Here is a 72089-nt window from a genome sequence, read left to right as displayed (position 1 = left end):
GCACGGGAGTGGGGGTAAATCCTCGGCTTCCAGCTCTCCGGAGCTTCCCCGGCCGCAGGATGGAGCGGAGAGCACGCTGCTGAGGCTGTGACAAATGAGCTGTGTTAATAAGCTGTGATAAGTAAGGTGTTTCAATAAAGGAGAGGGAAGCGTCGGTCACCTCTTCTTCTTCCCCCGCCCAGGAAGCGCAGAGGGTCCCGGTCCCTCCGTGCCCTGACCTGTGCATCCCGGGCAGCCTGGCCAGGCACGCTCTGGAGCAGCACATTCAGCCCCCGAGAAGTTATTGCCGAGAAGCACAGACGCCTCTGGGGTTTAGTTGCCCGTGGGATTAGAAGCTGTGATGATCCCCAGCGCTAGAATCCCAGTGCCTGGATCCTTTTGTGGATCTAATTGCAGGGACCACAGGATCCCCAGAATTGTTTTGTTGGAAAAAAAAAACTTCCAAGATCATCGTGTCCACCTTTGGCCAATCTCCACTTTGTCAACTAAACCATAGCACTAAAGCAAATCCAGTTGCTTGAGCACCTCCAGGGATGAGGACTCCAGCATCTCCCTGGGTAGACTTCCCAATGTCTCACCATCCTTTCAGTGAAGAAATTCTTCGTGATTCCAGCCTAAACCTGCCCTGGTGCAGCTTGAGGCTGTGGCCTCTCATCCTGTCCCTGTTCCCTGGGAGCAGAGCCTGACCTTCCCCGGCTGTCCCTCCTGGCAGGGAGTTGTAGAGTGAGAAAGTCCTTCCTGAGTCTCCTTTTCTCCAGGCTAAACATCCTTAGCTCCCTCAGCCACCCTTCCCTGGACTGGCTCTCCAGATCTTTCACCATCTCCTTTGCTCTTCCCTGGACACACCTCAATACCTTTCCTGAATTAGGGGCCCAGAACTGAACACAGGATTGGAGATGTGGCTTCAGCAGTGCCCAGCACAGAGGGGACAATCTCTGCCCTGGTTCTGATGGTCACAACTATTCCTGATCCAGGCCAGTGCCATTGGCCTTCTTGGCCACCTGGGCACACCTGGGCTTGTGTCCAGCTGTGACTCAGACCAATGGATACGGGGTCTCACCCTGTTCCTGAGGTGCTGCAGCTGGAAGGAAGGAGCCTGCAACCTTTGGTGTGTAACAGGATTGGAGAGGAGACTGTTCCCACCTGCATCACAACCTTCACACCTATCACAGGTCTGAAGGTTATAAGCTCACCTTTGTTTGTCACACTGAGTATCAGACTCGAGGTGATTGTTCCAGGCAGCCAGTGTGTGTCATTTAATCTGCCAGGTTGGGCAACAGATAGAGGACAATGTGTTTTAAAAGCAGGATAATAGCAATTCTTTGCAAAGCTCCAGTTAAAAGAGTATACAGAGACATTTAATTACTTTCAAAAGACACAGGACATGAAGCTTGTTCTCAAGGCTTTATTCCACATGGACTTCTTCCTGCTTAATTTACTTTGGATTAAACTAAACAATGAATTACTCTGAATGAGAACATGTTTGTATGAATAAATCAGGATAGAAATAGCTGTGTGAAGAAACAAGCCCATGGGTCACCTCTATGACCCAACAGTACACCTCTCTCTGGTCTCCTTCTCCTGGATATCACCCTGACCTGTTCCTTGCTTTTATTTGGGATCCAGCTCTCAGTGGATCAGCCTGGAGATTGTGCCATGCTCCTAAGGAGTTCTGCTTGAACAGAAGGGATTTGGTAACCCTGGACATTTCTGGAAGAGTGCACAACTTTGTTCACAGCAGATATTTTATTCCTCTAATGATACATTGTCATTCAAACCCCTATTTCACTGGGAAGAAGGTGAAAGTTAAGCAGGACAAAACCCAGCTTGCACTTAGCTGGCAGTTAAGTTTAACCAAAAAATGAATTGTACACCTTCTGCCTCCAGTGTGATTTGAGAATTAATTCAGCAAACACCAAGCAAGAAGGGAGTCAGAGCTGACAGAACATGGAAGGAGCTCCTCTGAGAAAATTTCAATTACTTACATGCTTTTAAAAGGGCTAGGCCTAAATAAAATTCACATTTAAGGTGCTTAGAGGGCTGGCTTCCCAGACTCTGAGCTTTGTCTTGATGACGTGTAAGAAGGCTGGGAAAGGACAGCAGAAGGGCTTGTCTTCAAGAGGCAGAAAAAGAAGCCAGCAAGGGAATTCAAGAGCAGTCAGGTCACTGAATACAAATAAATAAATAAATAAATAAATAATAAAAATTGATCAATTAATTAAAAAATAAAAATATCCAAACAGCTGGCCAGGCTGAAAAACAACAGTCAGTTGTAGGTTTATTGAGATCAAATCTCATGCAACCAACCAAATTTATCTTTTTGTGGCAAGGTAACCAGTCTCATGTAATTCCTTAAATTCTCCTCTTCTCCTGCTTCATTGTCCTGCAGTGTTCCCCAGTCCTTTCAGAGAACAGGATTCAACCCAGTGCTTCAGCTTGATCTTTTTAGAATGAAATGCTTCTAAAGGGTGAACTAATGAGTGAACTCAAGCAGCCTGTTGCTTCAGCAGGTCACAGGACACCTTTGTGTCCTGTGTGCTAGAGCTAAAATATTTGGCTTTTGCGTTCTGTGAACAGACAGCCGCTGGCAATAGGTACTTTAAAGTTGATATAAAACAGCACTAATTTGCAAAATATTAAACAAAAATCCATCTATTTGTCCACTCTGTAAGTATTTAGCTATGGGGTTTTTTTGGTTTTGTTTTTTTGGGGTTTTTTTTTGTTGTTGTTTTGTTTTTGGGGTTTTTTGGGGGGTTTTTTGTTTGTTTGTTTGTTTTGGTTTTTTGGGTTTTTTGTTTTTTTGGGGTTTTTTTTCCTAAACAGATGGTGCAATAGTGCAGTTGAGTGAAGCCAGCCCCAAGCTCTGAAGGAGGCTGCCATCCCTTCCTTGTGCTCCTATTCACACGGCTGCGTTTGCACTCACGTGGTTGAACAGTAACTGAATCAGCTCAGGGATCTCACTTGAAAAAAAAACAAACCAAAACCCCCTTGGTTAGTTTCCAGCCGGAGCAGAAAGCTGGTCTGACTTACCAGGTGCTCCTAAATGTCAACAGCGAGGCAGGCAAGTGGGCTGGGAGGAAACTGCCTCCGCAGGGAGGTGATGAAAGGGGCAGGGCTCGGGGTGAGAGGATGCTGGAATTCCCGTCTGGTCCCTGAAAGGAGCACGGCTCAGGGTGAGAGGATGCTGGAATTCCCTGCTGATGTCACTTAAGCACCCTCACAAAACCGTGCACAAGTGTGGTGTGGAGATGGAGGTGAGCTCTGGGAAGACACAGGGAATTCTGAAACCAACTTTTATTGAGGAATATTTTTTAAAAATCAAAGTGCAGATAATCCTGCTGAAGTCAACCGATGCTTTAAGTTTCCTGTTTTTCAGATTCTGTGCTGCCCAGGGATGCAGTTCTGAGCCTCACATTAAGTGTTAGTCAGCTCTCTTCAGAGTATGTAGACAAACAAATCTTTCCTGCTGAAGACCAAGGACAACTTTCCAACAGCACAAACAAGGGTGGGCTGAAGAGAGGAACAAGAAGGATGGGACCTCACAACCTGAAGCTGTACTTGGACAATTAAACCCCAATATTCAAATGGACCAAAACTTATAAAAATGTAAGACTGTGTGACCAGTTGTCCATTTTTGTGACCATTTCAAATCCACCTTGAGCGTAGCCCTGGCCAGGCTCTTCTCTGCCCAAGGTGTATCCTTAAAGGGTTTTAATAAATATCTGCTTTATTCTCCAGCTCTGTCCAGTCTCTGTTCCAGCTCAGCCTTCCCAAGGCATCCCAATGACACGCTGGTGCTGGACTGCTCTGGGCACATCTATCAGTTTTTGTGAGTTCAGAGCTGGAGGTAAAGGCAGCTCTGGCTGCTCAGTCCCCCAAGGTCAGTTCCTTTCTAAATTGATCTGAATTCACAAAAGTTAAGCCAGGAATTAAAAGGCAGGTTGAGGACCACACTTGGGCCACTTGAGCAGAGTGGTTTTAGTGCTCTTAATAGCAGAACAAATGAGAACACAGGTTAATAAAAACCTTGTGGCTTCCTTGGCAGATGAGAACTGTTCTTTAGAGGCAGAGAATTGAGGTACATCATTTGCTGCAGATCACATAAGCTCCTTGCTGTAGACAGTAACAGAACAAACTCTGTATTTGATGTGATCTAGTGAGAAAATTACTGGTTTGGGGCTTTAGGTAGGCTTTGCAGATTGCTTTTAACAGGTCTTATTTAATGGAATTATATGCTAAAAACCATATCAGGGCAATCACTCCTCTCCCAGACACCAAACTTTAAAGCCTGGGCAAAATAATAGCACTGCTTAGTGAACCAGCTTTGAGATTCTTTTTTCCCGGAGACAAATACTGTGGTTTTTCTCTACTGCTGTCTTAGAAAAAACTGAACCACCTTGCTAACAGTCTTCCTCTGCAAGGATAATAAAAAAAAAGCCCTGCATTCCTAATTGAGAAGTATTAAACAAATTTTACATACACCTTGTTATCAGTTCTGTTAACGACAGAGAAATGTGAACTGTGAAAAAATTAGTAATTAAAAAAACCTAAAAAGATTAATCACATTTGCATTAGCAGCAAATAACTCGGTTATGTGTGTGGTATTCAGGAGAAGAATGCCCAGGTTTAAATTGTGATTCTTAAACCCCTGAGAAAATGCATTCTGTGTCATTTCCTCCAGCTCAGTCTTGCTCTTCTTGGCAGCCACACTTATTTTTTGGGAACATTTTTGGGGTATATTTTTGGGGTACATTTTTCAGGTATGTGTTTTAGGTACAATTTTTGGGGTACGTTTCTCAGGGTACATTTTCAGGCACATCTTGGAGTATGTTTTTTGGGGGGTGTTTTTCAGGTACATTTCTCAGGGTACATTTTTGAGATACATTTTTTTGGGTACGTTTTTCAGGTAATCTTAGGGGTGCCTTTTTGGGGTACATTTTTCATGTACATTTTTTCAGGCCTGTTTCCAGGTCCGTTTTTTGGGTACATTTTTGGGGTATGTTTGGGTATGGCTTTGGGGTACATTTTCATGGTAAGTTTTTCGGGTACATTTTTGGGGTACATCCTTGTGGTACCTTTTTTGGGGTACATTTTCGAGTGTGATTTTCGGGTCCGTTTTTCAGGTCCATTTTTTAGGTACGTTTCAGGTGCGGTTTTGGGGTATTTTTTTGGGTACATTTTTGGGGTACCTTTCAGGTACGTTTTTGGGATACATTTTTGGGATACATTTTTGGGGTACGTTTTTCGGGTCCATTTTTGGGGTACATCCTTGTGGTACCTTTTTTGGGGTACATTTTTCGAGTGTGATTTTCGGGTCCGTTTTTCGGGTCCATTTTTGGGGTACACTTCAGGTGCATTTTTGGGGTATATTTTTTGGGTCCATTTTTGGGGTACGCTTCAGGTACGTTTTGTGGGTATATTTTTTGGGTACAGTTTTGGGGTACTTTTCCGGGTACATTTTTGGGATACATTTTTGGGGTATGTTTTTCTGGTACATCTTTCGAGTGTGATTTTCGGGTCCATTTTTTGGGTACGTTTCAGGTACGTTTTTGGGTACGTTTTTGAGGTATATTTTGGGATACATTTTTACGGTACGTTTTCAGGTACACTCTTAGGATACATTTTTTGGGGTACATTTTTTGTGGTACATTTTTCAGGTATTTTTTTTTTTTCTTTTTGAGTGCATTTTTTTCAGGTACATTTTCCCGGTACATTTTTCTGGGTACATTTTTAAGGTGCACTCTTGGGTACATTTTTTGGAGTACGGTTTTTTGGGTTTTTGGTTGTTTTGGGGGTTTTTTTGTTTCCCTGCCGCCGGCTGCGCTGCAGGGCATCATTGGGGCACGGTCAGGAGGGCTCTTTAGCATCACGGCGAGCTCTTTCCTACCTCCGCAGAGCCCAGGGCTGCGAAGCAGGACCGAAATCCAGCGGGATGTGGTGCCAGAACCGCGGCCAGACACGGCGCTGCCTTTCCAGCTTTATCTGATGCTCCGGCTCCGCCAGAACCGGCCCCGCTGACTCACGGCCACCTCATCAAGGAGCTGTTTTTCAGGCTGGATCCCACAAATCCCGGCTAAAGATGCCTTGTTCCCGGCGGAGCAGCTTCCTGCTGGCAGGCACGGGCTGGATGAGTTTTCGGAGGAAGAGATTTGAGTGGCACAAAGCCCGTGGGAGTTCGGAGCATCCTCTGTCCTCTATGGGACAGCGCTCGGAGCTTGCTGCGGGGAAAGCAACCTCGGATCGCTTGGAAAATCAGGCACGACCAAAATTCTGTTCTCCAAACCTAAATAGACTCACAGGTAGTCGTTTCAGTACCAAAAAAAAATAAAAAAAAAAAAAAAAAAAAAAAAATTTAAAACTTGCTATAAAAATCAGAAGGGGGGAAAGAAAGGAGAGTGTTTTCCACCAGAATGCTTTCAAATGGGTATTTTGTTTTGTACACACACACACCAGCATCTTGAGGTGCTAAAAATCTCAAAAAAGATGATCAAAATCTTTTAAAAATGATATTAAAAATTTAACATGAGGTTATTAACAATATTACCATGAAATTTGAAAAAAAAGCTGAAAAAAACCCTGAAATTTGTCATTGCTAACTACTGTTGTGTGCTAGAGACACAGGTGTCAGCAAAACCTCTATATACACACTAGTACAAAGCTGTAAATTCTAAAATAGATTAGTGACAAAATAAAAAAAAATATTTTTTATCATTGCAAACCCTTCGTGTGAGTACAAACTCTGTAAATAATAATGAAATAAGCCAGGTACCTAAGCAATAATAGAATAATTGAACAGAATAATAGAAGAAAACTCTAGAGTGCCATTTAGCAACATAACCAACAGCAAGTATTTAAAAAAAATAGTTTCAAAAATAGCTCCCCAGTAATAAGTTATCAGCCTATTCCGTCTGACCCCATGAAGTGGTTGTACCACAATGACACAAAGAGTTTGACTTCAGAAGGCTGAAAATGACTTTTTTTATTTTTGGGATGTGTCTCTTTTTTTATACTGTTTTACACAGACCAATTCGATTGGTGACAAGAAGACAAACTTTTTTAATCACATCGGTCAGAGCAGAGGGACATCAAGAACTCCCTACTAGGGTAAAAGTGTAAACAAATTTCCCGTTACAAAAAAAAATGTCTCTTGTTTACAGAAAATTCCCTGGGAAAGGAATTTTAGAAACCCAAACATCTCAGGCACAAACCAGGGCTACAACCCCACAGCTGACTTTGCCTCACAAAATACATTTAATAGGCAGAGGTGAGAATTTTGGACTTGGAAGTATTCTTTGGACAAGAATACTTGTCGTACTTGCTCGTGTTCAGCTCCACAGCACAGGCACAAATCAAATCAAACAATCAAATCATAGTCTGCCCTATGAAACCTTGGATTAAGGTGTGAATTTACCTTGGGACTGCATTGAAGGTGGCAACCTCCCCATCAGGCACGGGGAGTAAAATGTGAGATATTTCATTAGAGATGCAAGGTAAAGCTGTTGTAAAAACCTGGAAAAGGCTCCCGTGCCTGTTCTGGCTGACTAATAATTTCCATTGTAAAGGACTTTTCTTTGGGAAAGGTTAAAGAGCTCCTGCTGGTTGTGGCGGCCCTTTGATGTTTAGCAGGGGAAATCCCAGAGGCTATAGTGGGATGGATCTATCGCCCAGAGAAACGTGACTCAGTCCTGCCTGCGCTGGGGAATATTAAAATTTCTGCCTCCCTGATTCATGGGGATTAAAATCAGGGTGACACCCACTTGTGTCTGGCCTTTCCTCTCTGCACCGATGGCTCGAGTGCTCTGGAAACATCATTTTACACCCCGGCATATTTAATGAGATTAAACCCTGATTAAACCTCCTAAATTTAAATTATAACACGATGTGTACTACGCTTGTGTTAATGGAATCGCGCCGTTCTAATGATTTTTATACTTTTTGTATTGATATAAAATTTAAGGTTTACAGTTTTTGCGTGTGGGATAAAAGATGTTTGCTGCTAGTTACATTTTTTGTGTAGTTTGTGTTGGTGTATTCATTTCCTCGCTTTTGGAGTTGTTAATGTGTTTTGGTGGGTGATATGGTTTTACGGTTTTTGTTGGTATTTATTTGCGTTTTGTATTTGTAGAAACACAAGTAAGTTTTTTGTTTTGGGTTAATAGGGGGTTTTAGGTTAGTAAAGAAAATGTATTTTTAATTTGTCTCTTTTTTGATTTTAATGAAAATTTAATATTTAAATTTATTAACTTTATTTTAAATTTTAAATTTATTACATTTTAAATTTAATTTTAAAAAGCAGGAGCTTTGAGGCAGGAACAGCCATGGGAGGAGATTTTTACACCTGCTCCTTTTAATGAGAAAGTCTCCCTAATAACTCCAGAAATATTTTTGAAGTCACTAAATAAAGCTAAGAAACCTGACAATTTTTTTAAATATCATTTTATACAGCTTATAAACCTACCATTTTTTTAATATTCTTTATACAGCTCACAAGGTTAGATAATTTCTAATAAATAAGATAGGGGGCTAATAAAAATAGGATGTTTTACCTACCAACTCAAACTCATTGTCTCGTGCATTGGCTCAACTTTTTCCCCACTGTCTGTATGTTTTAATAAATAATGAACACATATATATATTTCATATGAATGTACAGAGCTTAAAAGTTTCTTCTTAAAAAGGCTATAAATAAACTTATTGTATGTGCTTAGTGTTGTGTTGATCTTGAAGATATCCTCTAAGCACATCAGAATAATTTAACAAGAGAGCTGAGAAAACTCAGTGTTACATATGAGATATGGCAAGGATAAGAGTGAAAACTTTAAAACTTGAGTAAAAAGCCTCATCTTTTTTCATAGTAAAAATCCAATAAAATACTGTATTTCTAGAAATCTATCTGAATTCCCAAGCCCAGTTCCATTCCATCTCTGCCAAAACTATTTTGACTTGGTCAAAACTTACTTATTTCCCACCATCTAGAGATCCTGACCCACACCTTGGCTGCATCCAAACTCCAGTGACTTTCTTTGTCACCTTTATGTCTAAGGGGGGAAAAAAAAATGGAAAATAACGAAAACACAACTACAAACATAGAGTTTGCAGCAGAAAATAAGAATAACATCTAACCAGATTGCCAGAACTGATAATGTCAGCAATTAAAAGATGAATTAAGCTGCTGTTTACTGTGTGGCACTCAAACAAAAGACACTCTCTGTGATGGAACACCTTCAAGAGGTGTCCAATTAGTAGTTTTTTTATCAAATATGCAGCATGTAAGGGAAAATAGGAGATCTACATTCATAATAATATTTTATTTGTTAGATTTCTTGTCCCAAAATGGAGGGAACAACTTGATTTATACAGAAGCTGTTCATATATTTCTGTACTCTCTTCCATGGATGCAATATGCAGGGCTAAAAAATTTCTTCTAACAGTGTCAATGACAAGATTTTCACAGTTGTAAAAGCTATAAAAGCAAAAATCTTTTTTATTTCCTTGGTTTAATCATATTATCTTTTGCTGCCATGATGGAAAACGTAATGCAAAGTAGTAAATTGTTTCACACTCAGAACATCTAAAATGGACTTCAGAAAACTTAAAATTAATTATCTGGATCTCTAAATCAGATTGTTTTAGAAAAAGTATTTTACGGTCTGAGCAAGAATCAGCTGGTAACATACCTGAAAATGAGAATATCTGCTGAGTTTATGAGCTTTTTGAAGATGAATAACTCCAGGAGAAGTGTTTTGACAGATATGGAATTTATATTTCAGAATTACTCTTGGGAAGGACGAGTGGTAGAGTCATGGAAGGCTTGCAGGTCTAATGACAAAAATTAATCCCCTATTGAAAAGGGGAAAACCACACTAAGTAGCTGAAGACATTTTGAAGTGGCTTCCTAAAATATTTCCAGTTTGTGGCTGTTAGAATTTGTCTGATTAAGGAACCCCAGTGAACGTGGAAATTCTCTGCACTGGCCATTGCTACTGCAGATCTCCAAAAGCAGAGTGACAGCAGATCCCACTGAAATATTCATTTTACAGCAGAGGAGTGATCACAGCTCAGGAAGCTGAAGAAACAGGCAGCAAGTATGCATAAATTATAGCAACCCAAACTGAATTTTAATGTGTGACCACACTCACATGATTAAAAGTTTCCCTATTTTCAGGTAACATATTAGTTCTAAGTATGGAGTTCCAGTCCAGAAAGGTGATGTTGGATTTTGATCCCTGAAATACTTTGCTGTTGAGATCAGAATTGGCATGTGGGAGTTTTTTCACCTTTAAAAAAAAAAAAAAAAAAAAAAAAGGAGGTGGGAGGAGGTTGGCCAGAGTTCAAGACTCTGAGAATGCAACTGCATCAACCTACAGTGAAAAGGAAGAATCAGGTATTTGGATAACACTTGCAAGAGTCCTAGAAATGTGTGCAAATAAATGCTGGATTTGATGCAAAAAGAAAACATTTCATTAACTCACACGAAACCAAATGCACATAAATTTGAAACTTTAGTCTCATTTAGAGAAATATGGTTTATCCTGCTGTTTACACCACGTGCACTCTCCTGCAGTGCTGTCTCCGAGGTGGTGAAGTCCATGAAATAAAACCACATCCTCCAACATCACAGCTGTAGGGACCTGAATCACTGTGTGTCTCAACACGTTATGTGGATCAGAGGCCCTCTGAAAACTGAAAACAAGGTAGAACAAATAACAGATACAACAGCACGGAGGAACAGCCTTGTGGTTAATGTTTAGGACTGGGAGGTAGAAAATTTTGGCTCTGACAATGACAAAGTGAAAGCAGAAAATGTGTAAATTGCTTCTCTGCCTCAGTGTTTCCACCTGTGGAAAGGGGATAGTACAGGCGTCTCATTGATGTGCTCTTAATTTCTTTTTCCATTCCTTCTTTCTTCCCACACATGCACGCCGTGCCCAAATCCAGGTTATTTTTCCACAATTATTACCCTTTCTTTATGCTCACGTAGAGAAAATTCTTGTCCATTACCAATGATCCTCTTTGGTTTAGAAATTTCGGTTATTTCCTTCTACCCACACACGATGTGAACTCAAAAGTATTAAAATATTGATGCATTTTACCCCATTTCCAGCATACAAAGTCCAAGCTCTCATCTTCTCAGGAAAAGTTAAAATAATTTAATTTCTATGTGCAGCTTGGTTTGTCACATCACCGTGCCACGAGCCTCAGATTTTCTTCCTGCTGTCACAGAGGTGACAGTGGAATTATGGTGCCAAATTTGGATGTGTGAGGAGGAAACTGTGCTCACCATCCCACAAAGGCCATAGGTAACACACTTAACAAAAAAGATAATGGAGAGAAAAACATCCTTTCTGTTCTTTATCACAGCTTTAACAGGACTTTGTCTTCTACACCCAAAAAAAAAAAAAAAAAGAAAAAGCCAGTTAAAAATTAGCATGTTAAAATACACTTTATTATAAAATAAAATATACTGAGAAAGAATGAGATCAAAATGAAATGCAGATCCAGCAAAGAGGGCAGTGAAATAATGGTCGATTTACAGCGTTTCAGGTTCTTCCAAAAAAATAGATGGTAAGATCGTGTTTCACCCTCTAGGTCCTCACCAAAAGGATGATGATTGTTTTGCCCTTGGCACTTTTGGAGGGTTTTTAAAAGGTGGATGCTGTCTGGAGGCCTTCTGAGGGACAAGCACTGTCAAATCTGTGAGTGTTTGAGGAATCTCACAAGGGCAGCAGGAAGAGCATCCCTTCCACAGTGGGATTATTTGTTTCCTCGAGGCACAGCCAGGTTCAGGGTTTGCTCAGCTGCAGGCTGAGATTTGGGATTGCTCTGGCTCTGGATTTGGGAGAACCTCTGGCAGATGGGCAGGCAGGGCTGGAAATTACCTACCCTGAACCAACGCTGCTTTGTGCGTGTCAATCTGCAACGTGGTGAGTGGCTCTGTGAAGAATGCTTCCATTTGGACAAAAGCTGGCCTTTCCAGGAATTTGAAGCCATGCATTTCTATAATCAGCCCACTGCTTTACAGATATCCAGAGAAAAGCAGTCACGCTGTCTCAAAAAAAAAAAAAAAAAAAAAAAAAATTGAATATAATGCACTGCAATATTCCGGCATCACTCCCTGCACAGGTATTTTTCCTCATAGTTTGTCTCAGACCATGAATTTTGTTTTGCTTTCCTCCCTTACATAATAGTTTCATGTGGAAAACCCGTCTGGAATAACTTAATCTGCAAAACTGTGTCAGTGAATTTAGCAGGCCCTTGGAAGGGAGTATCCAAAGTTTACTTCGTTGTCTGCCATGTAAATATGTCCATGATTTCAGAATATCTACAGCATTTGCATTCACATCATGGCTTCTTTCAGAATAAATTCTTATAGGTAAGCAAGCCCTTTAAACGAGAATTTCAGTATTTATCAGCAAGCTGTTATGCAATACACCGGGGTAGGAATATGGGAATGTCATGTCTGCGCTCTGCACCAACATGCAGACGTCTGTGCTGCCAGAATTGCTAAAGAAAGCTGAATCATGACCCAGGGATGTAACTGGCTTCAATATCTGAATGGATTTAGGTTTTGTCCAAGCAGCTGAGACCCTGGGATGCCTCCCAGTTCCCTCAGCCAAGTTCACGCTGGGATATCACACAGGTTCCCATCACCTTGTTCCTACTCCAGCCACCTTGAGATTTTCCCTGCCTGTGCAAGTAGAACACAAGGCAGAGTTATCAGGGGACAAGGACAGCCAGGCACACTGTGCAGTTCACAAAGTTTTAATCACATCCAGCGAACCCAGAAACCAATAGTTCAGTTAGCCACGTGCATTGTTTAATATATCAGATCTATCTTAATGCGTTTTGCTTTAATTAAAAAAAGAAAACAACAAAAGCCAAACAGAAAAAGAAAATAAAAAACAAAGAACGTATTTAAACAGCTTCATTAGTTATAAACCAAAAAAAAAATCTCAGTTTGGATTTATTTCCAGTCTCTTTCCAAAAGCACCATGTGTGATCTAATGAAATGCAGAACGTCTAAGCATCAACGTGTCGGAGTTGCAGTCAGTGAAAAATCTTGTTTCCTTAAGAATGCAGCTTGAAAGCCGAATCTACCCCGACTGAGCAAGTCTGCACAAAGCCACCGGTGTGTTTGTACAACCTGGACGTTCCCAGGTCTGGCTGCATGGCTGGAATATTCCCGTTCCCAAGGCAGGGACCCGCCTCTCTGCATTTCCCGTGCGTCCCACAGCAGGATTCCAGCTTTCCTCCCCTCGCATGCACAGGGATTCTTTCCCAACAAGTCATCGCTGACTTGTGGGAATCTCTGGGGACCCGAGGGAGGTTGTGGTTGGGTCAGGGAAGGACTGGGCTGTCTGAGAGAGGTTGCTGATGTGCTGGCAGGTGAGCAGGAAGCCCAGCTGGAACGCACCTGGGGCTTTCACCCAGCCCTGGGATGAGAAAGCAAAATAACAGAGGTGCAAGCGGAGAATAAACATCTGCATGGGGGCCACTGCAAAAGGGAGAAGCCCCTTGAACTTCTTGGTTTGGAGGCACAAAGAGTGGAGTTTCCATGCCTCAGAGGCACAGGCAGCTCTTACTTTTCCAGCATTTGTAACACGGTTTACTTAGGTTCATATATCAGTTTTCTCAGCTGATGAACAGCGCTGTGTTGTTTACCTGAGCTGTAGTTTATCTAACCTTGGGAAAAGTATGTCGTATTTTAAGAAGTTCTAACTTGCCACGTTTCCTCATGTGATCTCATGGCAGCCTTTCACTGGCTGAATGTTTCCAACTGCCCTGTCAAGCAAATATTTATTTTTTTTCGGAATTTAAACAGGAACTTTTTAGTGACTATACAAATAACTTCCGAAAGATTCATTAATTAAATTTTATTAATAATTTTATTTTATAATTTTATATTATTATTATAAACATTTAAAAATAAATTTATAAAAATTATTATTATTCATTTTAACTTTAATAATAATTAGGCTGCCAGTTTCATTAATTAGTCATAAGGCATTGAGACAGTCGCAAATTTATTTTTTTTCTACAAATCTAGTTTAGGGTAAATGAAGAGGACTGTTTATCAGTCAGTAAACATTCTAAACAGAATAATAACCTGTTCAAAAAAGAATAGTTTCAAATTTGAGCTCTTCTGTCTGTGCACCCACTTTCCATCACCAAAGCATCCACAAATCCTAAAAATATTCCAAAGCCCTTAAAACCAGAACAAAAACACCCCCTGTCCCTCCCACTTCAGCCTGCAGGAAAACACACCACATAATGCACTGTTGGTTGAGGTAGGGAGGGTTCTGGTGAAGAAAATACTCACCAAACACACAAAGGCAAGAGAATTTCTGTGCTTCATGAACAGAGCCACCTTCCTGGAGCAAACCCTGCTCTCATGCCATTGACTTCTCTGCAAGTAGAAATATGTATTAAATTACACATGCACATTAAATATAGTCTTAAAAGTCTTAAAAATATAAGCAGAAATGAAAGCAGAACACCTTTCTGTTTTCTGAAACTTGGTTCTGTGCATGATTAAAAAATGTTGGCATTGTTGGCCATCCCTTCCCCAAGTAGGATGTGCTACAACCTTTTTTTTTTGTGGGGGTTTTTGAGTGCTTCCACCTACACCTACAGCCGACCCTACACCTTCCTTTAAATACACCTAAACAACCTGAACCCCAAAAAAAACCAAAAAACAAAAAACAAAAACACCACAACCAAAAAACAAACCCCTCCAAAAATACAAAAAAAAAAAACAACCACACCCCCCCCCCAAAACCCCAAAAACCCCACCCACCCCCCCAAAAGAATCCCAAACAAAAAAACCAACAAACTAAAAACAAAACAAAACCAAAAAACCAACAAGAAACCTGTACATGGGACTGTGCTATTTAATGCAGAAGCAGAAGGAGCAATCACATTTAAGTCTGACTGCTCTATTTTTAGAAATACACAAATTACTTCTTTACAAAATAAAAATCATGTTAGCAGTGCTGCAAACACCACAGGACATTTAACCCTGCAAATGTCCATGGCACAGGGTTGTGTCCAGACACTTCTGGAGCATCTCCAGTCTTCACAGTGTCTGGAGCACCAGGATGATGGGGCAGGGAATAAATGGCAGCTGTACATCTCCAGAACTCCACTTACTCACTGTTTTTGTGGTTTTTTTTTTGTTTTTTTTTTTAATCTTTGCACTTTTTGTCTTGATATTTAAACTCACATAGTGGTTAACCACAAGCAATCAGCAAGCCACTGAACAATCTTTGCATTTAAAAAGCTCTGTCCTCAGATCTCCTAAACTCAGAGCTCTCTGATGCTGTGGATTTTCTGATGCACCATGCAAGTTTTAACAGCAGAAGTAGAAAGCTCTGACTGTTGACATGTGACAAGGGGAAAAATCCAAATGGTTTTGTGCTGGGATGTAAATAGAGCTAAAAAGCTACTTTCAGAAGAAAACTTCAGACAAATGTAAAGGAAGATCCTATCCTCTCATGCAGGGAGCACCCCCAAGTGTCTCTCATCTACCTAACAAAGGTGACAGCAGAAATCTCTCTTTTTAGAGAGGTGAAATCACCCAATCAAAGACTTCAGAATCAAGAGGACTAAATACAAACTCAAGACAGAAGGCAGGAAAAAAATATATCTTGATGATAAGAATAATCAGGTGTATCAAACTAAATGACACTTTGGCTATCTTTAGGTCTCAGAAATGAATAATGATTTACCAAAAAGGACTTGCTGAGCTCATGTAGGTGCACAGTGAGTCCATTTCTGCTCTTCATCAGGATGTTCTCTCAGGAAGAACAAAAACCTTGATCACAGCCCCCATCCCCTCCAGTGCATGGAATACAGGCAACTTCCTGGCACAAAGTTCTGAGTACAGATTCATGTACTTAGTAAAGGGTTAGAACCCTTAAATCTTTATTAAAGGCAGGAAATCCTGAAACCTCACCTTGCCTGCAATAGATCCTGCACCTCTCTTGTAATTGATGCTCATTACTTCTCATCTTTTCTAGCACAGACATGGAGAACAAATGGTTTCACTGTTCCTAAACATCTTTGAAGACGTGCTATATTCCTTTTTCTTCCACATCTGACTTTTCTCCATTCCCATCTTTAGGTTGTAGAGTCAGAGGAATCCCTTCATCTGTCCTAATGAGCTTTATTTTCTAAAGTTATGATCCCGTGATGTGTGGGTTTTGTTCCTCTTAAGGACTAGAAATTTTACACTCTCAGGTCGCTGGAGTGGGTTGAGTTCTCCAGATAAAAACTAATAATGCATCTGTCAGCTAATCTCCAGAGGGAAAACGAACACATTTATGGTGCCTTGCGTCCACTGATGGGATTTTGTCATTGATAGCTACCCCAAAAGGCAACTTCAGCCCATAAATTGAAGAGACACATATCTTGGGGCTTCACCAAGAGGATTCCAACCAAATGTGGACTCTGCTGACACATTTTACAAAACAAAGCCAAAGTGATTGCTTTAAAGCAAGCACAGAACGATCTGTTCCAGCAGCAGAGTCTCACAAATTGCCTTATTATCCTTCAGCTTTTCATCCGGAGAGGCTCTGCTCCTACCCCCACCGGTCTGAGGCTGAATGGTATGCACAGCAAGTGCAGCCCATAGTTTAGCCCTTACTCAAACAATCGAGGCATCTCCTATGAAAGGCTGTCAATGGAATGTGGCTCCAATACAGCCACAGGCAGGACATCACCTTTGAAGCCACGACAATAATTTTAAACACAAGAGGTAGCTTGCAATAGAGAGGATGCATTAAAAATGCTCTTTCTTACCACAGAGTTGAGAAAAAAAAATAAATCTGGGGCAGCAGTGGGTGTGTTTCCCTTGATTTGGAAGGATCAGGTGGACAGAAGGAAGAGTAAGCTCACCAGGAAATATTATTATGAGGGAGGCAACCCTGATCCTGGCTGGGAGAAATAAGTCAAAAATGTGCTTGAATGGTTTGTGCACTGTCACCCACGAGCAGGATCATGAGGAAACCCAACCCTGTTCAATCCCCAGTTACTCGAGTTGAGAGCTGCCCATGGATGATAGGAACTAACCTACCCAAACATCATGGTGCCCATAAAACAGAAAGAGTTTTGCAGCTGTTTTAGATAGGTGAAAAAAATATCTGAAGATCTCTCACAAGTTCTGATGCACACAGAGCACTAAGTGAATTTTGTAAGAGATATTTATATGTGAAATACCTTTTGAGATAGTATGTTCTAAGTTTTTATGAACTACCTTTCAAGTGACAATAAACAACCTTATTTTTGGTTTCTAACAGTTATCAGAGGCACAAAGAGCAGCATGTTCAAAAAACCACACTGGCTTAGTGAAGGCAACATAAACCAAATTAGAAGCATGGAGAAGACAAGATGGGTTTGGCAGAAAATCAGCTGACAGGAACATAGAATTAAGTGTTTTTAAAAACCGAACAGACACAAGTAAATACTGCACTAACATTTAATTAACTCACTCCAACACAGAGACACAATTACATCAACTACAAAAACGCAGAAAATTTTGCAGTATCCACAACACAAACCAGGTCCTGAATTCTCACCGACCATCTTGTAATTGAAAAGTCTGTCCAGACTAATTGAGTGAATGCTCCTCATTCTTCTGAGCAGGGATGTGTCTGTTCATGCATTTCTCTTGGTTTATTTCTCTGTATATTTTACCTTGTCCGCTCCCTTCACTTCTCCCTGCTCCTACTCAAGCTTTATGAGAGCAGTTCAGGCAATTCCAACAGAAATGGGAAGGCTGCACAGGGATTAAACTGAATTAGGTGCCAGGATAGAGCATGAGACAGGATTTATGTGACAAGGGGGGACTAAACCTTAATTAGCCCCTGCCTCAAAACCCCCACACCTGAAAGAGAGAAAGTGGGCTGCAAATTGCATTTTCTGCAGTGTGAAACAGGGTGCTGCTGGAACCCTGGGCACTGAGAATTTTAGACTCTCTGTGCTGACAGGCACTGACCACCAAGCAAACACTGCATTGACCTGAGACCATGGAACAGGCTTCCAAAATTGAGTGATAGCACTGGGATTGTGGGTGGGTAGCTTGAATAGAAGTGTGTGATATCACACAGTGGAGAACTTAAGGGTTCAGACTATAGTAATATATATAAGCAAGATGGAAGTTTTAAGGTGTAGGCCAGTCCTTTTTCATCTTCTTCATGAGTTTGGGTGGTATCTTGTAATTGGGTGAAAAAATCTGCATTGGGGGCCACGGGTGGTTGGTTATTGGGTTAAAAGTAAAAATAATTTAGGGATCCTTTCATAATTGGACAGTTTGTCCTTAAAAAGCTTGTAGAGAGATAGAGACAGAACCACTTTTCACTTTGTTAGCCAGAACTCACAACTTGTGGGACTGTAACACAGATAAGAATTAATAAACATCTGAGTCCCGAACACAAAATACCGTCTCGAGCATTTAATCCCAGCTCTAACAGAAAAGGAGATAAAAAAGCATCAGGGTGCCATTCAGCAGCATGCTGCCAGCAGTCCAAATTCAAAGTGCTCCCCTCACTTCCCAACAATTTCACCCTCAGCTTCTCTGCTGTGCTGGCACAGCTTTGTGAGGCTACACACTGAATTCAGAGCAAGGAATTCCTTTCAACCAAATCAAACACCAGGGACAGGAAATGGGAAATGGGCAAAAACCTCCTTTGGATTATAACAGCTGAATAAAATGTAAATATCATTCAGGTTGTTTGAAGAAAAAATACATACATTTAAACCCCTATTTTATTTAGGATTGGCTGGTTTTTAGTCATTCTAATCTAAGCAGAGTGGATTAAACTAGGCTGCTGAGCATTCTGTGTGCAGAGCAGCATTCCCACAAGGAGTTAATGCGGGCAAACTGCTGCCTTTTAAATTCACACTCCAGTTTATTTCACAACAGCTCCCTGAGGCAGACAAGCCCTTATTTCCTCGGAAGGGCTTGAAACAGGATCTGAGAAATCCAAGGTCCTGTGTCTATGGAAACATAGAGGCACATAAAGGTGAGTAAACTAAAATATTGAGCTAGACAGATGGAAAACCGCTTCACCTCTTAATCAAAGCAACCTTACGGGGCTTAAATTCTCCTTTTAATTCGTTGGCACCGAAACTCTGAGTGTTTCAACAGAACTTTCCTAAATATTCTTTATGTATGAACAGGAGAGGAGCAAAGTTTTTGGGGGGCTGCTGCTTGAGTGAAGATTGACCTGTGGGGAAACTGGACCTGACACAGTGAAAGGTACCACAGGTGTGGGGAAGCTGCTCAGGCGATTTTTCAAAGAGAATTATATTCATTACTGTGGTGTGGGGGTTTTTATCTCCTTTTCTGTTAGAGCTGGGATTAAATTCTCAAGAGATGAAGTTTTCGTGTTGGACTCAGATGTTTATTAATTCTTATCTGTGTTACAATCTCACAAGTTGTGAGTTCTGGCTAACAAAGTGAAAAGTGGTTCTGTCTCTATCTCTTTCCATGGTCTTTTAAGCACAAATGGTCCAATTATGAAAGGATCCCTAAATTATTTTTACTTTTAACCCAATAACCAACCACCCGTGGCCCCCAGTGCAGATTTTCTACCCAATTACAAAATACCACCCAAACCCATGAAGAAGAAGGTAAAAAGGAAGCTTAAACCAGCCTAAAACCTCCATCTGGCTTTATATATATTAGTGTATTCTAAACTCTTAAACTCAAAGTTTTCCATCCTGTGATATCACACACTTCTATTCAAACTACCCACCCATAATCTCAGTGCTGTCACTCAATTTTGGAAGCCTTTTCCAAAGCCTCAGGTCAGTGCAGTGTTTTCTTGGTGGTCAGTGGCTGTGAGCACAGAAAGTCTGAAATTCTCAGTGCCCAGGGTTCCAACATCGTGGGAACATATTTGCAGGCAGGTGGGAAGGGTGAGCAGTTTTCCCTGCCCTGGAAGTTCTCCTCTTCCACAGTTTGCCCTACCCCACCTCCTGGGGCTGGTGGAGCCTGCCTACTAAGTTGAGAAACATTCTTGTAATTAATAAAATTCACGACATAGCTGGAACTTGATAACACGTATAAAAAAAGGTTTTGCAGAATGCTGTGGGCTGAAGGAGTCCATCAGCCCAAACTGCCCACTTACAAATACAAAAGAAGTGGAAGATTAAATCAATTAGCTGGGGTTTAAGCATGTTTTACAAGCAAAGACTGTGCTTTGTGACAGGAGCAGAATTCTGAGGGCTTTGAAGATTTTCTGAACCTTCTTCATTTTTAAAATAAACAGACCAACCATGGCAGTGTGTGAGTAAAGACTGGTTGGTGTGCATTAAAGGGGTCAGTATCAAAAGTAACTACTGCAAGAAATGTGATTCCTGTAAGATATCAGGCAACACCAATGAGGTTTGTAAAATAGTTTGTAATCAAACCATGCAGACAATCCAAAAGTTATCATAAACAATGATCTGTATACATGCTTAGGCTTACAGCTTTAAAAAGATGACAGTGGGATACTACATCTACAATTCACTTGTAAATAGAAATTTTTTTTAGAGGTTCTCACAGGTTGATTTAACAACAGAACTATCTCTGTAAACAGAATTTGTATGTCGTTCTTTATTTCATTTAAGGAAAAATTAATGAAAAGAGAGGTGTCAGCATTATGTGAATAGAGATATTCTAAATTTAGGGTCAAAGGGGTATTTTTAAACATCCTTTAAAGAGGAAACTGGAAATGATTATAGACCCATAAAGGCAAAGTTCAGTAAAGCAAAGCGTGGACTGTAGGCACCATCAAAAAACAAAAGTGACTTTGCTCCATCACTGCACTATATTTACTCCAATAAATACTGATAATAAATACTCCAATATCACACTGATTCTAATTCTAATATGATGCACATGAGAAATACAATATCTTTGCAAAGCAGCACCCCTTGTTCTGACACTGCCTTGCATGGAAATATTTTCATCCTCATTAGTGTTTGTTCTTAACCTCAAAAAGACAGCTTATGTCATTAATATTGTTACACACTTTGATATGAAAAAGTCATGGATAATAGAGAATGGAATTTGAGGATGATAAGCTATGAATCTTTGAAAGACATAGAGACAAAAGGAAAAATTATCAAAGGCTTCTGAAGGACAGATTTTTGGATTGATTAGTAGTTCACTATTTCAAAACCAGCATCAGATTTGTCCATATGAGGCTAGCAAAATTCTTTAGTTTCACAGTTTTTCCTTAACTCAGTTGTTTCTTCTTTGCCATTTTTTTTCAGTTATATCACTTAAATGAAAGAGCAAAACTCATAAAACGTGAAAAAATTCTGGTAGACCAGAGGAACAATTTTCCTGCACTCTTTTTTTTTTTCTCCAAGAAGTATCTTGCTCAAGAGTTACACCAAGGGAGGTGCTAAGGAAATGTCATCACACTCGTGGGGGCAAAGCTCATGCTCCCTGGCCATAATAAGAGCTGAGGTTCTTCTGCCCAGAGGAGGGACAAGAAGATGCTGCCCCAAAATATCAGATCAGGAGTGAAAACCCTCAAGATGCAGAAAAAAAAATCATATAGGCATCAGTATTTATGTTAACATTGTTAATAAAAATATAGCAACTGCTGTTGTCTTGGTTTTACTTGGTACAGGAATAGCACAGAATGGAAGAATGATTTTATTTAACACAGGACATAAAAACATGTTTAAGGTACAAAGCATTTTTAGTTGGAACTAATCTTGGCAATGTTTGAACATCAAATTTACATGAACAGCTTGGTGTAAATGTCTGATTTCCCTTTGAGCAAAAAAAAATCCCAAACATTTCCCAACTAACCAAGGAGACATCAGATTTTGTCGCCCTTTGTTCAGACCAACAATAAACACTCCAGATTTGGTTACAAACTACAAGTTTTCCTTGAACAATTTTTCATATATGCTCTTAAAACACAGAGAAGAAGTCGCATCTTTGTCAAAAAAAGGTCATTTTAGTCCCAGGAAAGAGAAAGAAAACTTGAAATCCAAAGTCACAAATATTATGAAAATACCATGGGATGGGTCAGGTTGGGAGGGACCACAGTGGGGTCATCTGGTGTCACCTCCCTGCTGCAGCAGGGTCATCCCAGAGCCCAGGGCTGTGTCCAGAAGATCTGGAATATCCCCAGGGAGGGAGCTGCACACCCTCTCTGGGTGATCTGTTCCAGGGGGTTCCATTTTTTGCCTTTGCTCCCCTGATAATCTCCTGTTGCAGTAATAGTGGGACACGTCGTTCAGGGTAGGACTGAGCAGAAACTCCCCACTGTGAGCCAAATCCAAAGAATGCTGAAGTTGGGAAAGGCAAAGAAAATGCCAAAATCAAGTATTTCACGTCACAGTTCTGCCAACTAACTCCTCCTCAGTGTAGTAACTTCATGTTCTGTGAGTAGCCTCAGCAGAGAAGCTGCTAATTGCTATCTACTGATAATACATCAAATAAAACATGCAAATCTCAGTGGCAAACAGATCTCCCACTGTCCCACAAAGCAGCAACAGCTGAGTGCTTTGCACCCTAAAGCACAACTTTCTGCACAAACCCACTTCATAGACTCAGCAGGAAAATTTTGTAAAAAAATCAGTATTTTCTTAAGTATATACAATGACACTCTTTGGCTTAGGTCACAGAGACATTGTTAATGTTGGTCCAATTCTACTTTTTTCACCTTTAATTAAAACTCATTCACCTTTAATTAAAATGTCTGCACCTGTAATTACACTTGATTACAGTGTTAAGAATAAAGAGCAGGATACACAAGAGCCAAAGCAGCTATATTAAAAAGTCTGATGTGTTATTGCTATTACATCCACAGTCTGCCTGTAATTTTCTGCAGAATCGGATTTTTTCGTTTTTTTTTTTTTTTGAGTACATTTATATACTTAAAAACTGTAAAATACAACAGCCACCATGATAACACCAGTGTAGTAAGGAAAACACCATAGAAACAATCAAACTTTCCCTTTTTCTGTAAAGATTCCTACAAATCCTGATTGAAACTTAAAATTTTATCCCTGAAAGGGAAGAAAACTCTGCCATTAAAAACAATCTGTTAAAATCTGCACCTGCTGAGGCCCTGATCTTAGACAAGAAAACCTCAGCAGAATTTCTCATGGCATCAGCTCTTCACTCTCTTTCCATTTAGTAAATCATACAAAAAAAAAAAAAAAAAAAAAAAAAACAAAAAAAACCCCAAAAATCCCAAAAAGAAAACAAAACAAAACAAACAACAACAAAACAACAACAGAAAAAAAAAACCAAAAAACCCCACAACAAAATAAAACAAAACAACAACAACAACAAAAACACAAAACCAAACCAAACAAAAAAAAACCAAACAAAAAAACCCCAACCATAAAAAAAAAAAAAAAAAAAAAAAAAAAAAAAACCAAAAAAACCCACCAAAACCAAACAACCCCCCCCCGCAAAAAAAAAACCCACAAAAAACCCCACCACCCAAAAAATTTCCAGGATAACCAGGAATGAAGGGAAAAAAACCCAAAACCCAACAGTGGGACTTACCAAAGCCCAGGTGCAGTTAAATTGAAGTCAGTGTTATTTTCCAGGTAGATTGAAGTCAGAATTCCCTTCCAGTCTTGGAATATTCTCCCAGGGAATGTGTGGGTAAGGTGAGGTAGGAATGAGCTGCTTTTCTTTCCCTACTGTAGCTGCTCCTGCAAGTGTTCCCCAGTGTGAAGGCAAAATTCCCCCATGCACTCCCCTACAAAGCAGAATTCCTTCCATTCACACGTGGCAGCATCAATCCAGTGCTCTTAAATTCGCTTCCTGGGGCCATTGCCTTAAAGTTTTAGTTATATTACATTTCTGTGAGCTTCTCTTGTAAAAATAGTAAAGATTACAGTTTCCTCAATGACATGGGCATTTTTTTTTTAATTACTGGATCTCTTATTTTAAGTATCTAAGGCCATAGTTTGCAAACATTTGCACCTTGTCAGAAGCCACAAGTTGTAAGATTTTCATTCCAACCACAGGGTCAGTCCTCTGATCACCTCATCCCAAACATCTGCTGAGGGTGCCTTTCTTACAATTTAATTTATTTCATTATCTTATCTTTAATTTCTTATAATTGAAGTCCATGGCAGGGCTGTAAAACCTCTTTCCACACATAAAGCCAAACCAGGAATGCAATTCCAGTCTCTGACACCAGAGTGGGATCCCACTGAACAGGGCTGGTTCCATTTTCCTGTCCTCAGGATGCAGCTCTGGAATTGGCAAAGCTGCTAAACTGATGAGAAAATTAGGAAAGGAAAGGAAAGGAAAGGAAAGGAAAGGAAAGGAAAGGAAAGGAAAGGAAAGGAAAAAAGGGAAAGGAAAGGAAAAAAAGGAAAGGAAAGGAAAGGAAAGGAAAGGAAAGGAAAAAGGAAGGAAAGGAAGGAAAGGAAAGGAAAGGAAAGGAAAGGAAAAAGGAAAGGAAAGAAAAGGAAAGGAAAGGAAAAAGGAAAGGAAAGGAAAGGAAAGGAAAAAGGAAATGCACCACGGTGGAGGGAAAGGAAAGGAAAGGAAAGGAAAGGAAAGGAAAGGAAAGGAAAGGAAGGAAAGAATTAGCATCTGAAAGCTGGTTCTTGGGGGGCAATAGAGAGAAGTCAGTTTTCTGCTCAACTGGATGCATGTTTGTATAAAGGAGCCACGAATGTAAACCAATGAGAAATAGTTTCACTGTTGTTTTTTTTTTGGTGTTTCTTTTTTGGGGTGGTCGTGTTTTTTTTTTTTTTTTTTTTTTTTTTTTTTTTTTTGGTTGGTTGGTTTGGTTTTTTGTACTCTGAACAGATACATCAGCACCCAATAATTCATTTATAAATTTCTTCTGGCCCACTTCCCTGTGGTTTTTTCAGCTCCCTCCTCTTCCCTGTGTTACTAGCTCCAAAGATCTGCCGGATCAGCTGCTCTGAGAACCCACTCCCTGCCTTGCTTTATTCCCTGGATATGTTTTTGGGGTTCCAGGAGGCTCTGAGCAGATCAGCTGAGGGATTCTCAGTCAGAGGCAGACTTGGGCAGGAGGATGGCAACAAGCAGCTGGAGGAGGATCTTCACTTTCTCATCCAGATCTGGAAGACAAGCTCTGCCCAGTAGCCTCAAGCAGCAGTGTAAAAGCCTGGCTGTGCCTTTCCCTGATGCTCGTGCTGATCCCACTGATTAACACCCATGGGTGCTGACAGAATTCCGGGCTGAAATCACCCAGTGGGAAAAAGGGGGAAAAGGTGCAGGAATCTCTGTGGCAGCTCCACGGTGTTAAACAGGCTATCATCCACACCACTGGCTTTGTACTCTCTGTACTTCCAGCCTACTAAAAACACCCCTCTGCAAGTGTTCCACCCCACCAGAAAGTGAAATACTGCCAAGCTCCCTGGAGAAATAGGTATTCTAAGTGAGATTTCCTTACGTTGGATGAGTTTGATCCAAACTTCTACGACCAACCTTTTCCCTGAGACAGGAAATCCCCTAAAGGACAGAGGGAAAGGCAGGAAGAGAGGTGTTTATGCTGCACATTAAATAATCCGTGGTCAAGTCACTTTATTAAAGTTGTCCCAGCCGTGGTATTAATACCACTGGAACAAAATCTCTCAAGTTATAATTATGTCTAATTGGCCACGCTGGTATCCACAATATCCCCAAGGACCCGAGGCAAAAACCACCAGAGGGAAAACTGTGGGAGAGGCTTTGAAATCCTCCTGTCCATAATGGCACAGCCTCCCCTTGTCTGTACATGCCACATGAACAGCCACAGCCCACTTCCTTCTCCCTGCATCCCACCCTGAACCTCTCATCCCCTTCCTGGTTTTTATATTGGATTTGAACCTCCCACATTGCCCTTTCCTTCTCTCCACATCCCACCTGAAACCTCTGACATCTTTCTGGTCTCCCACATCACACCTGAGTTTCTCAGATCCCTTTTCCTGGTCTCCACATCCCACCTGAATCTCCTACATTGCCCTTTCTTTTTCTCCCATTCCACCTGAACCTCTCACATTCCCTTTCCTGGTTTTTATATTGGATTTGAACCTCCCACATTGCCCTTTCCTGGTCTCCACATCCCACCTGAATCTCTCAAATCCCTTTTCCTGATCTCTACATCTCACCTGAGCCTCTCATATCCCCTTTTCTGGTCACAACATCACACCTGAACCTCCCACATCACCCTTTCCTGGTCTTCCACAATCCCACCTGAACCTCTCAGATCCCTTTTCCCTGGTCTCTACATCCCACCTGAACCTCCCACATTGCACTTTCCTTGTCTCCACATCCCACCTGAACCCTCTCAAATCCTCTTTCCTGGTCTCTACATCCCACCTGAACCTCCCACATTGCCCTTTCTTTTTCTCCCATCCCATCTGAACCTCTCAAATCCCTTTTCCTGATCTCTACATCTCACCTGACCCTCTCAAATCACTTTTCCTGGTCTCCACATCCCACCTGAACCTCCACATTGCCCTTTCCTTTGCTCCCATCCCACTTAAACACCCCAAACTCTCCCCTCTTCTCTCCACACCCCACCCACCCTCCAATCCTTCTGTTTTGTATTTGTTAGTTTAGGCTCGACCCCGTTATTTTCAGTATCCTTCAGCCCAAACAAAGGCACCTTTAAAGGCAATAGAGAGCTGGAAGTGTTCTGGAAGGATTTGCAGCCAAGCACAGACCACACACATTGATCTGCTGCTGCCAGACTCAGAAAGTGTCCTGTGCAACCAGAATTTGGGATTTCTTTCAAGCATTAATTGATAACAGTGAGTTCTTGCTCTACTTGAATTACTCCTTAAACCACTCTTCATTTTGAGAAAACGCTTACAACTTAATTTCCAGACACTTTTTCAAGCAGGCAGACTCAGAAACAGTGGCTGTAGTGTGAGAAGACAAAGTCAATTAAGAAGGAAATGTGTTTTTTTGTGTAATTAGAATGACAGCTATCCCCTTTACTGCCTACAAATGCTCTCAGGGGTGAGTGCAGGACTTTAAACAACAGCAGTAAACAGAGCACTCTTTTCCGAGCTGGGAACACTCATATCTCTGTTCAACCCACTTCTTAAATAACCACACAACTATATCATGCCTGGAGGAAAACTTAGTGCATGTTGGGATTTGCATGTATTTCATGGGAAAAAAAGTAGTGAAAAGGGAGGAGAGGTGAATGAGAAATAGGTGCATTTGCCTTCAGGACAAAGTTTCCAATTTTTCTCTTTGGTTATGCAATAGAAGATCTCTTTTTCTTTTTTTTTTTTTCTTTTTTTTTTTTCTTTTTTTTTTCTGTGTCTTTAAAAATGGTGCTTTGTCACTGATTCCAGCCTTTTCAGCAAAAACCTGTTTGCATCAGCGGTGACCTTCACAGGAGGGCAATAAAGCACCTATTTTTTACTTTTAAAGACACACACAGCCCCAAAAAGAGCCCACTCCTGCCCAAACACCCCCAGCCTATGCACCCATATTTGCAGTTTTTGCAGTTCAGAAATCCTGAATTTGACTCCCTACCGAGGGCACAAGTGCCATCTGTATGTCACTCAGACAAGGGCATTTCTTCTTTGAAAGCTCTGATTAGGGTCAGGGCGTGGAGAGAAGGGAAAAGAAGTGTGAGCATGCAGTTTAGTTATTATTTTTTATCTAACAGACTGAGAGGCATTCTTTTGTATCTCCCTTGGCAGAGCAAGGATCTAGGGTTAGCACTTCCTCATCCTTTCCTGTAATGAGCTGATTTTATTTTTTTAAAAGGGCTTTTTTTTGATTGTAAAACCCCCCCTTTACAGCACTGTCACCCCGTAGACAACTCCCCTGTGCCTGACTTGAGTGCAGGCACCACAGAGGTTTATTCTGTGCATGAGAAAGGACAACCCTCCTGGAGAAAACTCTGCTCACAACCTCACTTCTAGTTCCAAAAAGCCACGAAACGTGGGCCCTCTTCATTCCCTTATCGCTGAGCATCTCACTGCTTGCTCTCAGCATGTTGCTGCACATAACAGCACAGCCAGCGTGTGAATCCAAAAACCTTTTGTGTTTTAATTTATGGTAAATTTGCACACTGAGCACAGCACAGCAACGCTTTTCCCCGTGCAGGTCACAGAACAGAGAATCTGGGCAATAATTCAGTAATTAGTGACCAGCCTGCAGCCAAAACACAGCCTGCCATCAGCTCAGCACAGCAGGCTGAGCTTGGATTCTCTCACGTATTTTTTTCAGCTGTACTTCCAATGTGCAGTTCTGAATCCTTTCTTGATGCTGAGAATGTTGGGGCTGCTCAGCCTGGGAGAGAGAAGGTTGTGTGGAGACCTCAGAGCAGCTTCCAGTGCCTTGAGGGGCTACAGGGGAGCAAGAGAGGGACAATTCATCAGGAACTGGAGTGACAGGAGAAGGGGGAATGGGTACAAACTGAAAGAGAGTGGGTTTAGTTTAGTTATTAGGAAGAATTGTTCCCTGGCAGGGTGGGCAGGCCCTGGCACAGGGTGCCCAGAGAAGCTGTGGCTGCTCCTGGATCCCTGGAAAAGTCCAAGGACGGGTTGGACATTGGGGCTTGGAGCAGTGGGACAGTGGCAGGTGTCCCTGCCCATTGCAGGGGGTAGCACTCGGGTGATTTTTAAGGTCCCTTCCAACCCAAACCATTCTGGGACAACCAGGAACAGGACAAGAGGCCTCAAGCTGTGCCAGGGGAGGGTCAGGTTGGACACCAGGAAGAATTCCTTCACACACAGGGTGGTCAGGCACTGGAAGAGCTGTCCAGGGAGGTTTGGAGCTCCCATCCCTGGAGGTGCCCAAGGAAGATGTGGCACTCAGAGCTCTGGGCTGGGGACAAGGTGGGGATCAGGCACAGTTTGGACTCAATCTCAGAGGTCTTTTCCAGCCTGAAAGGATTCTGTGATTTTACATTCACTAACCATGAGAGATGCAAGTCCTGGAGACTCTGAGGTTTCCCTGAGCTCTGTGCGAGGCTGTGCTGGGAGAGGCTGAGATGAGCCCGTGGCTGGAGGGGAAGGCTGGCAGAGCTGGCTGCTCTCTGCTCTCATTAACAACACCCTGCACGTCAATCCCCACGCCACAACTCTGCCAAACGAGCCAGAGCTTGTGCTGCCTCCTTCCCTGAGCTGCCATCACCCATCACTGCAGGGACTGAGGCTCAGGTGGGCAGAAGGGTGGGAATCTGGAGAAAATGGGCATTACTTGTTTCTCCTAATTTTAACTCCTAATTCTGCCATTACTACCTTTTTTTCCTCTTATTTTTTTTTTTTTTTCCCTTTTTTTTTTTGTTTTTTTTTGTTTTTGCTACACTTCTGGGACACCTTAAAAACCTTCTAGAATCAAAACCTGCAAGTAAACAACAGCAACCAAAAAAACAACAACAACAACAAAAAAAAAACCAAAAAAAACCCCCACAAAAACAAAACAGAACAAAAAACCACACACACACACAAAACCCCCCCCACAAAAAAAAAAAAAAAAAAACAAAAACAAACAAAACAAAAAAAAAAAACAAAAAAAAAAAAACCCAAAAAAACCCAGGAAAGCACTCAAGTGACAGCAAAGATATCAGGGCTGAAAAACTTGGCTTTAAGTGAAATAACCCTCCAACCCAGTAGTTTTTCTTGCTTTTTGTATCAGCTGCCCTACAGGCATTGCCCCCAAAAATCAGCTTTAAACTGTCAGCCACTAACCAGGCACAGTAACTGGACAACACAAAGCAGGAATACAAGGGCATTACACCCCAAATGTTGATGGAATTCTTACTCTGGGGGTGGCACTGAAATCTCCAAAACACTTTCTGCTCAGATATTGGGAATTCAGCAACAGTGAGCTTGGACTCTCTGGATGAGTGATCCATTTCAGCCACCATCAGCTGTGCAGGAGCTGGAAAGGGACTTTTATAAGGGTATGTAGTGACAGGACAAGGGGGAATGGCTCCAAACTGGAAGAAAGTAGGGTTAGGTTTGGTATTAAGAAGAAATTCTTCCCTGTGAGGTACTGGAATAGGTTCCCAGATTTGCTGTGGCCGCCCCTGGATCCCTGGCAGTGCCCAAGGCCAGGTTGGACAGAGCTCTGAGCAGCCTGGGACAGTGGAAGGTGTCCCTGCCCATGGCAGGAGTGGCACTGGATGATTTTTAAGGTCCTTTCCAAACGAAGCCATTCTGTGATTTAAGATTCTGAGCTGAGATGGCAGCAGCAGAGATGCAGAACAGCCCTGCAGCACCCAGGAGGGAAAATAAACCCAGAAGAGTCTTCTCAAAGCATCTTAGGGCAAGAAACATCCTTTCCAACCCTGGCTGCAATGATCCTTTAACAACTTCCTGCCATGAACAGTGCAAAATCAACACTCAAGACAATAAAAAACAAGTTGATGAGAAACATGACAGATTTTTTTTTTTCCTTTATCCTGCTGCCACCATGAGACTTTGGGTTTGCTGAAGAGCAAAAGCCCCTGTGTGGAAACAAACCTTGGTGACTGATCTCAGAGATTCCAGTCACTTGGCTGCATGTCTGTCTCCAAAACTGCTCTTCAAGCAGAGCTTTGCTGTAATTCGTGGTGTGCATGAGCAGATCCTCCTCCCATGTTCATCTCCTTTTACAGATGAGGCCAATAATACAAAAGTTAAAGAGTTTCCAACAGGTACACCCAGATCAATAATAAATATCAGGCCAACAGGAATCAGGAGTGACAAAATTATTACTGTTAACAGCAGCAAGGAAATCTCATCACTGGCCAAGAATTCACAAAGGTGTTTATAACTTATAGTTTGGATATGACTGTCACTTGCATGTGTGGCATTTATTCCTTTCCTGGTTTTCCAGATGAGAAATCGAGACATCTTTGTGTATGCAGAACAAATCACTGACAAACTGGCAAGGAATTCAAGTCTTGAAATAAATCCAACTGTTACCTGAATGTTAACTTCAGACAACCACTGGAACAATAAAAATGTACAGAAATGTGGCTGGTTAGACTGGCAGGAGACTGGCTGGTGGGTTTCTGCAAAATTACTCACTTTTCACAATGACAGAGCTAAAAAAAAAAGTTTTAGAAAGTGTAGTAACACTTCATAAATTCTGTTCTCCTCAAGAGAACTCAGCACAGAAACCATGAGAGATTCAATGTCTTCTGCCTTCTGTTATTACCAGTAACAAGCTACAGAATAAATATTTTAGAATGCCACCCCGTGTTTCTATAATATGGGATGTACAAAGTTCCACGGGATGGGGGTTAATTTTACTGCTTTTGGGGCAAATCTGAGAGATTTGAAGGAAAAGATGTTTGATATCTTAATTAAGGAACAGTAAAGAATTACACTGGCAGAGAAAGGGTTCTGTACCTCGATGCTCCTTTACTTCAGAGCCCAGTGTGCCACAGACAGCATTCAATTAAATAATAGTCTCAGCAATAAACAATGACAATACACAGAACACCACACAACATCACTCCTTTGGCTCAAAGTCATTCCAGTTTGCGACTGAACAGTTGTTATGCAAAAAACCTCCAACACGTGGCTGAAAACAACAAAGCTTTCACGTCCTACAGCTGAAAAGGCAGGGAACGAATTGGCAGAGGAAATTTAGATTGCACATCCCTTATGGAGTGGTTTTATTTCTTGTGCAGTTTGAAAACAGCATCAGTACAACTTTGGTATTCACCAGGAAAAGGCTTAGTTAGGAAAGCAGTGGCTGCTCGTCCAAGGGAAGCTCTGTCTGAAAAGGCAGCGATTTCCAACATCTCCAAACAAAACAACTTGAAACAAAAAAACAAACAGAATTATTTGTTCTGGATTTTTTTTTCCTGTTCATGGTGCAGCACACCAAAGATAACAGTTGTTTTCTCATTAATAACAGGGGTAATACTAAAATCAGCCTGGGAGATGATGAGGTATCACAGCAAGTCAGAATCTTGTCTCAAAGGAGTGCTCTGGGAAAAGCAGCTTTTAGAGAGCTTTCTATTGCCTGGCCTAACCAAAGCCTTTCCAGTGGTTATATTAACATTATTTAAGGTGATTTTTACAGTAAGAACCATCACCCACTGGAACAAGCTTCCCAGAGTTGTGTTATTGGAGGTTAGACAATTAGACAGGATGCTGGATAATGATGATACTATGATTCTATCACCTCACCTGTGCTCCCTTTCCCCAAAAAAAGGCTGGACCAGATCAGGACTAGATCAATCATCTTTTGAGATGATTCCAGCCTGGGCTGTTGTATGATTTTGGGGATACTGAGAGACTGAAGGGGGACATTTCTAGGTGAAAATCAGCATGCAAGCACTTACTGCAGGATCATTCCTTCTAAAATCACCTGGAATCAACCACTGGCAGAAAGGCCAGATCCCATTGTCTGGATGAGGCTATTGAGGCCAGGTAGCATGGGATGGATGCCAAACCCCACATGAGTAGAGAAAACCAGAGGATTACATTAGGATAGAGATTTTGTGAAGCCAGAGGGGTCTCTAAAGGTTGATTTCCTCCAAGTGCAGCTCTTATCAAACAGGAAATTATGTGTTAAAATGTTGATTGATTCAATGCAGCACAAATGCCACTGTCAGTAGTATCAACAGAAGAGTCCATCCGCTCTGCTAAGGCAAAAATCCTCTCCCTCCCCAATTAAAAGCTTAATTACCATTTACATGTGTCTCAACAAAACTCTGATTGTGTAAAAATTCTGTATTTACCGTAACAACTTAACCTAGGAGCTCTCCATTCGATTTCCTTCCCCTTTTTTCCAAAGTATCCTGCCCAAACATAATGTGCCTTTACCAATTAGGCACCAAATACTGGGGGAAAAAATAAGTAGTACATAAACAATGTAATTCATAAATAAAACCTGGCTTCCTCTTGTCCAGTGAGTTTGGTGTGAAACAGAAGCATTTGTGGACAGGACAGCTGAGGAGACACTGAACTAATTCATGCCAGTGGTGAAATAATTCAGGAACTATACTCAGGACATTAGGGCAGGCTAAAATATTACAGATCTCACAGTATTTGTGTGAAAAGTACCTAAGGAAGGCAGAGGTGAGCAGGGAATGAAAAATTCTCTTTCCCACACTGCTAAAAGGTACTTTTCTTTCTGATGTGCATCCTTGTCCCATCAAGTACTGGTCTCTCCCATGCAGGTATTTTATAGACCAGCTGACATTTAAATAAATGTAGTTCTGCTCCACTGACACACAAAACCTGTCTCCAGAAACCCCTTTCTTACTCCTGTCCTGCAGCTTTACACAAAGCCTGGTATCCCAAGCCTCTGGACACAGCCATGGCACCAAGAAAACCACTAGAGGTTAATTTTAATATCCAGACCTTTACACTTTGAGAGGATTTGTTTTAGAGATTATAAGGCAACCTTTAGGGGTCAAGTAGTCTGTGTTTACAGAGACTTTCAAAGCTGAAGTCGTTCCTACTCATATTTTTGCTAAAACATACAACTTTTTTATAAATACCATAGGCACAGACAGGATTTTTACAACCACCAATCCATCCTCACTGTCAGACACAGCAGCTGCTTTATCCTCAGGGGGGAAAAAAAAAAAACCTTCAGCACAGTTCTGTGCCTCAGTCTGCTGCCCCAAAAGACCTCATTGTTCAGCCACAGCGGGGTTTGCCCTTCAGGATTTCAAGCAACATTTATATATATATATATATATATATATATATATATATATATATATATGCGCATATATACATATATATATTTAGTTTATTCCTTTTTGCTACCAGCTCGTTTTCCCTGTGGGAATAATACTATCTTCTTGACATGCAAAAGTCCAGACTGCACATCCATGGATGGAGAATGAAATGAAGAGGTACTGTCAGCAAAGTTGGACCCAACCCATGACTTGCATCCCCAGCAGTCATGCAAACCTCACCCACTATACACTGGGGCATACTGACTCCATGTGGCAGGACACAGAATATGCTTCAGACATTCCTTTTTCTTTTTTTTTTGCACTTCACACAACTTTGTGTGTGTGGCTGTGAACTTTGGAAATAAATTTTGGGAACTGAAGGAACAGAATCCATACTTTTTTTTCTGTGAGAAGGGGCAACATGGGGATAAAAAAAATAAGTAATCGTGTTGGTAATAGTGTTTGTCTCACAAATACTCACCAGGAACACACAGTAAAATACAAAGGCTGTATATATATATATGTATATGTATATATATATAAAAAGAATGCTTTCTCAAATGTTTATTACACGATGAAATAAGTCTAATTGAAAAAAAATTCACATCCTGAATTTCATCAAAGGGGACTGATTGCTCTTCAGGCCTACTAGCTAAAAGCAAGATTGAAAGAGCAGGTTTGAAAAATTACATAAAACTGTATCACATTCTTCTTTCAGTTTGTAATTGGTTTGATTAAAACTTGATTAGAAGACCAGAAAAGTTTGCTTCAGCATTAGACCAGTTCTCTGGTTCAAGTAGCACTAACACTGTCTGATGGGTACAAGGTTTTTCCCATGACTAAAATGGAAATAATTGGTAATATTTTCTTCCACACCACACTCATGCCCACCCCCATACCCCAAATTCCACCTACTTTACTGATGTTGTTAGATACAAGACCTAAAGAAGAAAAGAAACAATGACAATTCTTGTTTTGCCCCTTTTGTGTCTTCACATTTCAGTCTCTACCAGCTGACCACAAGGACATTCCACCCACTGTGACCAAGGTGTCATTTCCAGACTTGGAAAGAAGTGACATGGTATGGCTGAAAGGGTTTTTGTACATCACAAGTACCGCAAAATTTAGGATTTCCCTGCTTTGGTTAAGGTGTGTGATGATGCACCTGTCAAATCTCAATCTTAGTGCACAAGGGGCTGCTAAATTTGTGGTGAGATTTCTTTTTTTTTTTTTTTTCCTTTTCCTTTCTGTTATTTTTTTTAAGACAGTGCAAGGTCTAGAGACAGCGTGAGAGAAACCCAGACCTGGGCGTTGCAGGGTGATCTGCCAATTCCAGCTTCAATTTCACAGTTATAAACATTTTCCCATCTCTGTTTGGTATATCCAGCAAACAATCCCAGTAGAAATTTTTCCAAAGGTCCGTGTGGTTTGTTTTTTTGCCTGTCTCTGAGTACTGTCCATGGCAGCACTCTATAAATTAGTAGCTGTACATCTGCTGCTGCTGCTGCTCTGTCTGAACCGGCTGCTGACCCGGCTGCTGCGGCGGGGCCGGCGCCGGCGCCTGCAGGACATCAGTCTGAGGCACTGACCTCCAGCTCAGCGGGTGCTGTTCTGAGATCTGGCTCCCCAGGGGAGCAATGGAGTTCACCAGGGTGGTGAGGTTGATGAAATGAGCCACGGACTGAGGGTTGGGAGCCTCGGGCTGAGGCGGGAGCTGGATGTCGCTCTGGCGGTTGTGCAGCATGGCGGAGCCGCTGACCGTGTCGAAGGTGACGGTCAGGATGGAGTTGTCCAGCTGCAGCTGGCGCTCCGGGGCGCCCAGGTGGCCCACGGCCACGGGCTGCAGGTTGGTGAACTGGGTGCCAGCTGCCGTGGTGATGGGGGTGACAGTGATGTTGGTGAGCCCCACGGAGCTGGAGGGAGCCGTGACGGTCGGGTCGCTGAGGGTCACCACCACCTGAGGAGAAACACAAAGGTGACTTCAGCCCCGTGGCTTCCAACTGACCACCAGATAGCAGGTGGGGTCACGTGCTGCCAGCAAGAGAAGTCACACACAGAATCACTGAATCAGAGTCACTGGGTTGGAAGAGATCTTTGAGATCATCGAGTCCAACCCAGCCCTAACACCTCAATAAACCCTGGCACCCAGTGCCACATCCAGTCTTTGTTTAAACACATCCAGGGATGGTGACTCCACCACTTCCCTGGGCAAACCATTCCAGCAATTCATCACTCTTCCTATGAAAATCTTCTTCCTAATATCCAACCTGTATTTCCCTTGACACAGCTTAAGACTTTGTCCTCTCATTCTGTCAGTTGCTGCCTGGAGAAAGAGACCAACTCCCACCTGATACAACCACCTTTCATGGAGTTGTAGAGACTGATAAAGTCACCTCTGAGTCTCCTTTTCTCCAGGCTGAACAATCCCAGATCCCTCAGTCATTCCTCACAGGGCTTGTGTTCCAAGCCCCTCTCCAGCTTTGTTGCCTCCTCTGGCCACAGATGGGAGGGAAGGAAACTTGGAACTCACCAACTTCCACGTGTAGAAATAAGATGGTGATGGGAGAGAGGGGTATGGAACATTCAGAACAAACAGTCAAATTAACTTTCACTCTTTTAATACCCATGACCCTCCTCCTGCAGCTCACCTGTTGGATGCTCTGTACAGCTGAATTAGTCTCATCTCCAACATTCCCTGTGAATTCACCTTCCTTCTCTGTGTATTCACTGAAAGCGGGGTCCTCAGGCACTTGAGCTTCCTCCTCCTCTCCTGACTTTTGTTTTCGTTTCTGGCCACGTTTCGGAGTTTTTATGTGCTGCTTCCCTTCTGGTAGTTCACCCTGTTCCAAGGCTAATTCCGGCTGGAGCAACACATTTCCAAACAAAACATCAAGTCCCTTTGCTTAGTGAGGTTCCAAGTAAGAGACAACCACCTGAAGCTGGTTTACTGTCAGTTCTCAAGCAAAGAAACAAACTTCAGCAAAATCTTGACTCCAGGGATTTGAGACCTCACCCTGTAATTACATTCTGCCTGTTATACAACCAAGCAGATCTGCAGCTTGTGGCTGCTTGGACATGTTCCACTGCGGCTGACTCTCTAAAAAAAGCACATTCCTCACCCATCAGCCCACGCCCAGCTAAGTTATGTACCCAAAAAGTGATGTCCCACCTCACCCTGCAGCAGGCCTGGAACTCACCTGAGCAATCCCAATTGAAGAGGCATCAATGGTCGTTGTCTCTGGCAGAGGTTCCAAATCATCAATCCTCACTGAAAGAATCTGAACACAAAGAGGTGTCAGCTGCAGGACTGCAGCAGTGCAAACCACTCAAACAGCACAGCAATTCCCTAATAAACCCAGTCACCAAGCAAAAGTGATGTAATCTAACACTTTACACATAGTATTTAATACAGGGAGTTAACTGTGCCTTTTTAAAATAACCTTCTTGGCATATCATCTTTCCCTCTTGCTGAAATCCAGCAAAATTTAAACACAGTGAAAACACGTCTATTTTTGTATTCTAGACAGAACATAACCCTCTGGGAAATGATGGATTCTACAGAAAACAATGTGTTTTGGGGGAAAAAAGTATTATGTTAGCATTTTAATTTATAAACCTATCAACTGTGTCCTACTTCATTATTTTCAGATGAATCTACATGTCTCAGCTCTTCAAAGAATAGAGACAAATTGCCCTCTGGATTTCAGATATGTAGCTGCATTTTAAATCCCCAAATCAATAAACAAAGCATTTTGTTGACTTCCTTCACAGTCATCATGATAAAACAGCTAAGCAATGCTAATGAAAAATTGGTAGTTAAAAAAATTTTGAAAAGCCTCAAAGGGATCAGACAAGCCTCAGTCAAACCTAAACAAGAAATGCTGTGGAGAAACATAATATTTAGAACACAGAAAAAACCCCATTGGGGTCAGACAAAACATCCCTCTAATCCAGATTCTCTCCAGTCAGCATTCATCTTTAATAGTGAGAATAATTTTGTATCATCAGCAGATGCTGCCATCACCTCTCTATTCATCACTTCTTTCAGATCACTTCTGAATACAGAGAGCACAATGGGGAAAACGAATCCATTATGTTCACTAATGGATGGAGACAAAACATGAAAAAATATATATTTAAGCTGAGGCAGAAAAAGAAAAGAGATTTAAATAATCAGAAGAATTTCACTTTTAGGGACTGAGAATCAGATAGTGAAATGACTGATTCAGTTAAGTCCATGTTTCACAGACACTATTTAAAATTGGGCCCAAAAGAACAGAAAAAAAAGAGAGAGAGGGAAAGAAAGTAATTCCTTTCAAGTCACTGAAGGCCATAAACAGTCTTTAAAAAGAAAAAATTAAATAAATTCCACAATCCACCACTCCAAGCCCCTCACCTCCGGGTGTTTACGCCTCATGTGTCGGCTCATGGACGCCCTGGTAGAAACCTTTGTCCCACACAACTGACAGCTCTGGGCTTCCACCTTGTCATGGGTGAGCTGGATGTGCTTCTGCAGCATGTAATCAGTGACATACTTCTTATCACACACTGAACACGTCCACTGTTTTCCTACTGGTGGCAGAGGGAAGGAAGGAAACCCAGTGGATGAGCATCGGATTGTCAACGCCTCAACAAGAGCAACAATTTATGTTTGGTAACAGGATGTGCAACATTAGTTTCAAGACTGGCCAGTCTAAATCAAAATTGATCAAAATGAAGTATTTTTACTGGATGCTGTTTTTTAGAGGGTTTACCTGTATGAATCAACTTGTGAGTCTCCATCGTGTTTCTCTCGCTGAATGTCTTGCCACAGAGCTCACACATGAAATCTTTGATTCCTGCATGAAAAGCACATTTGGCACCTGTGAAAAGCAGCCTAAAGGTATCTGGGACAATTCTGAGTTTTGTATTAGTAACATTAAAAAAATAAAAATCACAGAAATTAAAAAAATAAAAAAGGCAGGAGCCCAGCTTCACCAGCTATTTTTATCTAAACCACTCCACTATATGTCCAGCAGAAAATAAATCCCAGAGAAACTGATGTGGGAAGTGAAATTTTGTTTTGGGAAATCACGACCTGAACAATAACTTAAAACAAACCCAACACTGCAGAAGTATCCTAGATCAAGATATCCTAAAAAAAAGGCAAAACCTGAAACAAATTAAACTGCATTTATTTGTAGAACAAGCTGCCCTGGCTGAGGACAGGACAAAATCTCACTTTTCAAAGAGCACAACATGCACATTTTATCATTTTTTGTCATACTGTCTGACTGTTCTACGTAAGAGTCCTCTTGGGAAACATTTCACTGATTCAGTGCAACTTTTGTCCATCCTTGGAGTCCTCACCTGTGTGTCTCTTGTAGTGCTTCAGCATGTTGACTTTCTGTGCAAACTTTCGGTGACATTCCTTGCACTCGTATTCCTTAATCCCTTTGTGAAGCTTCATGTGGTGACGAAGGGCATGTTTTGTCTTCATTCCTGTGAGACACAAGGCACAGAGCACTGAGTCCATCACTCCCACCTTCAGGGGAGAACTCAGGCTCATGTTGTTAACCAACAGCTCTATTTTATATCTGCTGCGAGTCCACAGTTGCGTATTTTTAATTCTTTATGCAGCAATGCACTTCATCATTATTATTTTAATTCCAGGAAAAAAGCTCTGGAAAACATCTGAGTAATCACTGATAGAGAAACAAAACAGCAGGCACAAGGAAAGATAAAACATCCTTAGAGGTGTCAGACTTACTACTGCCTTTCACTAAAATACCAGCTCAGATTTGTTCAAGTTTTAACACAAGAAATTGAAAAAGTCAAAGGACTTAGACTCTTTTAAGGCTCTTATAGAGAGAAATTACTGTATTTTTTTAAGCCTGTGAATAGCCCAGAAGGAAAAAATCAACTTGCATTCACTTTTGTGCTGCAAATCAGGCATTCCTCAACTTGACAGAAACAAATGCTACTAAAATCAGTGTTTTCTCACAGGCCATGAAACCAAACTGAACAAAATTAAGGCAGCTCACTAGGTAAGCACAATGCTCCGGATTAATACATTTTCTACCTCTCAAAAAATGCAGGATTTACAGCACTGCCACTATTCTCAGCATGGGAGATGTATTAATTCAGATATTCACCTGCTACTCAGTTATCACAATGAATGGAAAACAAGGCATCAGACATACCTTTGCCACACTCTGCACACAAGTATTCTCGGATATTATCATGGACTCGCATATGTTCTTTTAACATGTCTTTCCTAGCAAATGATTTGCCACATTGCTCACAAGCATGACTTTTTACACCTTGAAAATAAATTTAAAAGACAACGTAAACAAAAAAAAAATGTTAATGAGTAATGTGCATCTTCTAAAAATTGATTAAAGTGGTGAATTAAGAAGGCAACAGCCCGCCTATGCTGACAACCACACTTTTCATGGATATTGTAGCCCAAATTAAATTAGAAGACTTTGAAGAGAGGAAAGCTGGCTTTTTTTTTGTGAGAAAAAAAAGATAAAGCCTGAGGTAGGAGAAGACTGAATAGCATGAAATAGTAATGAGCTGTTAAAAATGATTTTGCAATAGCAGGTTTCAGCCTGTGTAATGGTGAGAAGGTGGCATGGATAAGAATTTGGGGAAGAACAGAATACAGAATTAGGTGAATCCTGCAAACATATTAACTAGGGATTTGGGTTGTGTGTCCAGATCAAATCTCTTCATTAATATTACCTGCTTTAGAAAACTGGTTTACTCTAAAAGAATAAATATTGTATTTGTCTATTTGTCTTACTGTAATGTAGAGTGAAAATCTTCTACCCCAAAAAAAAAAAAAAAAATGCAGGCACTGGGAAAAAAAAATTCTCTTTAGTATTGGTAATTTGGTAATTATAAAGAAATACAATGTTTTTACCTGTATGTATAAGCTTATGTCTTTCCAGATTTCCTATACTGTTAAAAATCCTCCCACAGATTTCACATGGATGGATATATCTGAAACCAAAGAGACCAAAGGCTGTGATTCTTCTCCTGAGGCACAGGTGATTCTCAGGCATCTCTGTCACTAAGTGTATTTCACTTGCTAAGACTAATTGCTATAAAAGTTCCTTGAAGCACGAGTTTTTCTAAATGAGCCTTCAGAAACCCCCAAGTTGACTGCAAGCTTGGCGCAGTCTGGTATTGCTATACACATTTTTTCAAAAGCATTTATTAAAATCATTGATTTATAATAAAAGTAATATTATTGTATCAATAAAATCACTGATTTATACTTTGCAAAGCCCAAACTGGGCGGGCTGTTGACTCATCCCTCTGTGTGAAGCCGACCACTAGCGACACGCATTTCAAGCTTGTCATAAACACTTTAACCCCCACTTCTGAGTTATTTTAGTACAGCCAAATTCCCTAAGAGCAGTACCATTAGAACTTCAAGCAGTCAGCTCTGCTCAGTGGAACAAGCCTTACTGCTGATTTTGTAAAGCCCAAAATGGGGAGCTGTTGACTCATCCCTCTGTGTGAAGCCGATCACCAGCGACATACATCTCAAGCTTATAGTAAACATTTAAACCCCCAGTTCAGAGTTATTTTAGCACAGCCAAATTCCCTAAGGGCACCCCATGTGGCAGAACTGTTAGAACTCCAAGAAGCCAGCTCTGCTCAGTGGAACAAGCCTTACTCCTGCACATTGATTCTGCAATGCTCAAAATGGGGGGCTGTTGACTCATCCCTCTGTGTGACGCCGATCACCAGCGACACGCATTTCAAGCTTGTCATGAACATTTCAACCCCCCATTTCCCAGTTATTTTAGCACAGCCAAATTCCCTAAGAGCAGAACCATCAGAACTCCCAGCAGCCAGCTCTGCTCAGTGGAACAAGCCTTACTTCTGCACGTTGGGGTCAGGCAGGTTCTCCCTGTGGATGACCATGTGAGCGTGGTACGTGGCCTTCAAGGCGAAGCGGCGGTTGCAGATGCTGCAGCCGTAACCCTTCTCCTTGTGCACGTCCATGATGTGCTTCAGGTACTCCTTCCCTCTGCCAAAGGTCAGCTGGGGAATGAACCAATAGTGAATGGAAGGGGGGAAAAAAAAGTCCTCAGGTGCTGCAATGACCAGGTAACATCAAGCAGACATAAATATCCCATGTGTCACTGAAATCCTGTGTGCCACTGGATGAAAAACCTGTGGCAGCTGGATTTAGGACTGGAACTCTTTGGACATCACAAGCATGCTGCTACAGGGCATCAATTCACTCTTTTCTCTAGCTGGAGATGGGCGTCTCCACTTCTGCACAAGCAGAGGACCTCAAGTTGTCTGTGCACTGAGCATCTTGAGCACCGTGAGCAGGTTTGGTCACCACAGGATAGGGATGATATTAAACTACTGGAGAATGTCCAAAGGGCTACAAAGATGGTGAAGGGTCTGGAGGGGAAGCCTTGTGAGGAGCCACTGAGGGCACTTCATCTGTTCAGCCTGGAGGAGACTGAGGGAAAACCTCACTGCAGTCACAACTTCCTTGTGAGAGGAAGAGCAGGGGCAGGCACTGATCTCTGCTCTGTGGTGACACGGACAGGACCTGAGGATATGACCTGAAGCTGTGTCAGGGCAGGTTTAGGTTGGATATCAGGAAAAGGTTCTTCCCCCAGAGGGTGTTTGGGCACTGAACAGACTGCCCAGGTTCTGGTCACAGAGCTCAGGGAGCGTTTGGACAATGCTCTCAGGTACGTGGCGGGATTTTTGGGGCTGCACTGAGCAGGAGCTGGACTCAGTGAGCCCTGAGGGTCCCTTTCCACTCAGCTTATTCTGTGATTCTCTAGGAGTGAGGACATCACAGATGGAGAAAATCTCTGCTGGGCTCTAGGGGCATGGTGAGCTCCTGCCTGCACTGGCAGCAGCTCCTGAAGGGTTGGAATTTCCAGGCACTGCAGGGCACTGACTCTGGGCTCAGCTCCTGGAAGTGCTGCAGCTACGACAGGTGCTGCACCACTGAGCTCCAGATGTGCACATCCAGATGTGCTCCAGCATGCCAGGGTGAAGTGCCATAACGACACGGTCTCTTGCTCCAAATCTGGAACTGGTCATGACATTTCTAACAGCATGGCAAAGCTTGGTGAAGATGTATTTTTAGACCAGAAAAAACAGATTTTTTAAGAGTTCTCCCTTTGGCTGCCCCCATCTCCTCACATCAAATCCCATTTCCCACAGCTTTGCCCTTACACAACTGTTTACTTCACAAACACCTGCAAAAGCATTAAAAAAACCCTCAACTTCCAAAAAATCTTTCTGATTTGAATGGCCCAACTGCCCTCACTTGGAAGCACACAATTTTATATAGTTTATGCACCCATGAAGGGTCAGGCAGGAAAATCAGCACAGTGAAAAGCACAGCAGCATCATCAAAGCAAGTCAGCACATGATGAACTGCTGTGACACCACACCTTCACACATTTACTGACACAAACTTAAAATCAGTCTGCACTTAAAACCAGCTCCCAGATAAGAAAACTGAAATACTATTATCTCCAGGTCTTTAAATGAAGATAAAGTAAGAACTTTCACCACATTAAGTGTGGGCTGTAAAATAAGCTCTGATTTCCAGGGGTAAGTTCAGTGGTTGAACAACCAAAAATGCCCTATCCCTGTGTCAGTTTTGCTGTTCTCACTGACTGGTTTTGCACCACACCTGCCCAGGCACAGTGTGCTCACCCAAGAAGGGCACAGAGTCCTTAAAGACCCTTATTTCTTTAGAAAATGGCAAAATCCACACAGTGAGAGGTTTAAAAGTCTTCCTTTCTCAGCTGACAACTGAGTGAACTACGTTCCAGCAGCACTTCCAACACCATCCTGTTAGTAATGGAGCAGGGCAGGAATAAACAGTCACACTGAACACAAGCAGCAGCCTTACTCCTCCAAACTGGGTATCCACTAAAGAACCTTCTGACCTCCTAAAAATTTATCCATTTGTAAACTCTATTGATCAGAAACGCTGTAACCATTTTAAGTTACACATAATGAAAAGGTAGCTCGAGATGGAAGTGTTCCTTTATTGATCCTTCCTCTAGTTTTGCTTGTTATTTTCCTCACAGGAAAAAGGGAATGTATCTGTCTTTCCTTTTTTTAAGTGCTCATCATCCCCCTCACTGGACACCACCTCAATTCTTATGGAATAGCCTCAGGCCACAGATTAGAGGTAACAGCAATGCAGAAGACAGACCTGAGAACTGGCCTCTTTGAGAGCCCTTAATGATATTTAAAAATCTGAATGATTTATAGACACCTCCACTCCCTCCCCCATCCCAAAGCAAGTGAATTTGAAAGTATTTAAAGCTACCTGGCACCTTTTGCAGCTATACTTGTGAGGCTCTGAATCTGCACTTTCATCAGAGTTGTCATCATTTTCCTCTGATGAGATTCCAATTTTACCAATGAACTCTTCCCTCTGGTGATCATCCATTAGGGCTATGTCCTGTGTAGAGTGGGAAAGAATATTTTGTTTTAATAGATTAAACTTCTTCAAAAAGTAAGTCACCTATTGCTGCCATGCAGACTGCTTTGCATTAACTGCTGCAATATTATTTATTTAAAATATCCTCCTGCTTTATTCAATTCAGAGTTTCTCTGTCCATGACCACATAAGGGATATCTTACTCAAACAATTAGGTTTTTTGCATTTAAAAGGAATTTTAATCTAAAGAGACTCCACTGGTACAATATTACATCAATAAAAGCATCTTTATGAGCACCACTGAGTGACACAATTCCCTATTTATTTAATTCCTTACAATTCAGTGTTGGCATAACAACCTGCCTTCTCTAACTGATTACTAACACAATACCTTAAAATGGACATGAATATGATCTCTCAACACATCCACCCTGAAAAATTTACGTCCACAAATCTCACACGTGTATTTCTTGTCTCCATGTGTCAGAAGGTGTTTGTTCATATTGCTCCTACATGAAAACACCTAAAAGGAAAAGAGAAGGAAGGAAAGGTTTTTGAACCATGTCCAGCAGGGGTACAGTTCTTTGTAATCTATCCCATGAGGAGCACTGAGCACATTTATTGTCTTTTTTTATTCATTCTGGCCAGAAACATAAAGGAGTTCCTGTCAACACCAGCCAGCAGTGTGCCTCAAAACTGCTGGCATGGCAAAATCCAGTGGAATGGCACAGTTCCAAGGAAATGACTGAAACTAGCCATTCACTAGGGGTGGACTTCCAAAAAAAGCTGCAGCAGAATTACATAGAGCAGAATTTGAAATATTTAAACAAGTGTCTTTTGAATCACAAATGTTCCATCTATCTCTAAAAAGATAAGAGCCACAAAATCTACTTTGGCTGATATGAAACACCCAAAGCATTTGCACCATGAGTTATTAAACATTTATAAAATCACAAGTTAAACCCACACTCCTTGTGACAACAGTGACTGAAGATCGTGAGTGTTGAGCATTCAAATGCAACCATGCCATGACTATGCCATGAATTGACTTTTATTCCCCATAGAGGCCGATTCCCAATGCACACAAGTCAACTCCAGCTGTTTACAACCAGCCAGAAAAACTCCATTTTAAATAACATAAGCTATGAGATTTCACTGACACACACAGTGGCCATGTGACACTCTACATTGTGCTGCATGTCCTGAGGAAAGTTCAGGCCTGAAATGCACTTTCATCTTTGTGCTAACAGCTCCCATCATCCACGGCCACAGTGGGCTTGGATAAAAAATAGAGCTACAGGTGTTTAAAGAGAAATGTCCTGACTGGACTCCACACCCTCCCTGGGCAGCTGTTCCAGATCTCTGTCACCCTCAAAGTGAGGAATTTCTTCCCCACGTTGAGGTGGAACATCTTGTTTTTTATTTGATGGCCACTGCTCCTCATGCCATTGCTGAGCACCACCGAAAAGAGTCTGGCATCATCCTCTGACATTCCCCTGGAGATATTTAAATGGATTGATAGATCCCCTCAGTTTTCTCCTCTCTGGGCTGAGCTGCAGCACCCCTGGAGCTACAATGCAGAGCCTCTCATGGCACACCTGGCACAAGCTCCTACCTTCCCACACACGGGGCACCCCGAGGGCTCCTTCTTGTAGCGAACCATGTTCTCCGTGCTGTGCTCAAAGTCTTCTCTCTTCACACGCCTCACCCCTTAACACAACAGTCCCCATCAAAAAGACAAAACAAGAAATAAACCATGGCTTTCCACTCCAGCCTGCAGGCCTGTTCAGGAGGAGACTGGGAAGGGCCTCAATGCAGCATTTAATTGCTAACAAAAAGCGGATTACTAAATTAAAAGGGTGTTTTTAAGAATATAGAAGCAGTCTGCCAAAGGGATGTGTTATGGGTTGTTAAATCAACTGTGAAGTGTCTGAAAACACTTTTGTCAAAAATATTTTTGTCAACACCAGGAAACAGGCAGATCTGGTAGGCCTTGGCACTTCAGTCTGGTATCTGGCCCAGAAATTCACCCTCCCTAAGAAAGAGAGGAGAGGAAGTCTCTGAGGAGAGATGCAACCATCCAGCATCAGCTGTAATGCTCAGAGAGGATTTCAGACCTTTCTCTGCTACTTTCAGGAGGGCAGAAGGCTCCTGCTCTTCTGTGACAGCTGAAAATGAGACACTGCCAGGGTCATAGAGCCCTCTGTCCTCTGGTTCATGACAGAAAATAGACAATCTGGCCGCTTTTTTAAAAATCTCTTTTGGTTTTATTATCTAAGTCACTAACCCCATTCTAACACACGTTGAGCAATGTACCAGTCAGTCTTTGAGTACCTGTAATATCCTTAGATGCTTGAGATTTTGAACAGCAAACTCTCATAATCTCCTTTTCATATATTCTCAAGTGTTTCAAAGATAACATGCCACTGACACTGTATTTATATAGTAGTCACCCTCAGCTGTATGGGGCAAGTTAACTCTCTGCCTTCAGATTTTCAAGTTACCACATGAATTTTAAAAAAGGAAGATTAAGATGCAGAGAAAGAAAAATATATCATTAAAATCAGCCAGTCTGAACTGCTGCATAATAAGCCATGCAGCTTCCACATGACTGCTAATAGCTCTGGGCCCACTACTGTCATCTTTCATAAATGTCACATTTTGCTGAAATTTGAAACTCTTGACCAGGTAACTGATAATTAAAAAAAGACAGCCACCATCCAGAAGAATCTAATGCACACTTAAGAATTCCTTAACCTGCCCACCTCCCCTGATGCTCCAAGAGAAATAATTAGGTTGATCTGCAGTAAATTTACCTTCCAAGTGCCGCCTTTGATGATCCAGCATGACATCCTTCCTGTAGAACATCTTGTTGCAGATCTCACATGCAAACTTCTTATCCCCGTGCTTTTTCTTGTGTTTTGACAGGTTGCTGTTTGTAGAGAAGAATCTGAAACACATCTCACACTGGAATGTCTTGTCATCTGTAAGCAAGAGAAACCATGCAGCTCTTTACAGCTGAAAACAGCTTTTGTATGCTGGTGAGACAGGTGGTTCTTCTGTTGGACTGGGTTTTAAACATGTGACCCATCACTATGCTCTAAGGGCAATTACCTGGGTGATTCTGAACTGAACATTATTGTGGGGCCATGAAAATAAGCAGGATGTAATTTTCTGGGCATAAGATCAAAGCATAAACAATATGAGTGGGATGGCTACAGGAGAAAAGGACAGGTTGGAGTGATACTAAGAAAAAAGCATTTAGAGACTAGTGCAAATAAAAAGCAGGAGAAAGCTGAAGAAAACTGTAATCCCAGAAAACTGCAAATTACCACCAATACTGGCCCTGTTTCCAGTTCCTCTGTTTCAGAGGAGTGAGGTGGAACAAAAGAAACACCAGTGAGAATATTACACAGGTGAGCAGGAGATACTAAAAAAAACCCAATTCCTAAGTGGATGTGTTGATATACAGATTATTGGTTACACTCTTCTTATCAAAAAAAAACCAGGTTGCTTCTTGTGATGATGACAAAAACCTAAATCTCTACTCCCCTTTTGTAGTTTCTCTGCTGAGATGGATTTGGGGACATCCTCCCAGGATGGAGCAGAGATGCCAGAGGAACAGTTATCCATCCTCACCTGTCCTGCAGTTGTGGAATTCCAGTGCGCTCTCTATCCGAAAGGCCTTTTCACACGTGGTGCACTTGTACCTGTACTCACTGTCCACCTGAGGATCACAAACAGGAAAAGCCAAGTCACACCTGACAGAGAAATTCTAAACCTCAAACACCTCCTCTGTCTTCTGTCCTCTCCAGTTTTTATTCCTTCAAGAGGGCATTTAACTACACAGCGGTGCAAAATGCTGATGTTGTATCATCCTGCCATGTTCCTATATCTGAGCTATTAAAAACACCAAAGATTTTGCTCCTGAGTGGATGTAGCTGTCTCCCTATATTCCCCTGGTCCAACACAGACACAGAATGTCTGAGAAGCAAAATGTGATCTGACTCCTCTTCCAGAAGTGTTGGCACAATCTCTTGAGAGTTAAGGACCCAAGAAACAATGGAAATTTTCACAAATAGGGTGCCACTATAGGTGTGTTTAATATTTCTATGGCAGCAGCATTCAAAGGCAGAGCTCACACATTAAAGGTGAAAAGTGGGGAGAAATAAAACAGGACAAGCAAACAAGAATGGAATCTAACCTCTAACCTCTGTATCATGCAGGTCCAGCTAATTCCAGCCTGTCTTGCTGGAAGTGATGCCTGAAAGCAATTTTCTAGAGAAAAAGGGTTTGCACATGCTCAAAAGCACTTTTCAAATTCATCTATTCTTACAATAATTATTCTAAGATAAGATGCCAGCACCCCCTCTCTGTCCTGTCTCACTCCCATGGGATACCTGCTCACATGGAGCTGCCCAGCTCACACCTGGAATCTCACTGTGCCTTTCCACATAAACCCTGCAAGAGCCTGAGAGCTCCTTCCACTCACTTCATTCCTGCTGTGCTTGTATGAAACGTGCTGCTTCAAGCTCTCCTTCCTGCTGAACAGCTTTGCACATTCCTCACATTTAAACAGTTTGTCACCTGAGGGGATCAATGAAGATGAAAGGGAAGTAGTCAGTGATTGATAATAACCAACTCCAGCCAAGGCAGGGAAACCAAAGCACATGCAACTGCAAACAAACAGGCTGGTGATGAAAAATTTAGTAATTCAGAAGATCTAACCAGTGGATTTTAACCATTTCCAACATTTTGGATTAGTTTCCCCACCCTTTTTCAGTGATGATTTTTTTCATGGAACCCTTAGAATAGGACACAGAACTGCAGATTACAGGTGGAAAAACACTCACCTGACGTTTACACAGCTATGTTACCCATGTGCTTGTGAAGGTGGGGGTAATATTTATGTATATAAATAAGGTAATAAATAAAGTAATATTTATGTATCTATATAAGGCAGTAAGAGTTTTAGAAAAAACATCACATCCTTGCCCTCATTTAAAAGATGTACTTAATTCAAATTTTAAATACTTCCAACTTCAATTTTGCACTATTATCTTCTCGTGCTTTGATCTGAAAAATTAAAACAGTTTCCTATAGAGAGTTAAAAGAAAGAAAAAAAGCAATACCAGTTTTCTTATAAATAGCTATTCCAATAGCTAAAAACAAGCCCTATTGTTTAACTCAAAGGTGGAACCAAGACACACAAAATCAATGCCCAGGCATGGGAAAAGCCAACCCACCATGAGAACGGATGTGCCTGCTGAGGTTGCTGCTGTTCTGGAAGATCTTACTGCAGATGCTGCACTGATAGACCCTCTTGTGCTCCCCCAGCTGCTTTATCAGCTTCCGCCGAATCCCGTGTCTACTGGAGAGAATGAAACTCCTTTTGAGGGACATGGTGTTTTGGTGATGAGCAAACCTACTGGATTAGAGAGAAAGGCAGGGACTGAAAGCTATCCCACAGGTTGTACAGAGTTCTACCAGCTGGCAAAAGTTAGAGGAGTGTTAAACTCAGCTCCTGGCAGTAGGGAGGGGGCCTGCTCCAAGGTGCCCCCCAGCCACCCCCTGGAAGCTGCAGATGTCACTCACTCCAAATTTTCCTCACTCAGAATCAACGAGGCAAAAAAGCAGCAGCAGAGATTGCCTTTGCAGGCCCCTCAGAGGAAACAGAAAGGATCTGTTCTGCTCTGAAAACATCAGCACTAGCTCAGTTTAGGAAGCTTGGCAGCCCCCATGTAAAAGCTGTGTTTGGGCAGAGGGCAGCAAAGTGCCAAGCAGCACTGAGCCATTTCCCAGCACAACCACCTGCTGAAATGCCTTTTTGATGGTGCTGTGTCTGCTAAGGACTTCAATACATGCCATTACTAGCTAATTCATAAAAACTGAGTGCTCTATTATGCCAAAAATTTTCAAAAGGCCAATTTTACCAAGACAAAAGACATAAAAGAATCTGAACTAATCATGTGATATTTAAGAGTCTCCCTGAGGTTCTGTTATACTCAAGTTTTCCCCTCCTATTGCTCCAAATCTAGTATCACATGCAAAATCAACATGAAGTCATTCATGAGCTAAGATGACAAGCAAGACTGAATAATAATGATTAACATATTTTGAAAGAAAAAAAATCTCTTTGCCTGTCTTATCACTAACTTTCAATGGGAGTAAATTTCACCTTGCAGCTGCAGGAGGCTTTTGGAAACACATTGAATAAAAGCAGTACCATGATGAAAAGAGAAGTTTTCATTTATGTTATGTTCCTAAACCCTACCAGTGTACAAGTGGCACTCAAAATCACCTCTGGAAGCAGCAGCAGCATCACACATTTCTATGCTGATAAAAAAGAGCATCTGTGGGCCCAGAAGTTGAGCAGAACTGTTGCATGCTACATCACCTTAGCTACAACAAAGAGGAAATTCAGCATCCCAGAACACTTACTTTGTCACTGAGCTGATGTTGTTTGTGGTGCTGGGCATCTTTCCTAAAACCAGATCTATAATCCTCTCTTCTGGAGCTGGAGGCAGGGCCACCTCCTCTGGAGGGACCTCGGTGACAGCGTCAGCAACACGTTCCACTGCACACACACCAAAGAAATAAATACAGCAGTAATGTGGACAGCTGCAAGTAAAACCTCAAATGCAAAATCTGTAACAAGATGTGGCACTGGACAAATCAATTGTCCACAAACACATTCAAGGAATTATAGAACAGTATGGGTTAGAAGGGATTTTTAGAAATCTAATTCAACCCCCTGCCACAGGCAGGGACATCTCCCCTTTTTCTAACTTCTTACATTTCAAAGCTAATACTGAAGGGTCAGTTGACCAAGCATAATTAAATTTCCTATCAGAACATCCCTTCAAGGAAGGTAAAGCCCTTTCTAAACTAAACTTGAAGTAGAGAGAGAAAGATTTGTCCTCTTGAGAGGAAGGATGCTTCCCCTCCTGTTCATTCTTGCAGTTCTCATAACCACTCCCCTGTGTTTCTCTGGGGCTCTCTACAAACCACCACAGAAGAATGCAGATGACTGAGTGTAGGTGCTGCCTTCAAGGCCCTCAGAAACAACTAACAAAACTGGTAAATTGGCAGCTTTAGTGATTTAACTAAAAACCTCCATTTTGTCTCTGCTGCTTTTTAGGCCTGTCTGCAAAGGCATGGTCACAGATGTATAAGCAGATCTATTCCTTAGCATTTTCTACATTTCTGTTTTACCTGCAGAATCTTTCCCCTCATCAATGACAAGAGGTGTTTCTGCTTTTGCTGTTTTGGCTTTTCTTCCCCTCCTGGCCTTTCTCCTCGAGTCTGTGCTGGCACTGGCTGCATCACTTGCCACTGGTTGATCTGCTGGCACAGCCTCTGCTGCTTTCTCTGCTTTCTCAGCATCATTTTGGCTGCTTGGGGGGGCACCTTTGGCTTGTTCCAGGTGACTCAGCAAGTGCTCTGGGTGGATAGGGAAGAACAGGAGAATGAGGATGAAATTATCCTTAAAATGGAACTAGCTGAAAGCCAATCTATCAGGTACATTTCACTTTGCAGATACTTAGTTCAAATTATTTCACAAGCAGTCACAATACCTGCATAAATCAAAGTCTACTGTTTATTAAACAGTCCCAATAACTGATTTTTTTAAAGAGATTTGCTGATATCATAGTAAAAGGTTTGTGATTCTAATAATGGGTATGTTTCTCCAAATGCCCAAGTAATTTACTGACTTAAGTGCCCTTTTCAAAAATGATTAATCAAATGGCCAAAGCTTCTGAATAATTTTAAGTTCTTCTGAAAACTGCATAAAATAGCTGCAAATGAAATGCAGGAAAAAATATGTACTTCATTACCTTTACTAAATCTGTGCAATAAATACCAGATGGACAATATCACGAAGTATAACCTGGCATTACTGACCTTGACACTGTTCATGCAGCTCCCTATCCTTGATTGTCCTGACAAGTCACATTACCATCTAGATCACAGTTTTATTTCTTCTACATTCAACATTACAGTTTGTCCAGAGACTGAACGCTGCCATGGTCAAAACATCCAAAACATCCCTGTTCTACCTTCCCTACTGCTCCTTTCCTTAAAGGAACACAAAATTTAAAATTTTTATCTCACTGCACCATGGATGGAGCATGGCTGTGAAGCTATGGAAGAGCAGAATCCTGCTGATGAGTCTCAGTGCTCTCCCATGGATTTCTAGCACTTCCTACCTGTCAGCAGCTGGGGCTCTTGGAAAGCAGATGAACACACTTTACACGTCCACTGGTTGGGCTTTGCTTCTGCTGTTCCACTTCCCTCTGGAGTGTTCACTAAATCACAACAAGAAATACTGAAAAGCTTTGAAAATGGGAAGGTGGTAAACCGCTGTAGCTTTGTTTATCTTGCAGTAACTCCCTGAGTATCACAAGGTACAATTTAAGCAGCAAGAAGCCCCCTGGGGACGATTTCAGGATTCTCCAAACATGAAGAGCTGAACTACCAGAAGATATAAATGATGCCAGGAGAGACTGTTAGTGCCCCTGTAAAATCTTGAGGGCTCCTTTATCACTTTCTTAAGAACTGTGTTCATAAAAGCCATGACATAAAGCAATTTTTAGCACTTTTAAAACCAGAGTTACCAGTCTTCTTCTAAGTCAGCTGATGACAGAGGCAGGAGAAACCTCCTTGCTCTCTGTGAAGGGCATTGCAGAGTAGGAACATTTGGATTAATGGAAGTAATGGTGAGGACAATGAAAATCAGGGTTTGAGCAGTTTCATTAATTAGATGTGCTATGAAATCACCATACTAATACTTTAATTAACACATCAGCTCAAGAAAGGTAAAGAAAATTAAGAAATGAGCACAAAAATGAAACCGGAATTAAAATAGGAAGAGTTATTCTGTTCACAGTCCTTTGTATTTCAGTCCTTAGATGATATATTTGAATTTGTCAAGAGGATCTGATAAATCTGGACCGCTTCAGAGATTTTTTTTGGCACACAAAAAGCTGAATATCCCACAGTGCACAAGACTCCTCCTGCAGAGGAGGAGGATGACACTGAAGTCAGAATAAGTCAGAATGGCAGCACAAAGAATTTGAACTGTGCCTCAGTTTTCACCACAGATTTCCTGGGTGGTCACTAAATGTCAGCTCATCTCTCTCTGCCTGAGGACCTCATCTGTAAAGAGACAGTAAAGTTCTTCCTTCTTTTCAGTGTTGGCCTCTTAAACCAAAATAAAGGATTCTCTGAGGCAGAGCCTGTTCTCTGCTACAAGATACGCTCAACACTGCACTACAGAGGTGTGATCTCATCCATGCTGCAATAAATAAATAAATTAATAAGAAATGACTTGGCAATACAGCAACAAAAAATCCTTCTTTACAGGCTACATAAAGAACTTCTTGAGGGTTCTGTCCAACAGGACAAAAGCAGCAAACTAAGAAGCTGTGTAAGTTAATTGTGCCTGACTCTGCACTTCCCTTGCACCTTGCACTGGTTTGTCAGGAAGAGGCAGGTTCTTTTTAAGTTCCCACTTCCTTAGGCTTCCAGGGCAGCTGCAGGGCAACCTGGCTGGCTTGGAACCAAGGATCTGACAGCTGACAACTGCTTGGTATGACTTCAGGCAAACAGAATCAAAAGAAGAAAATTTTGTTTTGGAAGCACTGAAACACTACATCAGTGGGAACACCTCAGGGTTCCCAAAATACAACAGGCAGCATTTTGTTTCTACTGAAGTTGGATTGTTAGGCAGTAGGGTGAAGGATGGAGGAAGGGCTGTTCCAATTCTTCATTTTACCTCTGGAAAAATCAATAATGCCAAACTGAAAGAAAACTCTCCAGTCAGCTTCAGAGTTTAGCTGTGACGGAACACAAGCTGACAAATGGATCCTCTGATCAACTGCTCTGTACACGTCTACCACAACTCCCCTCCTTTCCTCCTGGCTACTTTTACTATTAACAAGAAAAATTTAGGAAAATAACTCCTCAAAGAGCAGACCTAGAATGGTTTTCTTTTGATCTTGTGTACTCTGAGTGTACTTTTTGAAATTTGTGTTAAATGGGTTCTTAATTTCACTGTTCCACTTAGCAGAGATTGGGGGAGCACTGCTTCATAATGAATCCTTGGGACAGAGTTCTTGGGACAGTACCAGATATTTCCTCAGTCAAATGTTCTTTGCCAAGAGGGTATGTATTGCTTATAAGTTTATTTAAATTTGAGTTTCTGTAATTTAGAACAATCTGAACTCTAATAGTGGCATATACTGTGATATTATTGTGATTTGGGGATTGCCAGTGTTCCTGTCATTTCCAAACATCTGAAATGTGTTTTTTTAGAACTTGGCCTGATCATTTGAATTACTACACTCTGCACAGGCAGAATGAATATTTTCTTGGGGATTGCCCCCACCCCACCACTAACCACCTCCAAAGTCAGGAGCACTTGTGGTTTTCATGAAAATAATCTGCTTAAAAGTTTATTGGCCCCTCTGTCACTTTTTCACCTGTGTATGTACTTTCAGCACTGTGCCCATGAAATTGAAAAAAAAAAAAAAATTCAGGCTTTCAAATCCTCTCTAAATTAGTATTTGCCAGAAGTTATATATCCATAATACATGTGTAGGAGTGTTACACCTCACAGCTCTGCAGACCTGTATCTGTCCTCTATCTCCCTTAAGAGCACTGTAATTTTGCATACCTGCTGGATCAGCTGCTAGCATGCTGGATTTCTTGGTTTTCTTATGAGGTAAGACAGCAGATGAAGGTTTTGAAAAGACCTTATTATTCCCCTCTTTATCAGATTCCACTGCTGCCAAGGACGTATCTGTGAAGAGGAAAAAAGAGTTCTTCTTTACTGCCCAGACCCTTTGACTCTTGCTCTGTGCTGAGGGCAGTAACCAGAGTCAGAAAGTTTTATTCTCTAACAGGCCTGCAAATAACATTCTCATGTGACATTTTAACCATTCTTAGGCCTGAATCTCTCCCACTGTGCCTTGAATGTTATGGAGTGTACTGTGAAGGGCTGAACAGAGAGAGCAGTAAATACTTCAACAGTACTTTTAAATACTCATAACCCCACAAAAACACATGAACAGGTTAAACTAAAGAGGGAAAAGAGGAAACCTCTCAGTTAATACCAACTGGAAATATCTCAGAGTTCAGAAACATTTCAGCTGTAGCACTTGAGACTCTGCTTAGGATCAAGGGCAGCCATAAAGCTGACACTGGTGGCAGTAGCCTCTCCCCAAATCTGTCACCCCAAATTATACCCAGCAGAGCAGTAATAACATCCAGGGAGTACTCCCAGCTCAAGAGCAGGAAGAAAACACCCTTGCAATGCTAAAGGATCTTGCCCTTCAGCTGTACAAATGGAAAAGTAGGAGAAAACAAAGGGGAAACCACTGGAACTTGTGGCAATTCTAATTCAGACTCTAAAATACCAGCTGCCCTTCTTCCCAATGCACAGCCACGTGGATCTTGCTCTAGTAGGTCTCATTTTGAGGCTGCTTAAGACAAATCCCATTTTTTAGAACTGTGTAATGGTTCTGTGCAAAACCAAACCATTTTTACTGCAACCGAAGAACGGCTTCTTTAGCAAACAGATTTCTCTGATAATTGATTTACTTTGCTGATCTACTCGGAAATGCTTTTGATACAACCACCAAATCTTTAGTTAAGGACTATTTATCCAGTTTGTCCACTCTGAAGAGGCTGAACCATTAACCAGGCCACCTGTTTTTTAAAAAAACCTGGCTGTATCATGGTGAAGAATCTACCCTTTCCTCTTGCAGGGCACCCACGTGTGCAGGCTGGCCTGACTCTGCAGGATAAGAGCCTACTGGATAAACAGCCCTGTCAACTCCAAGAGGCAGGGACTATCAGCCCCTGCCAGCACTGGGCCCTTAGGAAGGAAGAAAGGCCCCCACACATACCATTGGCAACACTAGTGACCTGCTTCAGCACTGGCTTTTCCATTTTTTTGGCGTAAAAAGCTGCATACCACACTCGCAGCTCAGTCCCCGGGGGGATGTCCTGGCAGGTGGTGAAGTAAATGTCATTGTCATGCTGGAAGGCAGTTAAGTTTTGATGCTCGTGCTCAGTGGCTGGGCGCACCATCATCATCCAGTTGCAATCATCTTCGTTGGTGGTGTCAAAATACACCAGGGGCCCTTCCTTCTGGAACACCTGCCAAGGAAAAATGTGCATGTAAAAACCTTGAGGAGTGACACAAAGTTAAGGAAAAATTATATTATTTTCTGTTTTTGCAGTGGTTTCTTTTCAGTGGTCGTCAGGGATGAAGCAAGCCTCAAGTCTGGCATCAGGCATCTTTCACTTACTCACACCTTCAGATGAGCAAGATGGGAACAAAATGAACAAAATCATCCCAAGAATTTTTGCTATAGCCACCAATTCCCCAAAAAAATTACTGCACACCTCAGTGTAAGGGTATCCAAAGAGCCGTCAGCCCAAGGCACATTTCTAAATCTTTACTTCTGAGTTAGGTATTAGTGGAAACCAAGACTGAATTCCATTCTTAATGCAGCATTTTTCCTACCAAAGCTTGTCAAGAGAGGAATAAAACAAATGCAAGACAGAAAAAAAACCCCACTTATTCTGCATGTTCCATAAACCTAATGCATATGTGGCTCATTAGGCAAATTTAATCAAATTGAAGACTCATTAAAAGAACTGAGCTTCTAGTTTGGTTCTTCTGTTCCTTGCCCAGAGAGTATTTGTTTAGCTCATCTCTGACAGGCCACACCTAAAAAATGTTCCAAATAAGCCCCCTTCAATCAATATCTTTGTTTCCATGGTGCTACACAGCATTAATTCACCACAGGTAAAACTGACTCCTTGCTATTTATTGCTTTACAAATTCTGTTTCTTACCTTCAGGGGAAAAACTGATTCTTTCTCCAGCTTGAGAACTCTCTTGGATTCAAAGGGGCCAAACTGGGTACGTTTCACCAGCTGAGTCAGAGCAAACACTCCTTCAGTCCCATCCTCCAGTTGTCTTATCTCCAAATTAGAAGGCAGAGATGATCTAGAAATTTAAGAGAGAATTGATTTTAAAAAAAAAAATCACAGCACTGATTAGGTTGGAAGAGATTTCTGAGATCAGCAAGTTCAACCTTTGGCTGAGCACCACCTCGTTCAGTAATAGTTATGCACTGCAGGAACCCATGGAAGAAAGAAGTCAGCATTAAACACAAGTGTTTCTGTGCCCCCAGCCTCTCTCTTTTCTCAAACATGCTTCTGGAGAAGAACTACATGTAGTAAATACTGTTAATGTACTATTAATTAATGTTAATCTACTACATAATACACAGAGAACATCTTCCCAAAAAATTCACAACTGGCCCCACTGGATTGGTTTTAGAGACCAAATGCAATCCTGTTTTTTCAGGTCTGTGCTAACAGATGAAAAGCTAAAAATAATCAGACAGGAGGGTACTGACTACCCTGTAGAGGCTGACACTGGCAGAACTGCTTTACTGCCTAGATAAAGAGAAATACAAAAAGATTGCAATCATAGTGATAAGCAAATGAAGAAAAGTACTTTTAGTTTGAAACATACAATAAGCAGAGTTCGAGAAGTTCAGATGTTTCTCGACACTTCTTTTCCAACCATCAAACCTCCATTTTATCTTTTCAGTGAGACAGAGGGCACAACTTAACATGGTGAAGTAAGTAGACTGTTTTTAAAGGACTCATATCCAGTCTGTGGTTAAACTTGCCCTCAACCTCAGATAACTCACTTTCAGCTACTGCTCCGCAGATGCAAAGGCTGCAATTAAATTGCTTCTTTCCTTTTCTTATCTTACTTGACTTCAGCTGAAAACTCTTCAGGAAAATAAATACATTTATCTATAAAAAAGTCAATTTTAAATTCTGCTTTCAAGTCCACAGTCCTGCAGCCCACACTTACACTAGGGAAAATTTAGCATTTACATGTCAAAAGGAGATTGAAAACCAGTGCATGCACCATATTTTCAAACATTCCCAGTTGGAACATCTGGGCACTAAAGTGCAAGTTAAAAAATAGAAAAAAGGGAAGGAAATAGTAGCTTTTCACTGAATGTGTGCAGTACAGGCTAGAGACTTACTGCACTACCCAATTTTTGTTTATAATAAAAGCACTTCCCTCACCAGCTTCTATTATTCCAAAGGGTATTTTTAAATTACTTTCCAGTACCTGTAATGTCAGGGCTGTTAACCATAAACAGCTGCTGGAGAGGATCATCCAGGGCAGTTTCCAGGCACAGGAAGGAAGTCCCTGGCAGGAACTGGAGGGAAATTCCTCTTCTGGGAAGGCCCAGAAAATCAGGTGGACCTGCTGTACTCGGTGGGAAATCAGGAGCATCCTGCCCTGGCCAAGGGGTTGTGGCAGATCCAGCACATCAGTATTTGTTATAAAAAGATGCTGGGAATACACAGCACAGCCTACACAGCCAGGATGTGCCAGACTTGCTGCCCACGTGCCTCTTTTCTGCCTGTGACTTCCCAAGAAGAAATATGGAAGCCCTGCACACATTATATATAACACATGAAGCCATCTGAACACTTCCCTTTTTGGATCTGTACTACATCTTCACAATGGTTGGTTCTTTTCCTTACATTCTACACCTTAATATGCATTTTGCTGACAGTGCCTGATTGTCTTTCCCTGTAAAAATCACTACTCAGTGTTGTTTTCCCCCAACTAGATTGAGTCTATTTGTTTCTTTTGGCAAACACGAGTGTTGCTGCTGCGCTGTCACAGATTTGCTGACAGAACTATTACCCCTAATGGTTTGCAAAGACCCACAATAATGAGAACAACTTGTTTTGCTCCTAAGAGGAGGAATGACAGAGTTCATACACATGAATGAGAAATCCTCACACACTTCTCTGAAATGAATCTGGTGTGTCTAAGGGGGATGAAAGTGGCAGGTACTCAACCACGACAGAAGCCATCACCCCATCTGGCACCACCTGATTTCTTGCCAGAAATCTCAGCAAAGAAACCGAGTCCTGATGGAGCAGCAAGTTATTTTTTTTGGCTTCAATTCAGTGCAGCACTTAAGTTTTTCTATTTAATCAAAGCCATGTGCTTTCCATAGACTTCTGTCATCCTCTGGGACTTCAGTTTCCAGCTGTCAGCGTGACATCCACTGAACAGCAAATATGTTTTAAAGGACTGACACGGGCGTTGGGTTAGTCAGGATCAACACAAACATTTCTTACCTTGCCCTGCTCAACACAAAGGAGTCTTTGACTGTCACCACTGGGCCCATCTCAGGACACTCTGAATCATGGTACTGCCCACAGTCCTCACACCCTGCAAGGAACCAGACAGAAAAGGTTGGTGGCAAACACTTTTGGAAGATAAGTTTCCTCCCTCTTTCAAGGGAAACCTAGCACCAGGCAAAATGCACACGTAGAGAGGCAGATGTTTATTTATATCGCTCAAAAGAACATGAATAATTGAACACTAAGCTGATAGCAGGCCCCTGCACAGGTGAGATAACACACGCTGTGATCAGTGCCATCAGGAGACAATTGTTTAATGCCTTACACCCACAGTAGATACTCTGCTTAAAGATGGCATTATTCTTCAGATAAAAGTGCTGCAACACGTAGCAGCTAAAGAAAACCACATCACTGCCTTCCCCAGGAGCTGTCAAGAACAGCTCGGGCAGCTTGGTGCTTCCAGAGACAGGAGGCACAAACCCAGAAGCAGCAGCAGAACTGGCCCAGGGCTCAGCAGGGCACCAGCTTGTCCTGGAGCCCAGCTCTGGTCACACACACTCCTCACCCACGGGGCAGGACAGACACCTCCAAGGCACCTCCTGGTGCCTTTCCAGACAAGTCAGCACAACACACTCCAGCCACCTCCTTCACCGTCAGCTTAGCTAAATTAACTTTTAGTTTAAGTGGCTGTAAATTACCCAGAACTGAGTGGGCTCCTAAGAAACAATTTTCAGACGAGGATAATTTGAGGCTTTCTAAAATAAGCTAACTTAACAGGATTGCAAATGCTTATACATTTGCTTCACCGGGAAAAAAATAGCTGTCAAACTGCCCTGCCTGGTCAGCAGCTGACAAAGCTTCGGGAAAGATCATCACACAGGGGTTATATTGCCGTGCTGCCTTTTGCATCTGAGCTCCAGCCTACGAGGGCAAGTCAGGAAACCCCAGAAAAGGTGTGAAGTAGAGGGTCATTACACCTTTTTATTTTTGGAGAACGTGACAAAAGCCAAGTTATTCCAAGGTATATCCCCTCTGGCAAAGCTACTCTGTGTTCCTAACTAGAAGCTTCTTCCAGGTATTCACCTCAGTGAATAAAAGGACTTTTAAAACAAAGAGACTTTTCACATTTCTTCTGGCGATAAAACCAGCTTAGCAGTGAGAAAATAGATATATTTGACTACCTATATTTGTGCTACCCTCAAGCCTGGTCACCGCCTCCTGTTGAGCTGTTTGTGCTTGTGCTGCCTTCTAAAGAGCCAAGGAATGAAACAAACAGCCCTTCACATCATTTCTCAGCAGAAGGAATTTCCCAGCCTGGTCTTGCTGTACAGCACCAGAGTTATTGTACCAGAGGGAAGGATCCATGGGCAAATGCTACTCACAGAGCAGCAGCACCAACACTCAGCCTACAGCTGTCCTGTTTACTGTTCCACCATTCCTCTGCTCCAGGTGTGCCTGTAGCCCAGGCTGCCCTTAATATTCCTGAAATAATCCAGGCTAAAAGCAGATTTCCCAAACCAGAGAGAGCAGAGGAGCCACAGAGGAATGTGTAAACCTGATTGCTGAAAAGAAATGGACTGTCATCCACAAAGGGTTGTCACAACCAAGGGGACAGGAAGGAATAGCCTGAGTAACAACTTCTCCAACAGGCTTTGCTGTCCAAAGGAAAAAGCACTTTGTAATTTTCCTTATCTCCTGACTGCATCAGGGCACTCCTCACTTCTGCAAAGATAAACCTCTGAAAGGTGCAGACAGCACTGCCCACAACTACAGGCAGGAATAAGGCATTCATTCCTCTCACTCCTTTGCAGAGGAATGACCAAAGCCAGGGGAATATGACGATGACATTGTGTGGCACAGCTCAATATCCAGGGGATGTCCTACAGCAGCCAATTCCCAAAGCTGTTACACTCAGCATATGTGACACTTTCAAGAGATTACAGCCACAGGAGAAGCACAAAAACAAATATGGGAATAATCATAGAATACCCCAGAGAGACTATATTCATACACTTAGTTAAAAAAATATTCCAAAATTCTCTTGCCTGTGAAATACATATTCAAGGATGGTTATTATTGGGAGATTTATAGCAACTCACTTTTTCAGAATATAAGCAACTCCCATATGCCTTGAGAAAAACTAATTGCAGAGAGCACAAGAAAAAGCTCAAGACTCAGAGACCACAGCCCCACTGGAAGGGAGAAAATCATGTTGTGTGACACCTTCTGTGTAATTAGGAATGGCATCACATCCTCATTCTTTTTGCTGTCCACCAGAATCTTTTTATGAAGGGGAAGATAAGGTAACCACTGTTGGTATCTCAGTAAAACTACAGTCAACACTATTTTTGAGGGAATCTGGTGGAGGGGGAAAATTTCTGATAATTGCCACAAATGCAGCTGTGGAATCATCAGAGGTAAAATACTGTGGATCCAAAAACATTGTGCACCATTCTGCTCTGCCCTGACTGGATCCACAATATCTGGGCCCTCTGTGCTCACACAAGGACTCTACATCCTTCACTCTTTTCCACCATGACATCAGGTCTGCCTGTCCAGGCTGGTGACAAAGGAGAGGATTAATTAATGTGAGACCCAAGCCTGCCAGCCAAGCTCCTCACCCACCAGCATCCCAAGGAGCCCAGATCCCAGTCACAGAGCCCAGGCTTACACAGAGGGCACAGCAGGAAGCACAGGCAGTGAATGGCACCAGTGACACCTGCCAGGGCAGTTGGTGCATCTCCAGCTGGCCTTGTTGTGACACAGTGAGGAGTCTGCCTGCCCCTGCTGTGGAGCTGCAGATCCCCAAGTCAGGCCAGAGGTCAGAGTTATCCCCAGACACCCCTGGCTGCTGGAGCTGGTTGTATAAACAAAGGGTTAGACCTTCAATCTCACTCACTCCAGCCATGAAAGAGCTGCTAACTCACATTCAGAGGTTTCATTGTGTGTTTGCCAACAGCATCAGAATGTTTATGCTTAAATTACACAACCTCCTCTCCATTCATCCATTAGCTGTTTGAGCCTTCTTAACACAAAGCAATTTTTCTAAATAAAATCTAAAGGCTGCTTTAGTCTTTAATTTCAAGCTTTCTGAGTAGACAAGTCACACGCAGTGAGAGTTAGATCCTTTTCCTAATACTTACAAATAAACATAATCTCCTCATTGCCATCTTCAGCCATTTTTTTAAACCTGCCAAAATGCAAAAGACAAAGTTAGTTCTGAATCGACTTTTACTTTCTGTATCATATGAACACCCCTTTGTGAAGTAATGATGCTGACTGACCCCGAGCCCACCCAAACACAATAATGCCCCTGCAGGAGCACCAATGGAAATTAAATAAAATAAAGTTGTTAAAAGGCCCCCTTTTAATGCTGTGTCATTACATGTGTTGCAGACATCACTACCAAGGAATCCTCAGTGTCTGTGGGTTCTCAGGCATTTCTCTGTGAGGAAATGCTGTCTCCTGATGTTCCCCATCTCTGACAAACCTCCAGCCACTCCTGCACCCCCTGCTGAAAAGCTCCTGTGGAGCCTCAGGGCTGGAGGACAATCCAGGTCAGCAGTAACCACTGCAGGAACAAGGCCCAGTGCAGTATTTTACGGAACTTAAAAAAAAAGAAGTATCTCTGAAAGGCAGATTACTTATTTAATAAATACAGTAATCATAAAAACCTAAAAACTGCAGATACAGCCAGAGATCTCTTCCAGAGGCAAAGGTATATTGTGGTACTGAGCACCAGAAAACCTGGGGAAATAAAATCCTCTGTCACTGGCCTTCCAAGAAATGGTAACTGGACAATTTGATTTCACAGTTAAATAAGGTTAATCTACATTCACTTCATTAGTGTCAGTCTATATTAAAAACTTGCATGAACACTATTGCTCCTCAACAATTAAATTATGGTTGGGAAAAAGGCTGATTATGCATGGCTAAACCCACAACCCAAGCAGGACCTAGAAGAGAGTTTTTCTCTTTTCTACTCAAAAAAGCACTCTCCTCCTCAAATAAGCTTTTCCCAATGCCCCAGAAGAGAGGGAAAGCAACACAAGGATCATGACCCAAGACTGAGAGAGGTGAGGCTGCAAACCAGCAAGTGCACTGGCCAAAAAGAGGACAGGAAGGAGTCTGAATCTGTGAGAGAGAGAGGAAACATGACACACCACACTCGCAGAGCCCTGTGTGAAAATAGATAAAAGCATTTGCTACTGCAGCAACAAAAAGCCAAGCCAGAAATATGGGAGCACAGCCACTACACAGGATCAGGAAGCTTCAAGCACTGTCCTCCCCAACTCCTGTCTGCAGCAGGATCCCCTCCTAACACTCACTGCTGTAAGGGGAAAACACTCCCCACCCGAGGCACAAGTTTTTGGGGTTGCAACTTTTGGGGACTAAGCTCAAATAACAGAACAAACATTTATACAAAAGCCCAGTGCTGAGCACAAACAGCCATTCAGGAAATCTCCCCACAAGCTCTTATCCTGAAAGCAAGGTGAACGATGCAACAGGTATTCAGGGGAGCACAACGCTGCTAAAGAAGGGGCGTTAAGTTGATGTCAAAAATGGTTTGATCTGCTTTTTAACCAGCATTTTTTGGGATGCTCTGCACTATTTCAAGAGGAGTATGCCCAGCCTTTTCTAGATAGTTTGTGTCCTGACAAGACTGTAATCCTAAATGTGGCAGAATTAACAAATAATGGCCTTGACCAATGTTTCAGGGGCACAGAGCAGCCACATCACCAAAGTCATCCACTCTCCAGTTCGCTGCTGTGTCACATCCTTGGCAAACAGCAGACTGGGGACAGGTGACATTATACAGCTCCAAGAAGTTGTTCCAGGGGCCTCCAGATGAGAATAGCAGCAAAGGGGCGGAGGAACCATCAGCGTTGCTCAAGGTGATGGGGAGGAGGCGTGAAGGGCCCTCGCAGGTGCCTCAGCAGCTTCGGGGATCTGCATTAGCGCAGTTCCCACCCCGCAGCAAGGACTGCACCTCCCCTCCTCACCCCAAACACACAAACAGACAAACACGGGCTCCTGCTTTACAATTCTGATCTACACGCCCCTCACCCTGCTGTAAAAATCCTCCTCCCCTGAGCTCAGCTCTGTTTCCCAGGAGGTTTTTGAAATAAACCACACGATGCCACCCCGCTCCGGCTGGTAAACAGAGTCACGATGTGCCACTCACATGATGGCACCGAAGGCAGACTTCAGAATTGTTTTTTGCCCTGCTGTTGCTACGGGCCACGTCTGGGTTTTTAATTTTTTTTTCTTTTCTTCTTTTCAAACATTTGTAACAGAAAAATACTCCATGAAGTCACTCATCCCACTGCTCCTAATTCTGTTCTTGTCTTGCAGGGATAATCAAAGCTTCTGGAAGTTCCAGGTATTTTTTTTTTTTTACATAAAACAGAGAGCAATCATTAGCAGTCAACAATCAGGAGAAAAGCCACACAGAGGAAATTAGACCAGGTACAAAGCCTAATTCTGATGGCAAGAAAAGAGAAGAAAACCACATTTTTTTGGCTTGTATAATTAGAGGAGTGATTTTATGCCTGAGAGTAGAGCCACACAGCTATGCACAAAAAATTCAAGCTGCAACACAGGCTTCTGAGCATATCTGGAACCCAAATGGAGACACTGAGGGGCTTCAGCATCACAGGTATCTGCTTGCAGCCCATGATGTGCAAAGATACTGTCAGGGAACCACCTGAGCTGTAAAAATTTAAGAAGTGATGTAAAAATCACACTTTCCCTTTATAAACTGCTGAAGAAAGGAATCAGGCTCAAGTGCTAAGCTGAGCCGTTCTGATCTTGCTAATGGATTTTTTAAAAAAAAATAAAAAGTAGGTCAGAAAAATTAACGGAATGCCTGAAAATCTGTGTTTGAACTTATTGATCAACAAGGTAGAATTAAAGTTACCCTTTCTTCAGTCTGAGAATGGGCTGCCCTGAGTGTGGATAACTTGAGAACACAAGCACATGGGTGCCGCACATATGCGGAAGGATGTGCGTAAAAACGCATTTTCCTCGTGGTGTAGTAAAAAACTTGTTCATGCTACCGCTCAAAGGAATTGCAGAACAAACTATAAGTGAGGCCTTGTACTTCTTTAAAAAATAAAATTAGGGCCATTCTATCAATTATTGTTGATGAGCGAGATGATTTCTAGGCCAGTCAGGGGGACATGGAGCAACGCAGCAGCTGGCGGGGTCTGTGCCACCTGCCCTTCCAGCACTTCCCCGCCGCCGTGTGAATAAACTACGTGCAAAGTTTAATGGCCCCGAGCACAAAACGAGCCCCACTGCAGAAAATTCCCCGTGTGCGGAGAAGCCCCGCAGACCGCGGCTCTCTCCTCCTTTTGTCTCCCCGGGCTGCCACCGCACCCTCCCCCGGGGCAGCGGCCGGGGCAGCGCGGCATCCCCACGCTTCCCTCCTCCTTCCAGCCTCTTCCCTCCGCATCACGCCCTCGCACCTGGGAGCTGCCGGCTCCATCCCCAACCCCCTGCGGCCAAGCCGAGGCACTCCCCGCTCCCGTCCCCGCATCCCCGCGGCGGGTCCTGCCCTGCCCGGCCGGGCCCGCGGGGATCGCCCCTCAGGGACCGCGCCGCCGCCGCCGGGAGCCCGCCGCGGCCCGGGATCCGGGAGCGGCTCCGCCGGGTTTTGCCTCGGACCCGCCTCGCCCCCTTCGCTACCGCCCTCCCGGCCGCTGTAACAAAGAACAGGCGGCCTGGAGGAGGCGGCGGCGGCGGAGGAGGAGGCGGTGGGGCCGCAGCCGCCGCCGCCGCCCCGGGAGCGCTCGGAGCGGCCGCCGCGCCCGCCCCGGCCCCGCCGCGAGTCCCGGGGAGAGGCGGGAGGAGCCGCGGCGGAGCGGGCGAGGGGAGTCCCGGGCGGGGGCGGCGGGGAGGGCGCGGGGTGCGGCGGGAGGAGCGCGGGGAGCCGGCGTTACCTGCCCCGGGAATGGCCAGACCCGGATCGGATCCGCGCTCCGGGTTCCGATCCGCTCCGGAAACCACGCGCCAGCGGAAGCCGGCGCGGGCGGGCGCGGAGCAGGGCGGGAAGTGTAGTGCGGCGGGGCCGGCCTGGCCCTGGCGCTGAGCCCGGCCCTGAGCCCGGCCGTGGCCCTGCCGTGTCCCCGTCCCACCGCCCGCGGTGTCGCCACCCGGGTCCCCTCCCAGCGCCTGAGCCCCCGCGGCCCTCGGCGGCCGCTCCCCGGGCCATGGCCGCGCTGAGGGTGGCGGAGCGCACGGGTGCCTCTCGCCGCGTTTCCCCGCTGTCCCCGGGGCACGGAGCGGGCTGGCGGAGAGGCCGGCAGAAATAGAATCACAGGATCGGTTAGGTTGGGAAAGACCGCCAGGATCACGCAGTCCGAGCTGTGATCCAACACCACCTTGTCCATCAGACCACACGCCACGTTCAGTGTTTCTTTAGACACATCCAGGCATGGGGAGTCCACGCGTCCCTGAGCAGCCCGTCCCAATGTTTAATCACATCAGTGAAGGAATTATTCCTGATGCCCGCCCTGAGCCTCCCCTGGCACAGCTTAGGTCATTTCCCTGCCCTCTGGCCCTTGTTCCCTGAGGAGAGAGCCCGATTCCCGCTGGCTGCACCCTCCTGTCAGGGAGTTGTAGGGAGCAGTATCATCACCCCCGAGCTCCTTTCCTGCAGGCTGAACAGCTCCCTCAGCCACTCCTCAGAGGGCTTCTGCTCCAGACCCTTCCCCAGTTTGTTGCCTTTCTCTGGACAAAAGCCACATCAGAAGCTCAGTGGGCTGTCTGCCCCAGCCCAGGCCATGTACCCTGTGCCTCCCCATCCAAGCCTCACTTAGGTTCGGAGCTCCAGGATGAGAGGACGTGGTCTCAGGATGCACCAGGGAAGGTTCAGGTTGGACATCAGGAGGAGTTTCTTCACAAAAAGGGGGATTAGACTCTGGCAGGGGCTGCCCGGGGAGGTGTCCTGGGTTGTAGTTTAGGATGTGTTCTATCACCATCTTCAGCTAATGGCCCATCAATGCCTTGTGCATGACTCACAGAGAACTCCCTCCTGTGGGTTATCTCTCTTTAATGGGCCATCAAGGACCTCCTGTGTGACTCATCATCCCATTGTGAGATGCTCCGCCCGCGGGGAGGAGCCAAGCATTCTCACCTGGATATAAGCTGGGATTTGGGACAGTAGAAGCAGCCCTCACCCCCTGGATTCCCAGAGGACTGGAGCTACCAGACCTTTCTATGAGAGCTCTGCTTCAGGAAGACCATCTCGTCTGGACTGCTTCCATCACCCTAATCAGGTTGTATTCTGACTCTGTCAGTGTTTTTTTCTTTTTTTATTGTTGACTTTTTTTTCCCCCTTTTCTTCTCATTAAATTTTATTTCTGACTTAGAGCCTCTCACTTGGTTTCTTTTCAAACCACAACAGGAGGTTTGGAGTGCCCATGGCTGGGGGTGTCCAAGGAAGACCTGGATGTGATATTCAGTGCCTGGGCTGGGTGACAACGTGGGGGTCGCTTAAGGGGTCGCTCAATCACTTGGAGGTTTTTTCCAAGCTAAATCATTCTATGATTCCTAAAGCTCACTTTCTGGCTAGATCTGCTGATCTATCTGTTGATAGATCTGGCCAGGATCCATCAGCATCCAGCTCTACTGTGTCTGCCAGCACAAGCCATTTAGGGGGGATTTAAACCTTCAGGTTTTTCCACCACTCCAGGCAGTGGCCAGGGCAAGAAACACACAGGCTTGTTGTAGTCAAGCAAGATGCCTCAAGTTTTTTTTTTCTCTGCTGAGAAATGTTGCCTGCAGTGGAGCCCCTCCAAAGCCTTCTGCAGGTCTCCACAGTGTGGCTGGTCAGCCTTCACTGCCAGAACACCACTGAAGATAACAACGTGGTGGGGAGCTGGCACCTGTTATAAACGGGCCAGGAGACCAGCTCCCTTTTAACACAGCTCTGGGTCAGGGCCTGGAGGTGTTCACACTGTGGCTGCTCCTGATGGATGATGTGCCAGAGGAGATGTTCAGCTCGGCCACATGGCAGGGCTGGGGCTTCCATCTTTGCCACAATCCCTGGGAAAGACACTGGCTCGTTGTAGGTCTGGGGTAGTGTGATATATTTTGTGGAATTAATTCGTGGTTTATAGAAAAACGTGATATAAAATCATTTCACACGTAAGAAATAAAGATGTTCGGGAAACTGCAGCCTCTGCTGGGAACAGGGGAAGCAGCACATTTGGAAAAGAAAGAAGGGTGGCTCCACCAGGAGATGGGTCTCCTCCGAAGATGGGATTACCAATGACCCAGTGATCAACACCTGATGGAAATCTTATCTACATCAGCCTGGGTGTGCATCCCAATACCTGGTTCCCCTAAATGCAATCAAGTGTCCATCCCTGCCTGGAAAACTATTCATCAGACCAGCAGTCGGGAAGAAAAGAAATATGAATATGCAACAGCGACCAGATGGACAAAAGGATGAGGCAACCTACTTTCTAGTTGAAAAAGTGTATAAAAACCAACCCTGCGAAGACAGACTTTGTGAACAGGGGAGATACAGCACAATAGAGGCCAGATCTAAGGTTCACCCAGCACCAATCCCGGGCTTGGTGCTGACCTTTGTGGCTTTTCGAATTTCAATTTGGCAATATTTTATCAATAAAATTGCTTATTGATGAAGTTGGCTGATCAGTTATTACACCCAGCAAGTAGCGCGATGTTTTTCCTGCACACTGGTGTAGTTTGGAGTCCCGTGTGGGCAATGGCTCGCTGCCTTTGGGGGTTTTTACGTGTCCACTCCACTTCCTCTGGGCACTGATCCATGGGAGTGCTCTGGTTTGCATGTCAGGTGGTGGCCTCGGCAGCAGTAGGGGATGAAGGATAGGGGTAAAGGTATACAAATGAACTTATTCAACAATATTTTAACAAGTGAACTTGGAAGGATAAGGGATACAAATGAACAAGTCTTTAACCTAGTAAACTTAGAACAGTAATTTCTAACAATCACAACATTAGCTAAGAGCTCGTACTTTAGGGTTTTATTTTTCACAGCACCAGCTCTGTTTTCTCCAGGGAATGTGCTCTTCTCACATCTGGCTACATCTTTAACAGCTGGCAACATCCCACAAACCCAAGTTCCAGTTTCAAAAGGGATCTGTAAAGATTATTCTGAGAATGGGTCAGGCTGGAAGGGATCACAGTGGGTCACCAGGTCAGATCTCCCTGCTCCAGCACACAGCACAGGATTGTGTCCAGATGGTTCTGGAATAACTCCAACAAGAGAGACTCCACACCCTCTCTGCTGGACAATTTGTTCAGGGCTTGGTCACTGCACAGGGAACTTCTGTGCATCAGTTTCTGCCTGTTCCTCTCATCCTGTGGCAGGTCCATCCTCTTCTTTAGACTGCACAGCCCCAGCTCATTCACACTGATATTTCACTCAGCTTTCCTCATAGCAGAGATACTCCAGACCCTTATTTTGTCACCCTCCGCTGGCCCCTCTCCAGGAGCTCCTGTCCCTGCTGTGCTGAGGATCCAGAGCTGGACACAGCACCCAGAGGTGCCCTCAGGGCTGGGCAGAGGGGCAGGATCCCATCCCTGACCTGCTGGAAATGCTCTTCCCGATGTATCCCAGGGCACCAGGGCCATGCTGTGACTGTCTTGTCAGGTGCTCAGGGAAATTGAAATAATGCAGCATTTGAAATTTTAAAATATTGTTCATTTCAGGATGGGGAACCATTTCTTCTTTCAAAATTACTCACCAGCAGTTTTAAATGACTACGGGAGTAATAAGGTGAGGGTTTTTTAAGGATCTAACTGCAATAATTTGCTTTTTCAAGGACTAAAGCTGACTGGTAGTTTTTGTATAGTCTGCTTTTACATATTTTCCCTGTATATCTCAGTGCATGGATTTCTGCCTGGTTTTCTCCAGCATCCACCACACCAGAAGGGTTTATCCCACTTGCAGGGCATTCACTTTGTCAAAATAAGTATAAATTAATGTATTACAGTTATCTGTATGTTTACAGTGCACGTGACTCTGGATCCTGCAGTTACAATTTTATTTTTGTTTTACCATTAACCTCAGACTGTGAAATTGCACCTTATGCCAGGCTCAGCTGGGTAGAGAGGTGAAAAATTGACGATCCTTCATATTTATTCTTTAAGAATGATTAACTGGAGGGAAGAATATGGTGCCACACTTGGAGCTACATCCATTCCTGCTCCCTCTGACAGGTCTTGTCACTTTTGCTAATGTACAGGAATGGCATCACACAGGGTAAAAAAAACTCCCCACAGATTAGAGCAGGGAGGAAAAGGATGAAGTTTCAATAGGAGACTATCAGAAAATTTGAGCTAAGCATGTAAATAATAAAAAATAAACAGGCATGTAAATGTGGGCAGTAACTCCAGTAAGGGAATGTAACATTTCCTTGTAAAAGAGGGCACAGCCCTCTGCTTTGGAAGGGAAATAGAAGCATTACTGTGGCTATTTTCACATTAATGCCTTTTATTTGTTTTGTTGGCATTGTTTTTTGGGTTTTTGTTGTGGTGGTGGTGGTGTTGTTATGTTTTTGTTTTTTTGTTTTGTTTTGGTTTTTTGGTGTTTTTTTGTCGTGGTGGTTTTCATGTTGGGGTGGGGTTTTTTCCCCCTCAGTCTGGTAGGGCTTTTGTGGCAGCACTGATTTTTAACATAACCTTTTCAATAAAATCATCACTAGAGACCCTAATTCCCAAGCCGTGCTCATTCTAGTACTGGTGCCTTCCCCATAGGATCCAGGCCCTAACACTCCTCCCCCTTTGCTCCCTAATTCAGGATTTTACGACATAAATGAGAGAAAAAAAAAAATACTGAGTCACCACAATGAGCTCCACAATTCCTTCTGTTTTAGATTCCCTGCCCAATCCGTGTTTCAGGTGATTTCTCAAGCAACAAGAGGCTGCCTGATAGGCTGGGGTTATCAGGAAAGGACTCTGCTCCTGAACAAACAGGTAAATGATCTGTGTTAAGCAACAGGTCAAATTAGTGAGGGAGAGTAGAAAACCATCTGTTACACCTGGGTATGTAGGACAGCACACCACACAGGGACAATTGGCTTTTATTGTATGTACAGCGGGAGTTACTTCTTTTAAAAAAAATCCTCTTAGGTTTTTTGTAGGGATATAATAAATCTGTACATCATAGATTTCATAATTGCACCGACTTGAGTTTATGTATGCACAGAAAGAAAAAACACACCACAGAAGAAGTGACTATGACAGTTGATGCTAGAAAAAAAAAAAAAACATGTTTTACCCCACCTGGAATAATACAGAGCATAATACATCATCGGGAAATTGGAAAATACAGTTATAGTACTGGGAAGACCCCAGATCATCCTTCCCAGCAATTTTCACACCATGCCAGCACCTTGCATAGTAGCAGTTTGGATATCCTGAGTGAAGTGGTATTATTCACCCCTAACTTAAAGTAATCACCCTTGTTATATAATTAATCTGGAGTTGTTTGTCACCGAGGCTGAGGCTTAGCAATGTGCAGAAGCATATGCTGACTTTAAACACAGGAATAAATCCACTTAGGTCCTGTGGAGGTCAGAGCATGAGGTCAGCTGTTCCCACTCACCACAGGAATGTCTTAGCCCGGAGCTATGGCACAGTTCATTCTACAAAGCACTGGTCTCAAACCTCAGCTCTCCAAATCAAAGCCTGCAAGGAGCTCAAATGAAAAATCCAGGCAGCTCTCACCTTGTTCCCTGTAACAGCCAGACATAAAAAAGGTGTTAAAACAAGAGCAAGATTCTTATTTTGCTTCCTCATCCACATTTGGTAACATTTTATGCTTTCACCTTTGCTTTTTTTTTT

At 42.9% G+C, this 72089-nt stretch overlaps 1 protein-coding gene across 6 annotated transcripts; it reads right to left on the bottom strand.

Moving 5' to 3' along the window:
- Nucleotides 1-34151: 34151 nt before the first annotated feature.
- On the bottom strand, nt 34152-66255 carry PRDM15 (PR/SET domain 15). Of its 6 annotated transcripts, none has more exons than XM_066314142.1 (25): nt 66194-66255; nt 62393-62439; nt 59244-59337; nt 56907-57060; nt 55950-56202; nt 54716-54841; nt 52248-52346; nt 51253-51480; nt 50479-50614; nt 49284-49465; nt 48530-48624; nt 47677-47764; nt 46854-47021; nt 45653-45747; nt 44429-44560; nt 43924-44058; nt 41479-41642; nt 40510-40589; nt 39785-39904; nt 38952-39083; nt 38357-38440; nt 37999-38174; nt 36800-36880; nt 36251-36463; nt 34152-35559 (listed from the first exon to the last, which is right to left on the bottom strand). In XM_066314142.1, the coding sequence occupies exons 2-25, from the start codon at nt 62427-62429 to the stop codon at nt 35080-35082; spliced, it is 3552 nt and encodes a 1183-aa protein (XP_066170239.1). In that variant the 5' UTR covers nt 62430-62439; nt 66194-66255; the 3' UTR covers nt 34152-35079. The 6 variants fall into 6 exon arrangements, with proteins under 6 accessions (XP_066170239.1, XP_066170240.1, XP_066170241.1 ...); XM_066314143.1 differs by having other exon boundaries at nt 37999-38171; XM_066314144.1 differs by having other exon boundaries at nt 49284-49462.
- Nucleotides 66256-72089: the final 5834 nt, after the last annotated feature.

The sequence above is a fragment of the Sylvia atricapilla genome, chromosome 2, assembly GCF_009819655.1.
Source record: "Sylvia atricapilla isolate bSylAtr1 chromosome 2, bSylAtr1.pri, whole genome shotgun sequence".
Taxonomy (NCBI): domain Eukaryota; kingdom Metazoa; phylum Chordata; class Aves; order Passeriformes; family Sylviidae; genus Sylvia; species Sylvia atricapilla.
Note: the sequence above shows the minus strand (reverse complement) of the source record. Positions and strands in the feature narration are given on the sequence as shown.

Excerpts from the sequence above, each read along its gene's own strand:
- PRDM15 (XM_066314142.1), bottom strand. The coding sequence starts at position 62,429 with ATGGCTGAAGATGGCAATGAGGAGATTATGTTTATTT. Across the intron at positions 47,022-47,676 it reads ATTCCACAACTGCAGGACAG|ATGACAAGACATTCCAGTGT; the intron begins GTGAGGATGGAT and ends TCTTGCTTACAG. Across the intron at positions 44,561-45,652 it reads GGTGCCCCGTGTGTGGGAAG|GTGTTTTCATGTAGGAGCAA; the intron begins GTAGGAGCTTGT and ends TTTTCCTTTTAG.